Source organism: Pongo abelii, chromosome 6 (assembly GCF_028885655.2).
Source record: "Pongo abelii isolate AG06213 chromosome 6, NHGRI_mPonAbe1-v2.0_pri, whole genome shotgun sequence".
Classification (NCBI taxonomy): Eukaryota; Metazoa; Chordata; class Mammalia; order Primates; family Hominidae; genus Pongo; species Pongo abelii.
The window spans coordinates 147875030-147947118 of record NC_071991.2 but is presented as its reverse complement, the minus strand read 5'-3'; the positions used below and the strand labels follow the sequence as shown (position 1 = coordinate 147947118).

At 43.5% G+C, this 72089-nt stretch overlaps 1 protein-coding gene and 1 long non-coding RNA gene across 2 annotated transcripts in view; both read right to left on the bottom strand.

The window, feature by feature from the left end:
* Nucleotides 1–16411: 16411 nt before the first annotated feature.
* GIMAP8 (GTPase, IMAP family member 8) lies at nt 16412–28766 on the bottom strand. The gene is made up of 4 exons (XM_003777178.4): nt 28052–28766; nt 24522–24567; nt 20764–21390; nt 16412–18711 (listed from the first exon to the last, which is right to left on the bottom strand). Exons 1-4 carry the CDS (start codon nt 28685–28687, stop codon nt 18023–18025), a joined length of 1998 nt encoding a protein of 665 aa, XP_003777226.3. The 5' UTR covers nt 28688–28766; the 3' UTR covers nt 16412–18022.
* Nucleotides 28767–58240: 29474 nt separating this feature from the next.
* LOC103891238 (uncharacterized) overlaps nt 58241–72089 on the bottom strand; it is a 14485-nt gene continuing 636 nt past the window's right edge. Inside the window, exons 2-4 of the long non-coding RNA XR_655496.3 lie at nt 63223–63831; nt 59490–59679; nt 58241–59303 (exon numbers count right to left, since the gene is read on the bottom strand). This is a non-coding gene — a long non-coding RNA (uncharacterized LOC103891238). The remainder of the gene's footprint in view (nt 59304–59489; nt 59680–63222; nt 63832–72089) is intronic.

Genomic DNA, 72089 nt, shown 5'->3' with positions numbered 1-72089 from the left:
CTTTGGAGCCAGGCATTGACTTCTCCACTCAAGCAATGAAAGTCCTGGATGTATAATCTTCCTACAAAAGTCTGGTTTGTCTTCATTGAAAATCTGTTGTTTATTGTTGCCACCTTCATCAGTGATCTAAATTAGAGCCCCTGGATAACTTGCTGCAGCTTCTCCATCAGCACTTGGCTGCTTCGCCTTTCACTTTTATGTAATGGGGACAGGTCATTTCCTTAAACCTCATGAACCAACATCTGCTAGCTTCAAACTTATTTCCTGCAGCTCCCTCACCTCTGTCAGACTTTATAAAATTGTGGGGTCCTTGCTCTGAATTAGACTGTGGCTTAAGGGAATGTTGTGGCTGGCTTAATCTTCTATCCAGACCAATAAAACTTTCTTCATATCAGCAGTAAGGCTGTTTAGCTTTCTTATCATTCATATATTCACTGGAGTAGCACTTTTAATTTCCTTCAATTACTTTTCCTTTGCATTCAAACTTGGTTAATTATTTGGTGCAAGAGGTCTAGCTTTTGGCCTATCTCAGCTTTTCACATACCCGCCCCACTAAGCTTAATCATTTCTAGCTTTTGGTTGAAGGTGAGAAATGTGCGACTCTGCCTTGCATTTGAACACTTAGAGGTCCCTGTAAGGTTATTAACTGACTTGATTTCAATATTGTTGTGTCAGGGAATAGGGAAGCCTGAGGCAAGGGTGAGAGACATGGGAACAGCTGCATGGTGGAGCAGTCAGAACACAGAATGATCAACTAAGTTCATCATCTTGTAAGGCGCAGATTGTGGCACCCCAAAGCAATTACAATAGGGACATCATAGATCACTGATCCCAAATCATCAGGACAGATAATAATGAAAACATTTGAAATACTGTGAGAATTGTCAAAAAGTGACACAGACACAAAAAGTGAACACTTGCTGTTGGGAAAATGGCACCAACAGACTTGTTTGATGCAGGGTTGCCACAAATCTTCAATTTGTAAAAAGCGCATCATCCACAAAGTGCAATGAAATGAGGTACAATAAAGTGAAGTGCACCTGTACATCCTTCCTCATTCCTCATCCCACACATCTGGCCCAGATGGAACATGAAAGTCTCACTGATGAGAGAAGCAGCTGTGGCTTTCTCCGAAGGTCATTTTAGACACTACCTGAGACTGTTCCTCAGGGACTTTTTATTTGCCGGGTCTCTCTGACTCTGCAGGTGCCTTCAACCCACTCCCTTTTACTTTACCCTTTCCAAACTCAGATCCTTTTGCAGAAGTATTTAACTTTTGTCATCAATTTATATACACCAAGACAAAAAAAAGTGTTACCTTTAAAGAGAGACATAGGAAATTAAGGTGTGCAAACAGACCTTTGAATCCTATGAGGAGCAGGCAGACAATTGAAACAGGAAGAGCTGAGCAGGTTATAAGGCCACCTCTGCCTAAAAGCACGTCCCAGTCTCACCAGCAGGAGCCAATTGCCTACTCTTACAGAATTCCCAATTTATATCAAAACAACTGTTTTATCACTAAAGAGGAGGGTGTTATCCCTTAAAATAAAACAAAACAAGCTTTAATGCAATTAAATATGCAGGGGACTTCCTGGGGCACACTGTCAGCCAAGATTACTAACTTTATCTGAGTTGTTTCAGAGTAAACAGTATCTTTCTGTTAGCCCAATGACACCTGTTTTGTTCCATGAGCTTCAGTAGTAGATTCTCATGTTAGCATATCAGCACTGGATGTCTCCCATTACTATACAAAATGCAGTGTCAGTGAAAAAGTGTGTGAGTCTGATTCTGCCCCTAGTAATATCTATGGCTTTGAAGGGAAAAAATAATGTTACTAAGCCCCAGTATCTTTAGGCCTTACCAAAGTAGTACAAATTCCCAGACTCTCTCAAATCATAAGCCCTGGCCTACCTACCCACAGTACTTCTCAGATGTTGGTCAGAACATAGTTACAAACCTACAAGGTGGTATGTTGGTCAGAACATAGTTATAAACCTACAAAGTGGTGCAGAGAACAATGATCCTCAAAGGGAGACCACAAGGGACAGAGCAGTCCTGGGACTTCTCTTGAAGAGTCTGACATGAAGGAGCAATATTAGTACAAGCCCTCTTCTCCCAGTGCTATCGAGTCCCTGTGGTCATATGAGTAATGTGCAGACAGTTACAGATACCAGCTTTATTTGTTACTTGGCACAGAACAGCCAATGAAGCATGAAGCAAGGAAGCAGGTATTTTTCTTCCATAGGTTTCTGCTACTCTCACCACATCCTAGATTCCTTCCATACTTGCCTACACAGTCTTTTTAGCCCCACCCCTCCAAAACCCAGGACTTGCTTATACACTCCTGAATTCTTCGCCATTCCATAATACTAATGGTGGAAGCAAAAGATGCTTAGGAAAACAGAAATTGGGGAAATAATTAAGAGGTTACCATAGCCACCAGACAGCATTCAGTATCTTACCCTCTCTCTAGAATTTATAATTAGGTTTGTGCAATTTCTGCTATTATCTTAATTTCCTCATTTTGTTTTCAATTTAACACCCTTTCTTTTTCTGTTTCCCATAATCCCTTATATCTTCAAGAAATGAGCTACAAGATGATTTATTGTAAATTCACTCATTCATTTAAAAAACAAATGCATCCTGCCTCAGCCACAGCCATTCCCTGCCTTACCTGCTCCTCATTCTCTTTTACCCATCACTTAGAGCTGTGGTCATATCACAGGCTAGAAAGGTTATGCTACAAGGCCCATGTCTCCATCTTTGCATCTGCTAAAGTATTCAGAAGAAATTTGAAAGAGACAGACAGGGCCAAGAAGAAATATCACCATGGAGATTGCTTTCAACTGTGCTCTGTCTCCTCCTTTGGTCCCTCTTCCAGTTGGTGCTGGCCCAGAGATGAGACAGAAGAGTTTTCCTCTGAGTCTCCAAACCCACTCCAGTGCCTTATTCAGAGGTGCAATCATTATCATTTTGGACTCTGACGTGAGCTAAACAAAATAAAAATTGCTGTGAATTGGAACAGGTGCTTATGTGTGTTGCTACTTTTCTAAATCCTAACAATGAAGTTCTGAAAACTTACATAGCTAATAAACAGTGGAGCAGGCTCAGTGTTTTTTAATTGTTCGTTATGAAGAAAGATAATTTGAAAATAGTATTTAAATGACACATTTCTAAGCTGTGAAATATTATAAATGTCTATCTGGAAATATAAAGAGGCATCAGCAGTTCTCTTTTTTTATTGTTATATATTCTTTTTTTTAAAATATACTTTAAGTTCTAGGGTACATGCCCACAACGTGCAGGTTTGTTACATACGTATATATGTGCCATGTTGGTATGCTGCACCCAACAACTCGTCATTTACATTACGTATTTCTCCTAAAGCTATCCCTCCCATATCCCCCACCCCACGACAGGCCCCAGTGTGTGCTGTTCACCACCCTGTATCCAAGTGTTCTCATTGTTCAATTTCCACCTATGAGTGAGAACATGTGGTGTTTGGTTTTCTGTCCTTGAGATAGTTTCCTTAGAATGATGGTTTCCAGCTTCATCCATGTCCCTACAAAGGACATGAACTCATCCTTTTTTATGGCTGCATAGTATTCCGTGGTATTTATGTGCCACATTTTCTTAATCCAGTCTATCATTGATGGACATTTGGGTTGGTTCCAAGGCTTTGCTATTGTGAATAGTGCCGCAATAAACATACATGTGCATGTGTCTTTGTACTGGCGTGATTTATAATCCTTTGGGTATATACCCAGTAATGGGATGGCTGGGTCAAATGGTATTTCTTGTTCTAGATCCTTGAGGAATCACCACACTGTCTTCCACAATGGTTGAACTAGTTTACAGTCCCACCAACAGTGTAAAAGGGTTCCTATTTCTCCACATCCTCTCCAGCACCTGTTGTTTCCTCATATTTTAATGATCACCATTCTAAATGGTGTGAGATGATATCTCATTGTGGTTTTGATTTGCATTTCTCTGATGACCAGTGATGATGAGCATTGTTTTCCTGTGTCTGTTGGCTGCATAGATGTCTTCTTTACAGAAGTGTCTGTTCATATCTTTGCCCACTTTCTTATGGGGCTGTTTGATTTTTTTCTTGTAAGTTTGTTTCACTTCTTTGTAGATTCTGGATATTAGCCCTTTGTCAGATGGGTAGACTGCAAAAATTTTCTCCCATTCTATAGGTTGCCTGTTCACTCTGACGGTAGTTTCTTTTGCTGTGCAGAAGTTCTTTAGTTTAATTAGGAGGGAGGAACCAAGATAGCCGAATAGGAACAGCTCTGGTCTACAGCTCCCAGCGTGAGCAATGCAAAAGATGGGTGATTTCTGCATTTCCATCTGAGGTACTGGGTTCATCTCACTAGGGAGTGCCACACAGTGGGTGCAGGACAGTGGGTGCAGTGCACCGTGCACCAGCCGAAGCAGGGCAAGGCATTGCCTTACTCGGGAAATGCAAGGGGTCAGGGAATTCCCTTTCCTGGTCAAGGAAAGGGGTGACAGACGGCACCTGGAAAATCGGGCCACTCCCACCCCAATACTGCGCTTCTCCGACGGGCTTAGGAAACGGGGCACCAGCAGATTATATCCCGCACCTGGCTCAGAGGGTCCTACGCCCACGGAGTCTCACTGATTGCTAGCACAGCAGTCTGAGGTCAAACAGCAAATCGACAGCGAGGCTGGGGGACGGGCGCCTGGCATTGCCCAGGCTCGCTTAGGTAAACAAAGCAGCCGGGAAGCTTGAACTGGGTGGAGCCCACCACAGCTCAAGGAGGCCTGCCTGCCTCTGTAGGCTCCACCTCTGGGGGCAGGGCACAGACTAACAAAAAGACAGCAGTAACCTCTGCAGACTTAAATGTCCCTGTCTGACGGCTTTGAGGAGAGCAGTGGTTCTCCCAGCATGCAGCTGGAGATCTGAGAACAGGCGGACTGCCTCCTCAAGTGGGTCCCTGACCCCTGACCCCCGAGCAGCCTAACTGGGAGGCACCCCCCAGCAGGGGCAGACTGACACCTCACACGGCCGGCCAGGTACTCCAACAGACCTGCAGCTGAGGGTCCTGTCTGTTAGAAGGAAAACTAAGCCTCTTTTCCTAATTGAATACTCTTTATTTCTTTCTCCTGCCTGATTGCCCTGGCCAGAACTTCCAATACTATGTTGAATAGGAGTGGTGAGAGAGGGCATCCCTGTCTTGTGCCAGTTTTCAAAAGGAATGCATCCAGTTTTTGCCCATTCAGTATGATGTTGGCTGTGGGTTTGTCATAGATGGCTCTTATTATTTTGACATACGTGCCATCAATACCTAATTTATTGAGAGTTTTTAGCATGAAGTGTTGTTGAATTTTGTCAAAGGCCTTTTCTGCATCTATTGAGATAATCATGTGGTTTTTGTCTTTGGTTCTGTTTATGTGATGGATTATGTTTATTGATTTCCATATGTTGAACCAGACTTGCCTCCCAGGGATGAAGCCCACTTGATTATAGTGGATAAGCTTTTTGACGTGCTGCTGGATTCAGTTTGCCAGTATTTTATTGAGGATTTTTGCATCAATGATGCGAGACTACTATTATTTTCTAACAGAGAAGAAAACTGAGGCCCAGGAAGCTTGTTAGATGCATAAACAAAGCCACCCACTGTGCAAGATCTGGAACCCTAATCTAAAGTGGTTCATTCCCCTTTTGTCCCTTCATGCATCTCTTCAGATCCCAACCCATCTACTTAGTAATAAGAGTATGGGAAATGGGGAAATGAAACCTCATGTCAAAGGTTGGTGTGCAGGAATCTGAATTATGAAACACAATTTCTCTTTGGTCATCTGTGCTCAATCGTAAGAAAAAAAAGTCCTTGTAGATGTTGGGAAACAGTACACATTATTAAGAAAGGTATGTTGAAATCTCCAACTATAATTGTGGATTTGTCTGTTTCTCCATTTCTGTCAATTTTCACTTCTTGAATTTCGAAGTTCTGTTATTTTTTGAAGCTGTTAGTTATTAATTAGGTGGATGCACAGCCAGTATTATTGTCTTGATGAATTAATTTTTTAGCATTATTATTATACTATTTATTATTATGAAGTGTTCTTCTTTATCTTTGATGAAGAGATAGCACTGTTCTAAAGCCCACTTTGTCTGATAACTAATATAGCCATTGCCGTTTTTGTATGTGTAATGTAAGCATGATGTATATCTTTTTCAGTTCTTCTACATTTAACTCATTTGTGTTTTTACATTTAAAGTGACTTTCCTTTAGATAGCATACAGTGAAGTCTTGCTTTTTTATCCAGTCTGACCATGTGTCTTATAATTGGAGCATTTAGAAATTTACATCTAATATGGTTGTGTTTAAATCCATCATTTTGCTATTTGTTTTTACTTGTTCCAACTATTCTTTTTGATGCCAACTTTTTTGTTTATTTTAAGGTGGAGTCTTGTTCTGTCGCCCATGCTGGAGTGCAGTGGCATGATCTCGGCTCACTGCAACCTTCGCCTCCTGAGTTCAAGCGATTCTCCTGCCTCAGCCTCCCAAGTAGCTGGGACTACAGGAGCATGCCACTACACCAGGCTAATTTTTGTTTTGTTTGTTTGTTTTTTTGTTTTTTGTAGTAGAGAAAGGGTTTCACCATGTTGGCCAGACTGGTCTCAAACTCCTGACCTCAGGTGATCTGCCTGCCTTGGCCTCCCAAAGTGCTGGGATTACAGGTGTGAGCCACCATGCTCGGCCTTTTATGGCAACTTTTTAAAATTTCATTTTATTCCCACTATTGCTTTATTATCTGCACCTTGTTTTATTCTCTGTAACATCACATTCTACCATCAGTAAATATTATGTCACTTCATCTATAAGACCTTTATAATATTATACTTTCACTCCCTTCCTTCCACCTTCTGCATTATTGTTGTCAAACATTTTACATTTACATAAAAGGTACATTCAATTAAAATGCTTTCAAGAATCTATCATCTATCTTCTAAAGAAATTTTAAATGATAAAAAGAATATTTTATATTTTATCCAAGTATTTACTATTTTTGATCTCTTATTCTTTTGTGGAAATCTCAGTTGACATCTATTTTCATTTTCCACCCACCTGACACATCTCATGGATCAGTCCTGAGCAGCCTATTGTTCAATGTCTGGAAACAGCTCCTTTATATAATTTACCATTTTTCTGGTTGTTTATGGAAGGAGGGTAAATAACAATTCCCATTCCTCTATCATGGCATGAAACAAAAGATTTTTCCCCATTTCTTTTCTTGCAATGTATTTATTCAAAAATACCATATAATTTGTACTATTGATTTTTCTCCATTCTGAATTTTTCTGTTTAAGATCACTTGCCATGTTCCTCAGTCTCATACATTTTTATAAACTGGAATTTAGCTGTGGTTGATTTGATCAGAGAGGTCACAATCAAGTTCAATTTTTTGACAATATTACTCATAGATGATGTTGTATATTTCCATCAGGGGCACTCGATGTCTTGCTTTTTCTCCTTTTATGTTAGCAGTTATTCATGAGCACTGTATAGATCCATTACCTTATTGTATATTGCAAAATGGTGATATCATATTCTCACATGTCCTTTCTGTTAAGTAGCTAGAATATTTTTATTAAGATATTCTCTTCCTCTTCAATTGTTTAGTAGCTGGAAGAACAGTTTATGCAGGCAAGGGAGAAGAATTGCTTCATAAACACTGGGATGAATTACAAATGAATGAAACATTTAAATGCTAGAAAAAAATTTTTTAAGCCCTAGAAAGAAACAGAAAACAATTCCATTAAAATCTATACATGTGGAAGGTATGACTCAAAAACCAGAAATACACATAATTTGATTAATTTGCCTACGAAACAGTGATACACTTGTACATAACAAAAACAAACTAAAATATGACAACCTGAAAAATAATATTTGTAACTCATAGAATAGACAAGTGACTAAGCTCTTACTGTGTAGAGTGTCAGGCTGTGCTTACTGCTTGTTACCAATGTATCACTGTGGTGCTGGATGTCAATAGCTGGGGATGCTGGGCATGTGTGAGGATAGGGAGTGTATGGGAACTCTGTGCTTTCCACTCAATTTTGCTGTGAATCTAAAACTGCTCTAAAAAATAAAGTTTGCTGATTGTAAAGATGCAAAAGTCCAACAATTCACTGTAAAAATGGACAAAATGTATGAAAAAATTTTAACAGAAAAAAACTGATATTAAACATATAGAAAAGAAGCTTAATCTCACTCACATGGAGAGAAATGCAAATTCAAACTGCACTGAGATATGATTTCTCCCCATCAGATTTTCAAAACCCATGATATGAGAACAAACATGCACCTTCACACTTCATTAGTGAAAACACAGAGTGGCATAACCAATGTGGAGGGAAATAATAGCAAACAATGCAGTACTGTTTGAAACTGCAAAGTTTTAGAAATATCCCAAATGAAACAAGTTAACACAAATGCAGGTATTGATACACAAAGGACTACTATATAGTTGTATAAAACAAATAAGGAGACCCTCTAGATACTGAGATGGAGCAATCCCCATGATATGTTGTTAAGTGAAAAGAACAAGACATAGAGCCATATATATAAACAGTAGGCTACCTTTTATGTTAAAAAAAAAAAAAAAAAAGGAGAGAGAAATTAAGAATCTATGGCCAGGCACGTGGGCTCAACTATAATCCCAACACTTTGGGAGGCCGAGGTGGAATGATCGCTTGAAGCCAGGAGCTCAAGACCAGCTTGGGCAGTATAGTGAGACCCTCCCTGCCCCCCGTCTCTGGAAAAAGAAAAAAATTAACCAGCTGGGCATGAAGACACTTGCTGATAGTCTTAGCTACTTGGAGGCTGAGGCAGGAGGACCATGAGCTCAGGAGTTCAAGGCTGCAGTGAGCTATGATCATGCCACAGCACTCCAGCCTGGGTGACAGAGGGGACTCTGTATCTGAAAAAAGAAAGAAAGAAAGGAATTAAGAACATGTACTGTGATTTGTTTACATTTTTAGAAAGAAACAATGTAAGTATACCCAAGAAACAATGGTTACTTTTAGAAAACTGTGGGAGAACCAGGCAGGCAAGGTGGAATCAAGACATCTTAATATTTGCCTTTTCATATTCTTTTGTTTTTTGAATCATGTAAATATATTATTTATTCAAAAATTAGATGTGAAAAGAGTCCCCAGCCTTCCTTATCATAAAGTCATAATATATTTTTTACACTTAAACTTATTTTATTTTTTTACAAAGGAAGTTGAAGGTAACATCTGTGCTGTGTTGCAGCTGCCCCAACAACCAAAGATTGCTGTTGTACCATTATTTGTACAGAATATAATTCTCTGGCTGAACCTTATCTGACCTTTACGGTCTGTTTTATTTTATCTTACAAATGTAAGGGGAAAAGTGGATTTTCAGAAACAGTCATCCATTAATGATTAAAACTTAAAACAAATATCAGAAGCCCCACAGACCATTTTTAAAAATTGTGTACTAAGAGTTAGTAGTAGCTAGAGGCGATTCATTCATTCATTAAAAGGGGAAATCGTTTGTAATGTTAAGCTAATATCAGAGTAGTTTTTGGGAAGATAAATGTGATTGAAATATTTTGGTATGTTCTTGGAGTGAAACAGAAAAACAGATTGCCTACCCCACCAGGCATGACTGTTGATATACTTAGACAAAATCTTGGCTTGCAATGTTGTTGGATTTATGCAAAGCCATTTTCTTAAAATATCTGAATCTGAATACTACCTTTATTTTTCTCTTGGCATCTCTTTTATAACCAAACATATCTTAATTTCACCTGAGGACAGACGGGTGCCTCCAACAGAATTTAGCCATGTTCATGTGCTTAGAAATTCCAAAAAGTAAGCATGTTAATACTTTTTGAACCACTGTACACATTCCAGGTGTTACTGTTTAGATTCAGAGTGCCGATGAGCCCCTTCTTTCCTCCATAGCTCTGAACAATAGCATATATACACCGGGCGTGGTGGCTCACGCCTGTAATCCCAGCACTTTGGAAGCCTGAGGCGGGCAGATCACGAGGTCAGGAGATCGAGACCATCCTGGCTAACACAGTGAAACCCCCGTCTCTACTAAAAATACAAAAAATTAGCTGGGCGTGCTGGCGGGCGCCTGTAGTCCCAGCTACTCGGGAGGCTGAGGCAGGAGAATGGCGTGAACCCGGGAGGCAGAGCTTGCCACTGCACTCCAGCCTGGGTGACAGAGCGAGACTCCGTCTCAAAAAAAAAAAAAAAAAAATAGCATATATACATAAAGAATGGAGTCGGTTGGGCAAATGATCACCTTTTCATCCAGAACACAGAGCCCCCTCAGATGTTGGAGTGAAGAACACAACAAGAATCAAAGTTCAAAATGAGGCTTCCCAAATCTTTCTAAATGGAGTAGCATGAGCCCACAGTACAACTCAGCTAACATCCATACCACATTAGACTGAGAAAAGTAAACCTGAAGAGGAAAGATTAGCCGGAATCTGCCCGAAATAGACCTACTCCAGTCACCTTATAACATGGAAAAAGGAAGCCCCAGGCAGGCTACCTATACACGGGTGCAGGGAGATCTAGGAACCCAAGAGAAGGAACCTGTTTCCTGGTTTGAGGCAAAGTGACAGCAGTGAGAACTAAAATACAATCTAAAAGCTACCGGTGACTTGGTAATAGGTAGTGCAGATGTCGACAAAACCATGGTTTCCTACTGTCAATAACAAACCTGTTTCTATATTGCAACAAATAAAATGCTATAATGTAAATACTGAAGAGTGATCCCATTTATAATGAGTTGGGCCCTCTAGGAAAACTCTTGTCAAAGCAGCAATTCTCTACTTACTGTGTGATTGTAAACTTGACTTTGGAACTGGCTCTTGTAATACAGTCTACTATAGTCTTCATACATATTACCACTGTATTCATACATATTACTACTGTAAGGGTTTGGAAATCCAGGGGAAAAATTGTGGAATGTTAAAAACCACAAATTTATTCCCAAACCTATGGCTTCAAATTTTACATACTTTGCTTGGTGCCCAGATAAAGAGCTGTACAATGTTTTTTCTGCATCCAGTGAGATGATCATGTAATTTTTGTCCTTCATTCTATTAATATGGTGTAATACATGACTGATACTTGTATACTGAACCTGTCTTGCAACAACTACTACATGTGCCCCCAGGTTATGTGTTAATAATGGGTGCGAGATTTTCCATTATACTAGCTCTGTCCTGCACAAGAATATCGTGCCATCAAATGCAGAAATCCTTAGCAAAAAATTCTGGACATAATATTTCCAATAAAATCAATAACTTAGCAAGCAGTTCTAAGTACCCTGTGAGGAGCCAATATTGCAATGACTTTTAGAACTCCAGTTAGAAGAAATGAACAAGTCATTGATCTTAAGCTGCATGAGGAGGGGCCACAGAGAATATGAAACTACAAGGGCAAATAATAAGCCATTTCCCAAAACATCCCCTAAGAACAAAGGAAGCATGAGGCCAGTCGCTGCAAAACAGGAAACACACCCCAAAATACCTTCTCTCAGCCAACATGAAGAGATTTTAAGATAGCGGGGAAAACAAGAGAACCTAAGAAACTGAAAACAATCAAACAACTGAAATAACAAGCAGCAACCGGCAAACAGCCAGGAAAAAAAGCAGCTGGAGAAAATTCAAAAAGAGACAGCCCTTCTCCAGGAGCTAGAAGATTTAGAAATGAGTCTTTGAGATATTTAAAGAACATAAATTGAATGCCAGAAATCAGTATAAATATATCTTTTTGTTAAACCTGATGGGGTACTCTAAACATTCTTATGCCCATACTTGATGATCATTTATAACGTATCCAATATTCTGAATATGTGGGGTTTTTAAATGTTTATTAAATTGACTTTTTCTACCTTTCAATATAATGTGGAAGTGGGTAGGAATGAGTTTTTTTAACCAAAGCTTGACAGACTAAAACAGAGATATTATTATCCACTAAAGAACAGTCTCTCAAAGACACAAATAAAAGCATCATCTTACACTTTTTTAAAAGAGGAAGGAGCAAAAGGAAGAGTGATCAAAATCAGGAAGGAAGGCTGCATGCTGACTCTGCATGTTCTCTGCAGAATCTCCAGTAAAAGTTCCTGAAACTGAAACAACAGTAAAGAAAAAGTCAAATAGGAATAATTATGTGTGTGAATACCAGGGTGGTTTTTTTTTAAAAGTAACAGTAAAAACACCACATTTTAGGCTTTTGGAGTCTTGCACCAACAAAGAAACAGTGCATAATTTTGTAGGACTGAGGAGGTAGAGAAAAGGCTGAGGAAAAAGAGGACTCAGAAACAGTGGGGAGGATTTCAGGATTTTTCTTTCTTTTAAATTAGTACTATATTTATTCTTTTTCATTACCTTGTTCCTTTTTTAATTTTTATTTTTATTTCAATGGTTTTTGGGGTACAGGTGGTTTTTGGTTACATGGATAAGTTATCTAGTCGTGATCTCTGAGATTTTAGTGCACCCGTCACCCAAGCAGAGTACACTGGACCCAAAGTGTCGTCTCTTATCCCTCATCCCCCTCCCAATCTTCCCCCCTCCCAGTTCCTCAGTCCATTATATCATTCTCATGCCTTTGCATCCTCATAGCTTAGCTCCCACTAAGAAATGAGAAAATACACTATTTGGTTTTCCATTCCTGAGTTGCAAGTGGGATCTCCCAGGGCACCACTGGACAGGTCAAATAATGACATTTTTCTAGAAATGGGACTTTTAAGGGGCTCTAACTCCATTCAGCTCCCTTCAGTGGCTTCCAGGCTGCTAGTTTTCATAGTGATTTTAGTTTTTTGGTTTTCAAGGTTACCACACAGTTGGGGGTAATGAGAAAGGGGCAAGTTGAAACATGACAGAACTCACTATTCTTACTATTTTTCTTGAATGAACACTCTCAATATTGCTTCAAGCGTTGGGTTGATACCCAGAGTTCTGAAAAAAAAAAAAAGAGTTGATTCTGATTATTTTTTGACAGTGTTCTCTATTTTTGTGGAGATTTTTGGAGGGCATTATTCTGCTATTCCCACTGACATCATCTCACAGTTATATTTGTCTTATAAATATATAGCATTATGGTTGCAGTGTGAAAGGTAATTTGAGAGAAGCAAGCCTCGAAACAGCTTCAATCCAAAGAAACAGTTGCAACAATCCAGTCCAGAAATGATGGTGACCATAACTCGAGTAGAGATAAGAAAAAAAAAAAAAGTGGATGCTCCAGAGAGATATGAAGCCTTTATAATACACAACTCTTTTGTTATTTATTGGAAGAAAGAGTCAAGGCTTTTGGCTTGAACAACTGGACAGATTATGGCACCATTTGCAAAATAGGAAACCCAGGAAGGAAGGGATGAACAGCCAGTGGAGCCAAAAGTGGTGCCCGTGAGAACCTCATTACCAAGTGAAAACACAAATAGAAGAAAGACCAAAGGTGTTTAGCACATGCTCCAATACCCAGTAGACCTTGCAGTGTTGACTTGAAGCTATGGTGGCCAACAGGATTGAAAGGCATGCTTTGTAGTTAACAGTGCTTAGTAAGCAGCACCCAGTGGAGAAGGATTTGGATCAGGACAAAAGTAAAACCAAGATAAACACCACGTGACAAGTGACAGAAATTTTCAGTAGTTAATGTAACTCATCCATTGGGAAACCTCAGAAATAAATTGAGGGGAAACAGGAACTTGCTGGCAGCCCATAGTGCTGCAAGAGCAGGTGGGTTGCAAGCTAGGAAAATATTCATAATTATTGTCGACATGATGTCATTTTAAACTTCAGGTTACTGATGATTTTCGAAGGACAAATTACAAATATATTCCCAGAGGGTCTTTTAGGCATGACACCTTGGCCCTGGCTTGACCCCTTTTAATCTAGCCTACATGCTGCCCTATAATCTGTGGGTCAGGAAATGCAAGCCTGCCACACTACCACCCACCAACATACATGAGGACGATGTGAAGTGAAGAGCAATCAACAAGAACTGTTTGTAGCTGAAGAGGAAAATGTATCATGCTGATCATGCTGTTCACAACTAGATTTTACACCAGCCTGTTGAGCACATCCTGTGTGTAGTCACAGAAATACAGAGGTGCAAGAGTGAAGGCCACGGAGGTTTCTCATGAACATCAAGCTGCCTCTCATGGGAGAACGGGAGGTGAGGCCTGCCGATGCCTTCGTCTGCTAGGGAGGATGATAGTGTGCTAGTGGTAGAGGCTGGACCAATGGGCCCATGGAACAAACTAATGTAAGGATGGGCTAGGAAGGAGAGGGTTTTTACTGAAAAGGCGGATGCTTCATTTGAGGTAGGAGGAGAAGAGGCTCATAGCCAAGTGGCCTGGGGATTCTTCTAGGGAAGTTAGCTTGCTGGCAGGCTTCACAGATCATGTCAGCAACTTAGCTGACTCCCTTGCAGAAATTTAGCCAAATTTTATGGGATTTTCTGTCATTATGGAATCAAGAAACTATTTTTTTTTTTTTACTCTTCATGCTAAGTTCATCACAAAAGCCTTGTTCTTCAGTAAATCTTTCTCAGTGCAGGAAAAGAGAGAAATGAAGTGAAAAGGATTGCTATTAGGAAGGAGAGGAGGCTGGGGGTGCTGGAGGACCCTTTGTGAAAAATAAGCATGTTCTTAGTGCATTAGCAAAACAGAGGCACTGTAAATAGGCAAAAAACATTTCCTTAGAAGTTACCTCTCCCCCTCTCTAACCAAAAGAGGTCTGGACTGTCTGTACATCCTGCAGTCTATCACATTGGTCCACTGTATCAGGGTCTCTCAGCCTCGGGACTATTGACATTTTGGTCCAGATAACTCTGTTGTGGGGCACTGTTGTGTGCATCTTAGGATGTTCAGTAGCATCCCTGGATTCTATTTACCACATGCCAGTAGCACCCACTCCCTGTTGTGGCAACTAAAAATTTCTCCAGGAGGCCAGGTGTGGTGGCTTACGCCTGTAATCCCAGCACTTTGAGAGGCCAAGGTGGGCAGATCATGAGGTCAGGAGATGAAGACCATCCTGGCTAACATAGTGAAACCCCATCTCTACTAAAAGTAATTTAAAAAAAAATTAGGCGGGCGTGGTGGTGGGCGCCTGTAGTCCCAGCTACTCGGCTGCCTGAGGCAGGAGAACAGCATGAACCTGGGAGGCGGAGCTTGCTGTGAGCCCAGATCACACCACTGCATTCCAGCCTGGGTGACAGAGCAAGACTCCATCTCCAAAAAAAAAAAAAAAAATTTCTCCAGGAATTGCCAAATGTCTTCTACAGGGCAAAATTGTTTCCAGTTGAGAACTAGCACATTACCTCAATGACGTCACATTGAAGAGGCAGGACAAGCAATAGGTGGCCAGCATGATAGTGGCCTTGGTAAGGCACATATGTTTGAGAGAGGAGAATATCAATTCTGGACCTCCAAATCAAGGAGGGTCTTCAGTGAGACATGGAGGATGTCTGCCAATTATGGCAATGAGGAAGGGATGCCACTCTTGAAGGCTTTCACTTCAAGCAGAAACTTGCCATTCAGCTCCAGCTGCAACACTGTCAGGCCCCACCTGAGCGTCTGAGCTGAAGCCATGCTTTCCCCAGCCAGTCCCCAGCCTAAAGCTGAGCACAGCAGAGCTCCTAGTGTCTGTCCAATGCAGGACTTGGCTATTGATCTGTCTTTGCCCCAGAATTCCCTATTGAGTTGGCCTGGGCTTTGCCAGGCTCTCCCTGCCCAACTCAGCTCCTCCCCACTTTCCTCTTGCAAGTGTCCAGTCTAAATGACAGTCTGAAGGCTTTCCCTGCCCAATTTGGCTTCTTCCCTCTTTTGTCTTTCATGAGCATTCCCCGTAAATAAACCTCTTGTGCTCCTAACTCTTTCTCGGCATGTACTTCTCAGAGAAACTGACACAGCAGTATTGTCGCCCCACTCAGACTTGGACCTAAAGGAAAACAGCAAGGTATGTTAGAGCCAACCTGCGAGAGGATGCTACATTGCTCAGCCCACACATCACCCACCTTGTGTAGCTCCCAGTGTCGCCTGCTCAGCCATAGGTAGCACACTGGGATTTGTTTCTGCCTTCAAGCAGAAGGGAAGCTCAGGGAAGAAGCACAAAATGCCTTTCAGACAGTATTCCTCCCATGTTTCTGGTTCTAACACTGGTTACATTTATTTGTCCTTGCTATACTTAGATGTCCAGAGTGAAAGATAACTGAGCTGTCAGGGACCTGCCACCCAAATGGCTGTCACCCAGTCTAAATAAAAGTCCTCAGGCACCAAAGATACAAAAACCTCGCCTGAGTCAAGGTATCTAAACATCTCAATTGTCTCTTCATGAAGGTATGCTCCTTCCCTAAATCACAAAAATAGAAATCAGAAAGAGAATATGAATTCATAATCTGATTCATCTTTATTATTTGATTCAACTAAATATATTTACACACTTTTTTTTTACTTTCCAACTTTTATTTCAGATTCAAGGGGTACATGCACAGGTTTGTTACATGGGTAAGTTGTGTGTCACAGGGGTGTGGTGTACAGGTAATTTTGTCACCCAGGAAACTAGCATAACATGCAATAGGCAGCTTTTCAATCTTCACCCTCCTGCCACCCTCCACCCTCAAGTGTACCCTGGTGTCTATTGTTCCCTTCTTTGTGTCTATGGCACACACATTTTCTAGAAGTTATCATGTTAAGGGTTATATGGAATCCAAAAGTATTCGTGGCAACAGTCCATGCCCTTTTAAATGGATTAATGTTGATGGTAACCTGATATTGTCCAGGGGAAAAAAACAGATGACAAAGATTATGCCCTCAAAGCATGTAAAAAGTGCTCAACATTTAAAACATCTTATACCCTGTATCTACCCAGAAAAAGGTTCTAGATTTCTGTCTCACATATCACCGACCTCTCAAAATAATCTGCTCAGCTATGGAAAGAACACCACTGTCTTGAAACCAAGAAGCAAACTCGAGTGTAGAAGCCACATCCCAGTGCAGGTGGGACAGAAAGATAGAACAAAACTGGGATGTTGACACCCACCAGCCCCGGACTGCTTACTCCTCGGCTTCCTGACAGGAGATACAGGAAGCCCCTGATGTTTTTAAACCATTATTATTGGAGTTCTCTGAGTTTTAACCTGCTTCCTAACCTCAGGGGAAAGAGAGGGAGAAAGAGAAACGCAATGGAGATTCTAATAACCTTCTCTAGAGGAAATCTAGAACAACACTTAGAATTATAGAACTTTGCAAGGTTCTCTGATTTTGGCAATCTTACTATGCTTCTAATTTCTGTTCTAGTCTATGTCACTGTGATAATTAGCAATAAAATCATTCAGAACCTCCAAGACTCATGTCTGTTTCCTCAGGGACAGCCCGCAATAGAAGACTACGTCCCACTTCACATGTAGGTGTGGAACGTGAAGAGCCGTAAGGAATGGCTACCGTGTGAAGAAAGGAACACTCTAGCCCTGAGTCGCATCCCAAAGGAGACAGGAGAGCTCAGGGAGCCAACAGCCCTGGACAACAGGGAGGCCCTCTGGAGTCTGCTTCCTACTTCTGCCATGCCCAGGAGTGTGGTGAATGCTGCCCTGGTCTCATGTATCTAGATCCCCTGGGTTGTTGTACGACTATCTATATTCTGATCCCAGGTGGCCTCAGCCTTGATCACAGTGTCTATCCTGATTCCAACCTACCTACACAGGGGAGGCGATTCTTGTGACTTGATTCTACCACTTATTATCAGCCTAATGTCTGAAATATTTTTCCAGATTTCCCCACCTTGTATCTTCTTTCTCCTTTATAATACCCTACTATTCGCCCCCGCCTGCAATTTATTTATCTACAAGTAGCTGATACATCACAAGGCGGGATGCATTTGCCTCTCAGGCCCTCAAAGCCATGAACCCTCTTCCCTTCCCACAAGTCGTACCATGCCCCGCCCCTCCCCCCAACCTGAGGGTGTCTCTAATTGAAGCGACCCCAGGCACTTCGGCTACCTATTGTAAAATACCCATTAAATTTTTAAGAAGTTTTTCAGCTTGGGACATTTCCTGGACATTTTCAATTAGTTTGCTGACGTTCTCCTGTGTATGGGGATACCCGGACCACCCACTTTCCTTTCTCAGATCATTGACCTTTGTTAAAAGTGCTTTCACCTGAGTTTCCTGGGCCTGGCCTGTTTCTTTGTTGTTAAAAGCACAAACTCGCCGCCCACACTTTTTAAAAATGCGTCGAAGGGCTTTGTTATCTGAGTTCTTGATGAAGTCTTCCAAATTCCCCCCGCCTAGGTCTTCCTTCCGGGTGAACAGCATAATCGCGTATTTCATAAAGCCTGCTCCAAAGATGGCCTCCAGTTTCGCCACCGCTGTTTTGTCCTCTTCAGTGAATCGTCCCAGCTGGAACACCAGGACAAAAAATGTGTCCCCTTTTTCACAGCAGGACAAACAGCGCTTGACTTCCTCTTCTAACCGGGATGGGTCCTTTTCGACATCCAGCATCTGGTTGAAGGAAGGAGTGTCCACAACCACCACCTCCTGTCCGTCCCAGGTCCTCCTGCCACTCTGGCTGGTCTTGGTGACTGGCTGGGCCCGGAGCCGAGAGGTGAAGACGAGGCTCCCCAGGATAGAGTTGCCGGTTGCACTCTTCCCAGTCCCGCTTCTCCCCACAAGGACAATGTTCAGGGTTTCTGTTAAAGGAAAGTGGGAAAGATTCGTGACCATGGGCTGATCTGAAATTGGATTTTAAAGTTATCCCATGAAGCAAGATTACATCACTAAAGTAAACAGGATGTTCAAACAGCATCAAGGCCTCCTTCTCACCCAAGCAGGGGGATCTCCAAACACGGGAATGACTTGGCCCAGTTCACTCAGTCTGTGGACTTATGGCAGGACTTGGACTACAGTCTCCGTCCAGGGTTCATCTACCAATGTGGCACTGTTCCTATCACTGAATCGGTTCTGCTCCTTTTTTGCAGCATCTTCCAGACTCCCTGGCACCTGTGAGTGTCCCCTGGCCTTCTTACTCTCTGCTCCCCTCAGCTGGGTCCCGTCTACACATCTCATCTCTTTGTCTTCTGTTCCTGTTACAACTACATCTTCTCACTCCCAACTACTGCTAACTATAGCAACATCTCCTTACAGTATTTAAAGAATTATTCTGTAAAACTGACTTTCATGAAAAAAGAAACTCTACATATCACTGATAGATTACCAGTTTCCTTAGTTAGGACATGTAAAAATTCATTTCTCCTTAAAACCACATTGAACTTAATTGCCTTTCACTGATGAGTCAAAAGAAACTGCATGGTTATAATAATGAATATCCACTAACACTGTTGGGTGTGTGGTGTCCATGATGGAGAAAGAGAATGACTTTCCCTATAAATGGAATTTACAGACACATAGAGACCTTACAATATGCATTCTTTGGAGATTGTTCTTATGCTTTTGCACTTGCACTGTGACAGTCCAGTGCTCATTCAAGTCTCTTCATAGTTCTCTTCCATTATGAATTTCGTATCAAATAGCTAATATCTACTTCAATGCAAAGGAGCAAGAAAGCACATCTCATGCTCTTCCTTCAAGGGGAAATTATTAACCTGTTTATGCTGAAACTTCAACTTCATAGTTATGCCCAGCAGATGAACAATAGCTTAATCTTCCAACACTCCCATATTTGTCATCTATTTCAGTCCCTACTTCTGTACCTACAGAGGGTGTGTTTCTCATGTACCTCTGAAATCTGGCCTCACTCCCCATCCCATATTCTCTAATTCGATGTTCTTAATGTTCAATGCCTTAATCTTCAATGTTCTTGGAAGATGTCCTTAAGAGCTGTGAACCCCCATCTCCACCAAGATTATTCTTTTTTGTCCCCTAACAAGTGACATGCTTAGTCCTACCTCTTTATTTCAAATTGCTGGTGTACTCTCTGGAATATCTTCCAGCTTTCTGCTCAGCCATTTAATCCCTACCCATTCTCTAAAACCTGTTTCAAATTGGGCTTTCTACACACAGCCTCTCCTGACTTTCCCATGTGTCTATACTTCTAAAGGAGGGTTCAATAAGAAGATATGCTCCTTTGGGTTTTATGTTCTTCCTGGGTGAGGGTGTTTGAAGCAGAAAAAAAACAGGATGAGTAAGAATGGGAAGGACCTCAGCATAGGTCAAGTGAACGTGTAGCACTAAGTGGATGAGGAGTCCTTCTTAAGTAGTAAAGAGAGCAGTGTGCCAAGCTCTGGGCAACAGTACACTGTGGGGAAACAAAGGGTTGGAAAGCATCAGCTCCTTTCTTCAAGACACTCACACCATCCAGTTGAAGACATAGTAAGGATCATGAAAAAATTAAAGACCAGTTCAAGAGAATGTGCATGGAAAAGCTATAACTTCAGTACAATTTGAGAAGCAAAGAAAGAGAAAAGAGTCCATAGAACAGACCTATCCTTCCTTTATTTTTCTGCCAGTTTCAACTTTGTTTTTTTTTCATTTCAACTTTTATGTTAGGTACAGGTACATATACACCATAGAATAATAGGCAGCCATAAAAAAGAATGAAATCCTGTCTTTTGCAGTAACATAGATAGAGCTGGAGGCTGTCATCCTAAGCAGATTAACACAGGAACAGAAGACCTGTCCTTTTTATCTTCTCCATGCCTTTTAGAAAACAAAAAGTTCTTGTATATTTTATACCTATTTTTAAATGATATATATAAAAATATATATTCTATTCACAGTTTTACCTTTTTCTCTGAAAACACAATGCTTGTTCCCATTCTGATGCACCATGTTCTCAATTTTTTCCAGGAGCTCGTCCACCTGCCTTTGCTCTTCTTCTCCTGTTGCCCGGTAGTTGAAGGCACTATATCTGTTTTTGCACTTCTGGATGAGACAATAGAGAGCTTTGTTGCCATTTCTTAAGAACGTATCTAGATCCTGATCCCCTAAATCTTCTCTCCTGGTAAGAAGTATGACCGTGTACTCAAAGAATTTTTCTCCAAAATTGCTTTGGATGGTGCTCAGCACTGCCTCATCATTCTTAGTGTAAAAGCCCAGTGGTGTCACCAGCAGGAAGGCATGGGGGCCTGTAGAGATGTGTTTTCTAACTTCTGAGTCAATGTTCTTTAAAGATGAGATGTCCGGAGTATCAATGATCGAAACTTTCTTTTTTCTCCAGCTTCTGCTCTCAGACAAGAAGCTCTGGGTTACTGACCGCTCACTAAATCCAGTCTGAAAGGCCTGCCTCCCCAGAATGCTGTTTCCTGCTGCGCTTTTTCCAGCACCGCGTTTCCCCACAAGGAGGACTGTCAGTTCTGATATCCCCGGATTCTGCTCAGGTCCTGTGGACTGCAGCTGCCTCTCCCTTGGGCCTGTGGGACAAATGGACAGGTTCAGAGTCTCTTCCTGCAGTTGAATATGGATGTGGGCAGGTTTTGTGATTTCTCGTCCCTGCCGACTTGTATAGAGAATGGCAACAACACTGTAAACCAGTAGAACTCTACTCTCAGCCAGAAGCTCTCCATCAACGTGAAAGCCACAAACAGAGGCAGGAAAGAACTAAGAGATATTCATGGAGCTTTAGATTCCCCAGGAACATGAACATGCCAACTTTGGCCTTCGTTGGTCTTGGTCCTCAGGGTTCCACTCATTTTGTTATCAAAGGTAAGTATTGGGGCCTACCAAAGGTAAGTACTTACAAAAGGTAAGCCCAGGGGCTAAGGCAGGAGCAGGGAGAATCCGATTTTCAAATGACCCTTGATGGTATAAAATCAAATACACTCAGCAATTTAAAAAAAAGTGAACTAGTGATATGCAGTATAGATGGATCTCAAAAAAACACGCTAAGTAAAAGAAGCAAGACACAAAAACTGCATACTATATGATTCTACCACACGAAGTTGAAGAACAGACCAAATTAATCTATGTTGATAGAAATCTGGACAGTGTTTCTCTTTGGCGAGGGGCAGCAAGAATCTGTAAGATGATGGAAATGCTGTATATCTTTATCTAGATGGGGATCCCATATGTATAGATATAGCAAAAGGCATCAAGCTGTTTGCTTAAGATTTGTGCATTTTACTCTGTGTAAATCATACCTCAATAAATTGCTGTAAAAACCTGCAAACCTGCACCCTACAACTATCTCTCCACACATCCCCTGGCTGAGGCAGCATCAACACCAGACCTATGTACTGAGCAAAAGGGAGAGTCAGCAACTGCAGGGAGCTTTCTCTGAGGCTTGAGTCATCAACAGCCTTCGTGGGAAGGGTCTGAGCAGCAAGTTGGAAAGGTGGGATAGACACAGCATCAAAGGCCCTTGCTGTATTGCCTTGGAAAACTTACTGCTTTGCGAATCTGTTTCCATGTTGGTAGAATGGGAATCTAATGCCCACCTTGAGGTTGAAAAGACTAAAGGAAACAGCACCTGTAAAGCCCTTAGGATCTGACTAGCATGGAAGTGTGCATGGAAGGCTTCACAGTTAAGGAGGAACTTGAGTCAGGCCTGGAAGTGCCCCTCCCTCCCTCACACTGCCCCCCACTCTCCTTTACAGACTTCAGGACTTTTGCCCATATGACAGCACTTTCTTTGCCTCCTGCCCTATCTCCTGCTGGCTACTCAGGTTCCTATGCAAATATAACTTCTTCAAGAGAACTTCACCTAAATTGCTCCCCGCAAAACTATACAAATTAGCTGCCATGTGTATTTCCTCTATTCTTACCAAAATAATAATTTTATATTTATTTCGAATATGGACTCTCTTCAATTTAGAGAGACCATACAGTGCAGTGGTTAAAAGTAGAAGCGAGAAGGGATAATAAATAGCCCTTGAGAGCCAGAAGCTGGTCTGGCCTCCACAGCAAGGCCATGGCACCCTCCTGTCTCTCATCCACAGTATTACAGAAAATCAGACACGAATCTCCCACAACCACAACCACTCTACAATCATATCTGAGCGCACAAAAACAACAGCATTGCCCGAACATCCCCTGCACTGGCTAAATAGATGACAGCTGCCTCATGATAGCTTTAGCCTCGCTCCACCCTTGTCACCTTGGACAGAAGAATTATTCAAACACTTCATTGTGGAACTACCCCCCACTTCCTAAGCGCATCCATCCTGGAGCAAAGTCCCACTTCCTGGAACCTTCCTCAAAATCACCTAACATGAGCCCACATCCTATAAAAAGTCCTTCCCTGCCCCCTGTTTCTGACAGCCCTGTGACTCCCATGGTGTGCTGGGCCCTCACAGCCACAGGTCAATAAACGCACTTTTGTTCAGTCACACGTGTGTTCCTGGGGTCTTGGCCAAAGGGCATTGCCAGAATTTTGAAACCATTCTGCCTGAGTATACGTATTTCTGGCTGAGTGCACTCAGCTGTGAAATGAGGATGAGGCTCACAACATCTTCTTTACAAGATTGTTATGAGAATTGAACTGTGTATTTTAAGAGGATTATATATGAATATGCTATGAAGATTGAATTACATATATATGAAAGTTATTTCCCAGGACATAACGTCAGCTGCAATTTTTTTTGAGACAGGGTCTTGCTCTGTTGCCCAGACTGGGGTGCAGTGGCATGATAGCTCACTGCAACCTTGCGCTCCCAGATTCAAGTGATTCTCATGTCTCAGCCTCCCGAGTAGCTGAGACAACAGGCACGCACCACCATGCCTGGCTAATTTTTGTATTTTTAGTAGAGACAGGGTTTTGCCATGTTGGCCAAGCTGGTCTTGAACTCCTGGCATCAAGTGATCCATCCACCTCGGCCTCCCAAAGTGCTGGGATTACAGGCATGAGCCACTGCACCCGGCCTCAGCTACAATTATTATCAATACTATTAAAATTATGATTTTATTATTTGGGAGATTTCCACGAGGAAAAGGTTCTTGTCTATCTTATTCACGACTGGATACTCAGAGCTTGCACAGGGCTGACCCAGAAATAACCTGCAAATCCATCAGCAAAGGCATGGTTGCATTTGTTGTGTGTGTCCACATTGTGAAACAAACTGCATCTACTATACAGAAAGAGGTAGATCTATACATATTGACTTATGCAGATGTGCAGGATCTATCATTACTGGCAATCATCACATGAATACCGCATCCCATCAGAGAATTCTCCAAGTTGGTGTTGTCCATGAAGGAGTGATTTCTGCTTTCCTAAGAGGAGTCAAAACTTGGGCAGGGCCGGATCCAAGGCCAGAAAGAAGAGTCTGAGTTAGGAAAGAAGACACAAGAGGCAAGCCCAGCTCTGTAACACTTCAGAAAAGTCCAAGGACACCCTCACTGGGTCCAGGAACTTTGCTAGTGCTATACCTACTCACAAGTGTTAGGAGTTTCCTAGGGGATAGGTTGTGGGAACCAAACTCAGCTAGGTCCCCAGGGTGAATTTTTATTCTGGTTTATATGGATAATGTTTCCGCTTCACTTTGGCTGCAGAATGCATTCAAAAGAATACAAGTGTGAGCTTAATGTTTCTTAAAGATCAACTTACCATGTGGCTTGTCTCCCTCTTGAGATGCAGCTTCATTCACACAATCCTAGAAAATAAAGGAACAAAATAGTGCACACAGATCTAAAACCTCATCTTCCACAAACTAAAAAAAAAAAAAAAAAAAAAAAAGGAAATTGAAGTATTAATTCAGAGTAATCTGCTGAGTCAGAGGTAGTCAAATCAAGGCCCTGGTCATGGTCTTTGTTGGTCTTTGTGGACCTGTCCACGATGGCAGTGGATCCTTAAATCCCCTGATGCTGCTATAACTGGTTCTCAGAGAAGGTGATGTTTCCAACATCTCCTTCCCTCGCTGCTCCCAGTATTGAAAGGAAGCTTCTTCTAACCTGAGGTTAATTGTCCAATATAATTTGGAATCCCATCCCCCACCCCTGCAAGTCTGGCAAATGGAGACAACAGGATAGAGAACCAAACACCTAACTGACATCCCCTTCTCCTGCCTGGGGAATCCTTATACTTAGTTCCAAAATATTTATTGTCATGGAATCAAGAAAGGAGGTGAAAAAACAGTATGCAATCTTGATGAACCTGCTAGTCTTAGAAGCTTCCTAGACTTCATTTTAACCTTATCTTTGTTAAATCTTCATGCCAGCCAAGGAAACCTTCCCTCTGCTTTCTTGCCTGGCTTTGCCCAATATCATTGATACCCTCAACCATCCCTCTCCCTGCATCCTCTCCATTTAGCTGTCATTATCAGATTTCTTTAACCTTACATAGCCCAGTTCAAATTCTTTAGTGTTCTCTAAATTCAAAAGATTGTTATGAGGTAAATGTCCATAATATAAAAATTAATGATCTTTGCATTCCCACTCCACCAGAAAAGTAACAGTTGTTAACTGGTATATATCCTTCTATCTTTTTCTATGTTCATACAAGCATACATGAACATATGGAGACTTATTATTTGTTCTACAATCTGCTTAATAATGCATTCTGTACATCTGTAGAAGTCAATATAGACAGAACTACATCATTCTTTAAGTAGATAGAATTTATTCCATAGTACGGACATGCGTAACTGATGCAACCATCTTTTCATTGATCAATCTTCAGGTTATTTCTGGTTTTACTGCTTCAAGTGATCCTGTACTAACTATTCTTGTACATATATCTTTATGTATACAATTTTTTTTTATTTCCAGGGCATAGAATTCTAAAAGTATGGCTCTAACTCAGTCTCTGGGTTGTTGAAGTTCTTAATGATTCCTTAATTTAATGCTCAGGCATTTTCATCATCATCATAGTAACGGCATTACTGAACACCTACCAAGTTTCAAGCATTTGTTAACAACTTTGTAAGCATTTCATTTAATTCTCACAGCAATTCCTGACATACATGTGATTATTATCTCTGCTTTACAGAAGACAAAACTAAGATGCTATAGTCAACAAAACAGATATAATTTCTTCTGCCCTCATGGAGTTGGTAGGGAGACAACTAGTGAACTCACTTGATGTGGTGGTGACATTGCCATGAGGAAAGGAAACTGTGGGGCTCATTCCAAGGCCTAAGAGCCAGGATGGTCAGGGAGGACTCCCTGAGGAAGTGACTTTTAGCTGATGCAGATGGAGAAATAAAAGCAAACCTGGTACAGGGTGGAGGGGGGCGAGCAAGTGTCAGTGCAGAGAGAATCACAGGCTTGAGGCTCAGGAGTGGATGTGAGTGTAACTCAGGGGCAAACAGGAAGGCCAGCAGGACCAAGGCATAGACAGCAGAGCACAGGGCAAGGAGTCAAGCCAAATTAAGAGTTCTGAACTTTACCTTATGATCAGGAGGAAGTCACTGGAGCATGTTAAACAAGAGGGTTTCATTGTAGGAAACTTACTACACACCCATTCTTCTCTCTATTAACATCTCTGTTCCATGCAGCCCTCAAGGAAGAGACACATTGTCACAGAGGAGGGAGCACTCAGGCTAGGAGATAAGAGAGCAAGTGTCTTCAGCCCTCTTGAGCCTCAGTTTCCTCATGCGTAGAGCATCTGTCCATAGGGTTGTCACGAGGGCTTAATTAGTTTATGTCTTTGCCTGGAATTTAGTGGGCATTCAGTAAATGATTTCTCTCTTATTTCCATGCTGCTTGGGCTTATTACTCTTCCCTCTGAGCAGTCTCTCTCTGACCAGAAAAGTAACAGTTGTTAACTGGTATATATCCTTCTATCTTTTTCTGTGTTCATACAAATACATACAAGCATATATGAACATATGGAGACTTATTAAGTTATTTGTTCTACAATCCGCTTAATAATGCATTCTGTACATCTGTAGAAGTCAATATAGACAGAACTACATTATTCCTTAAGTAGATAGAATTTATTCCATAGTATGGACATGTGTAACTGATGTTACGCATCAAGCTCAGCGTGTGCCTGCTGTACACCCTCTGGGGCTTCCCCTTGCCAAATCCTATGTGCTAGCATCCCCCTCACACTCAGCCAGGAGTGCTTTGTTTCTTATGCATCAGCCACTCCAGTTAAAGTGTAAGCACCTCTAAGGCAAAAGACTGCATTTTTGTATCTTCCTTAGTTACAAATACATTTTCATATCACATCAAAAGCTTAAATAAAATCTCACCCTGGCTGTAATGTGTGAGATGGATTGTGGGATAAAGCCGAAGAATACGTGAGGAGAAAAATCATTACGTTAAAATAGGATAGGCAAGAAATGATGTAGGCTTGGACCAGGTGGTGGGAGTGGGATGGAGAGAAGCAGGTGGATTCTGGGTATATTGATCCCGCAAGACCTGATGATTTCTTGGCTCTCCAAGGAGAGCTACCAGGGTAGCAGAGCTGACACTGGGGTGTGGGTACAAAGAGCATGGTGAATAGCACAGCCCTTTTCTGAAGCATGAAGGAGAAGTCTTGTAGATTGAAAAGAGAAAATCAAAAATTTGGATATGTTAAGTGTGCGAAAGTATAAGAGAGACAAGTGGAGACCCCAAGCAGCAATTGTGTAAAGGAGGAAGAACTCAGAGGACAGATTTGGACTAGAGTTACTACTCATTTGAAAACCGTTAGTAGTAGATGAAGCTCAATGCCATAAAAGTGTGGGATCATCTGAGAAGAGAGTACAAAGAATTGAGGAAGGCCAGAACCAAGCCCTGAGGATGTTCATTTTTAGAGGTCAGAGATTAGGGAAGGACTCAGCAATCTTTGGAATAGCCAGAAAAAGAGGGGGGGAAAAAAAACAAATGAACAAGGAGAGTGCAATTATATTGAAGTCAGGGGAAGAGAGAGTCTAACAAATCATTGTATGTTGAATAATATGAGGGACCAAGTAAGATAAAGGCTTAAATCTGTCCATTAATTTGCTAATAAAGCCTAAAGTCCTTAGGCTGATACTTAAAAGTATCCTACAATCTGATACCTCTTATTCCTGAAAATTATGTACAAATATCTTATTAAACAAAACCCATGTTCCATCACACAATGCAATATTTCATTTATTTGTACCCATTTTCATCCCACTAGTTCAGCAACATAGAGATCTTTCACGATATTAACAAAATTCTTACTTGAAACCTGCTGCCTTCAGTTTTGAAGTTCACATGATAGGGTCCTCCGTTCGTATTCACCAAAGACTCAACCTTGCGAAGGAGCTCCAACACCTGGGTGATCTGCTCATCCTTACTATCAGTCTTATGGTTGAAAATGCAGTATCGGCCCTCATAGTCTTGAACCAACTGCTTGAGAGGTTTGTTTTTTTCAATGAAATCTTGCAGCAATTCATCCCCCAAATCATCCTTCCAAGTGAAGACGATAATGATGTGCCTCCTGGCTTCAGCTCCAAACACTTGTTGGATGCCCTTGGCTGTTTCCTCATCCTCCCTTGTGAAATGGCCGATGGCAATTACCAAGAGCATAGCATGGAGGCTGGGGGCAGAGAGCTCCAAGCAGCGTTGGATGTTGCGTTGCTTGTCTTCAGCAGAAGCTATTGAGGAGAAAAGGTCAGGGGTGTCGATTACCACAACCTTCTTTTCTCTCAGGACCCGACTCTCTCTGTGGCACATTTTGATCACTATCTGATCACTGAACTTGGACTTGAACACACGTTTGCCCAGAATGGCATTTCCTGTGGCACTTTTTCCTGAGCCGCATTTCCCCAGGAGGAGGAGCCGTAGTTCAGACATCTGGCAGCTCTGCTTTGACATGCTTTCCTGACACAGGCTCCCACTTGTTCTGTTGGGACAGAAAGCAACACACTAATGTTCAACTCCCACACAGAGTGGACAGGAAAACAGCAAGGAAAGACATTCTGTTTTTGACTCAAATTGCCACCGATGAATTTGAGCTACTGAAGTTCTAGACCCAGACTAGATTAGAACAAGAAACACTTTCCCAGGATCTTCCTGTTCCCTCATCTCTGAGACAAACCTAGAGATCTCTTGTAGTTCCTTAAATTTTTTTTTTTTTTTTACCCTTAGGAACCACAAGGAGTCAGATATGTTAGAAACCATACTAAATAAGCATGTTTCAAAGTTGAAGGAAATCTCATAATTAATAGTAATGGTCAGATGTTTAAAAAATACAGATCTCTGGGACCCAACCTAGACCTATTAAATCAGAATCTCAAAGGAAGGAGCCTAGAAATCTGTATTCATCAAATGTCACAGTAATTCTAATGAGTAGCCAAGTTTGGGAAGCATTGCCCTATAAAATGCAATGAAGTAGTAATGTCTAGGGCATACAAGCAAATATAATATATGGTATACATGATACTCTGAAAATAATATCACAGAAGACAAACTAGAAAACTTCATTTGTGGAACTCGTGATGCACCCAGTGCCAGGTGAAGTTAACAGAGAAGCATGACGTGGTGGGTATGACCATGGTCATGGACTCTGACCTGGTTCACCTTCTGCTCTGCACCCATTAGCTGAGATCTGTAGAGGCCACTTAACCATTCTGAGTCTCAGTGTCCTAATCCATAAGATAGAAGTGGTATTACCTACTTCAAGGATATTTTTATAAAACTCAAATGAGATGACAAATGAGAAAGTACCTTGCGAGTTTCCACATATTACCTAAATGCAAAGTGGTACGATTTCAGTATATAGATAGTGCTGCTTGGATTTAATATTCTCCCTGCAAAGACTTCCACCTGCCAGGCAAGCCAAGCCCAAAACTCTTGAGCTAATGTGCCAAGCTCTTTGCAGTCTGTTTCCAGCCCACAGAGTCAGCTCTACTTGTAGCCACTCTCCTCAACACACTGTATGCTCCAGCCACATGAACTACTCATCTGTATTTATTTATTCAGGCCCCACCTTGTTTGACATATGTTTTGAGCTGATTTGCCATACTTGTTCAGTCATCCTGCCTTGTACAATTTCTTCTGGATTACCCAAGAGACCCTGACCTGAAATCAAGTGAGGCCTGGAAATTCATGACAAAACTGTCGCTGCGAGGAAAAAACTCCCCTCTACCATAATCACAGGATTTCCCTTTAGGGAACATCAGCAATTAGCTGTGATTCCCACACAGGGTTACACCGAGGATCCTGTGTTCCTCTCTTTAAAAACTTAGTTTCCAAGACTGCAAAGCTGGCCATGATGCCCTCACCTGTGAAAGTTTACCTATGCAGATCTACAAGAGAGTGGCTCTCCCTATGAAAGCTTCGTACAGCACCCTCTTGGATGGCCACCCCTCCATGGTCCATGGTGAAGTCAGAAAGTTATTCATGTTATTTCACACCCTTTCTGGTGTCTCTGCCCCTTGATGGGTTCCTTCCTGTTCCCACCAAGCCTGCTCCAGCATCCTTTTTGTCACTTGTATGAAAAGACTGAACAACAACAAATAAAAGGCAGAGATGCAGCAAGCAGATAAGAAGAATGTGACACACATGAGGACAATGTTGTGGGAGTCCAGGGAAGAGTCAGTCACTGGGGACAGATTGGTACCACTCCATCAAAACTGCTCCAGCAGAGGGCAAAGATCCCTTAGCTGCCAATTCACAATGTGCTTACACTCATTATCTGATCACTCTGTGCCATAACCTCTTCATTCTTTATATTTTTCTGATTATGAAGTTTAGTGTTTATTCTAAAGAATTTGGTATATTTAGAAATTTTTACAGAAAAAAATCTGGCTCCATCTATGGCTCCATCATACATAAATAGCATATTTAACATAAATTGTTAAAATATGCATATAATTTCTTTTCTTTTTTTTTCTTTTTTAGAGACAAGGTCTCTCTCTGTTGCCCAGGTTGTTGTGCAGTGGTGGGATCACAGCTCACTACGTCCTCAACCTTCTGGGCTCAAGTCATCTCCTGCCTCAACCTCCAGATTATCTAGAACCACAGGCACACACCACCATGCCCAACTAATTTTTTAAAATCTTTTGTAGAGATGGGGTCTGTCTATGTTGCCCAGGTGGGTCTCAAACTCCTGGCCTCAAGCAATCTTCTGGCTTTGGCCTCACAAAGTGTTGGGATTACAAGCATAAGCCACCATGTTCAGCCCATAATTTCCTCATACACACATACATTTGCATCATCTGGCAATAACTTCCCTTGTGAAATATATTTTCATTAAATAAGAATAACACATTCCTTAAAATAAGTTGGAAAATACGCAAAATGGTGATTGGAAAGTGATCTGCCATCTACAAAGAATCGTATCGATTTGTAGTGTTTTTATTACAGGTAAATGAGCATTTTAGGTTCTTTTCCTTTTTATCATACTTATGTGTCCATCTGAAGCTAATGTAAACTTTTATGAGGAAAGTTTACCCTAGAAATTACTCCAAATATTGAAAATAACAAGTTGTAGTAAAATAATTTACTTTACCCTGCCTATCACTGCTGCCACTGACACCCATACACACTGCCCAGGGGCCCAGGTTCCAGCCAGCCCAGCCCACTACTGCCACCACCAGCGCCCATGCATGCCGCTTGGGGGTCTAAGGGCTGGCCCACCACTGCTACTGGCACTGCCAATGCCACATACATCATCCAGGGGCCCAAAGACTGGTCCACCAAACCTGTTGCTGTGGCCAACACACACCACCTGGGAGCCCAAATACTGGCCTACTCAGGTCCTCCACCTGCCACTATCAGTGTTTGTATATGCCACCCAGAGGACTGAGTACTGACCCACATAGCCCATAGCCACCAATACTGGTCCTCATGTGCATCACCCAGGGCCCAAGGGTGAGCCCACTTGGTATCTCTATTCCCAGGAAAATGTTACCACAGCCTTCACTAACAACCACAGGCTAAACCACTGAGGAACTTGCAGACATCACTGACATTGATTACAGCCAAAGAAATAATATGAAGACTACACTACTGCACCTACCCAGAATCAAAGCCAAAGCACCCTACTCAATCAACACTAGAGATATGTGTACAGAAGAAAGTCTTTCCCTATGAAAGCCAATGCATAAAATTGAAAGAAGCAACTGTTACACCAGATGCACATAGTGCAAAAACACAAGAAACATTAAAAAGCAAGGGAACATAATATCTCCAAAGGAATGCAATAATTCTCTAGTAACAGATCCCAAAGAAAAGAAAATCTTGGAATGCTTGAAGAGGAATTGAAAATAATGATCTTAAGGAACATCAACAATATAAAAGAGAACACAGATTGACAATACAAAGAAATCAGAAAAAACAATTCATGATCTGAATGAGAAATTCAATAAAGAGATAGATATTATAAAAAAAAAGAACCAAATGGAAATCCTGGACCTGAATAATTCAACGAGCAAAATAAAAAAATATAACCAAGAGCTTCAAAAATAGACTAGATCAAGCAGAAGAAAGAATTTCTTAACTTGGAGGCAGGTCTTTTAAAATAACTCAGTCTGGATAAAAAAAATTTTTTTTAAGAATAAAGAAAGCCTATATGACATATGGGACACCATAAAGTAAACAAATACTTGAATTTTGAGAGTTCCAGAAAGATACAAGATGGGAAAAGTCACAGAAAATCTATGTAATAAATAATAGCTGAAAACTTCCAAAGTATTGTGAGAGATATAGACATTCAGACACAGGAAATTCAAGATTCAATCCAAAAACATCTTCTCTGAAGCATATTGTAGTCAAATTGTCAAAAGTCAAAGACAAAGAAAGAATTCTAAAAACAGCAAGAGAAAAGTCTCAAGTCACATATAAAGGAATCTCCATCAGACTAACACCATGTTTTATTAGCAGAAACCTTGCAGGTCAGGAGAGAATGGGATGATATATTCAAAGTACTGGAAAAAAAAATTTTGGCCAAGAATACTATACCCAGCAACACTATCCTTCAGAAATGAGGGAGAAATAAAGCCTTTCCCATACAAACAAAAACTGAGGTAATCTATTACCACTGGACCAACCCTACAAGAAATGCTTAATGGACTCCTACCTGTGAAAGTGAAAGGACAGTATCTACCACCATGAAAATGCACAAAGTACAAAACTCATTGGTAGAGCAGATATACAAATGAGAATGAGAAAGGAATCAAATGTTATTACTATAGAAAACCACTGAATTTCAAGGATAAACAATAATAGTAAAATAAAGGAACAATGTGTCAGGCCTCTGAGCCCAAGCTAAGCTATCATATCCCCTGTGACCTGCACATATACATCTAGATGGCCTGAAGTAACTGAAGATCCACAAAAGAAGTGAAAATAGCCTTAACTGATGACATTCCACCATTGTGATTTGTTTCTGCTCCCCGCAACTGATCAAGGTTCTTTGTAATTTTAAGAAGGTTCTTTGTAATCTCCCCCCTCTTAAGAAGGTTCTTTGTAATTCTCCCCACCCTTGAGAATGTACTTTGTGAGATCCACCCCCTGCCCACAAAACATTGCTCCTAACTCCACCGCCTATCCCAAAACCTATAACAACTAATGATAATCACACCACCCTTTGCTGACTCCTTTTTCGGACTCAGCCCGCCTGCACCCAAGTGAAATAAACAGCCTTGTTGCTCACACAAAGCCTGTTGGTGGACTCTGTTCACACGGATTCATGAGACATTTGGTGCAAAAGACCCGGGTCAGAGGGACTCCTTCGGGGGACCAGTCCCCTGTCCTCACCCTCACTGTGTGAAGAGATCCACCTATGACCTCAGGTCTTCATACCAACCAGCCCAAGGAACATCTCACCAATTTCAAATTGGGTAAGCAGTCTTTTCACCCTCTTCTCTAGCCTCTCTCGCTACCCTTCAATCTCCCTGTCTTTCCAATTCCAGTTCTTTTTCATCTCTAGTAGAGACAAAGGAGACACATTTTATCTGTGGACCCAAAACTCTGGTGCCAGTCACAGACTCGAGAAGACAGTCTTCCCTTGGTGTTCAATCACTGCGGAGACACCTACCTGATTATTCACCCACACTCCACTGGTGTCTGATCACCACGGGGATGTCTGCCTTGGTCATTCACCCACATTCCCTTGTTGGCAACTCAATTGCAGGGATGCCTGCTTTGGCTGCTCACCCACATTGCAGCCCAGGGCTGCTCCCCACCCGCTTCTCCATGTATCTACCTTTCTCTTTAAACTTACCTCCTTCACTATGGGCAACCTTCCACCCTCCATTCCCCCTTCCTCTCCCTTAGCCTGTGTTCTCAAGAACTCGAAACCTCTTCAACTCTCACCTGACCTAAAATCTAAGCATCTTATTTTCTTCTGCAACACCACTTGGCCCCAGTACAAACCCGACAATTGTTCTAAATGGCCATAAAATGGCACTTTTGATTTCTCCATCCTACGAGACCTAGATAATTTTTGTCGAAAAATGGGCAAATGGTCTCAGGTGCCTGACGTCCAGGCATTCTTTTACACATCAGTCTCTCCCTAGTCTCTGCTCCCAGTGCAATTCATCCCAAATCTTTCTTCTTTCTCTCCTGTCTGTTCCTTCAGTCTCCACCCCAAGTTCTGAGTCCTTTGAATCCTTCTTTTCTATGGACTCATCTGACCTCTCCCCTTCTCTCCACGCTGCTCCTTGCCAGGCTAAGCCAGGTCCCAATTCTTCCTCAGCCTCTGCTCCCCCACCCTATAATCCTTCTATCACCTCCCCTCCTCACACCCAGTTTAGCTTATAGTTTTGTTACGCGACTAGCCCTCCCCAACCTGCCCAACAATTTCCTCTTAAAGAGGTGGCTGCAGCTAAAGGCATAGTCAAGGTTAATTCTCCTTTTTTCTTTATCTGACCTCTCCCATATCAGTTAGCATTTAGGCTCTTTTTCATCAAATATAAAAACCCAGCCCAGTTCATGGCCCGTTTGGCAACAACCCTTAGATGCTTTATTGTCCTAGACCCCAGAGGAGTGCCGTCTATTCTCAACATGCATTTTATTACCCAATCCACTCCCGACATTAGGAAAGCTCCAAAAATTAGATTCCAGCCCTCAAACCCCACAACAAGACCTAATTAACCTTGCCTTCAAGGTGTACAATAATAGAGTAGAGGCAGCCAAGTAGCAACGTATTTCTGAGTTACAGCTACTTGCCTCCGCTGTAAGACAACCCACAACCACACCTCCAGCATACAAAAACTTCAAAACATCTAAGCCACAGCTCTCGGGGCCTCCTTCAAAACTTCCTCATGGACCTTGCTTCAAATGCCAAAAGTCTGGCCACTGGGCCTCAGAATGCCTGCAGACCAGGATTCCTCCTAAGCCATGCCCTGTCTGTGTGGGCCCCCACTGGAGGTCCAACTGTCCAACTCACATCGCCGCTGCTCCTAAAGCCCCTGGAGCCCAAATCCAATGTTCCTTGGCCGACTGCTTCCAGATCTCCTTGGCTTAGCAGTTGAAGACTGATGCTGCCCGATCGCCTTGGAAGCCCCCTGAACCATTGTGGACACCAAGCTTTGGGTAACTCTTACAGTGGAGGGTAAGTCTGTCCCCTTCTTAATCAATATGGAGGCTACCCACTCCACATTACCTTCTTTTCAAGGGCCTGGTTCCCTTGCCTCCATAACTGTTGTGGGTATTGATGGCCAGGCTTCTAAACCTCTTAAAACACCCCAACTCTGGTGCCAACCTGGACAATACTCTCTTAAGCACTCCTTTTTAGTTATCCCCACCTGCCCAGTTCCCTTGTTAGGTTGAGGCATTTTAACTAAATTATCTGCTTCCCTGACTATTCCTAGGCTACAGCCACACCTCATTGCCACCCGTTTTCCCAGGTCAAAGCCTCCTTTGCATCTTCCTTTCCTATCCCTTGACCTTAACCCACAAGTATAGGACACCTCTACTCCCTCCCTGGCAACCGATCACACACACATTACTATCCTATTAAAAGTTAATCACCTTTACCCCACTCAATGCCAATATCCCATCCCACAGCAGGCTTTAAAAGGATTAAAGCCTGTTATCACTCGCCTGTTACAGCATGGCCTTTTAAAGCCTATAAACTCTTACAATTCCCCCATTTTACCTGTCCAAAGACCAGACAAGTCTTACAAGTTAGTTCAGGATCTGCTCCTTATCAACCAAATTGTTTTGCCTATCCACCCCATGGTGCCAAACCCGTATACTCTCCTATCCTCAAAACCTCCCTCCACAACCCCTCCAAAACCCATTATTCTGTTCTGGATCTCAAATATGCTTTCTTTACTATTCCTTTGCACCCTTCATCCCAGCCTCTCTTCACTTTCACTTGGACTGACCCTGACACCCATCAGGCTCAGCAACTTATCTAGGCTGTACTGCCACAAGGCTTTGTGGACAGCCCCCATTACTTCAGTCAAGCCCAAATTTCTTCCTCATCTGTTACCTATCTTGGCATAATTCTTCATGAAAACACATGTGCTCTCCTTGCTGATTGTGTCCAGCTAATCTGCCAAACCCCAACCCTTTCTATAAAATAACAACTCCTTTCCTTCCTAGGCATGGTTAGGTACTTCGGCCTTTGGATACCTAGTTTTACCATCCTGACTAAACCATTATGTAAACTCACAAAAGCAAATCTAGCTGACCCCATAAATCCTAAATCCTTTCCCCACTCTCCTTTCCATTCCTTAAAAAACAGCCCTAAAACCTACTCCCACACTAGCTCTCCCTAACTCATCCCAACTTTTTCATTACACACAGCCAAAGTGCAGGGCTGTGTGGTCAAAACTCTTACACAAGAGCTGGGACCATGCCCTGTAGCCTTTCTGTCCAAACAACTTGACCTTACTGTTTTAGGCTGGCCCCCACCCCCATGACTGTATCTCTCTAATCCACCTGGCATTCACTCAATTTTCCCATATTTCCTTCTTTCATGTTCCTCACCCTGATCATACTTGGTTTATTAATGACAGTTCCACCAGGCCTAATCGCCATTCACCAGCAAAGGTAGGCTCTGCTATAGTATCTTCCACACCTATCATTGAGGCTACCACTCTGCCCCCCTCCACTACCTCTCAGAAAGCCAAACTCATTGCCTTAACTCAAGCCCTCACTCTTGCAAAAGGACTACACATCAATATTTATACTGACTCTAAATATGCCATCCATATCCTGTACCACCATGCTGTTATATGAGCAGAAAGAGGTTTCTTCACTACACAAGGGTCCTCCATCATTAATGGCTCTTTAATAAAAATTCTTCTCAATTTTGGAATAGGTGTGGTGTGGTGCTGAAAAAAATGTATATTCCATTGATTTGGGGTGGAGAGTTCTTTAGATGTCTATTAGGTCTGCTTGGTGCGGAGCTGAGTTCAATTCCTGGGTATCCTTGTTAACTTTCTGTCTCGTTGATCTGTCTAATGTTGACAGTGGGGTGTTAAAGTCTCCCATTATTATTGTGTGGGAGTCTAAGTCTCTTTGTAGGTCACTAAGGACTTGCTTTATGAATTTGGGTGCTCCTGTATTAGGTGCATATATATTTAGGATAGTTAGCTCTTCTTTTTGAATTCATCCCTTTACCATTATGTAATGGCCTTGTCTCTTTTGATCTTTGTTAGTTTAAAGTCTGTTTTATCAGAGACTAGGATTGCAACCCCTGCCTTTTTTTGTTTTCCATTTGCTTGGTAGATCTTCCTCCATCCCTTTATTCTGAGCCTATGTGTGTCTCTGCACATGAGATGGGTTTCCTGAATACAGCACACTGATGGGTCTTGACTCTTTATCCAATTTTCCAGCCCGTGTCTTTTAATTGGAGCATTTAGCCCATTTACATTTAAAATTAATATTGTTATGTGTGTATTTGGTCCTGTCATTATGATGTTAGCTAGTTATTTTGCTCGTTAGTTGATGCAGTTTCTTCCTAGCCTTGAGGGTCTTTACATTTTGGCATGTTTTTGCAGTGGCTGGTACCGGTTGTGCCTTTCCATGTTTAGTGCTTCCTTCAGGAGCTGTTTTAGGGCAGGCCTGGTGGTGACAAAATCTCTCAGCATTTGCTTGTCTGTAAAGTATTCACCACACCTATTCCAAAATTGACAACATAGTTGGAAGTAAATCACTCCTCAGCAGCACCTCTGCCTGGTCGCCTGTCTGGGAGATGAGGAGCACCTCTGCCCGGCTGCCCCGTCTGGGAGGTGAGGAGCACCTCTGCCTGGCTGCCACCCCATCTGGGAGGAAGTGAGGAGCACCTCTGCCCGGCTGCCCCATCTGGGAAGTGAGGAGCGCCTCTGCTCGGCCGCCCCGTCTGGGAGGAGAGGAGTGCCTCTGCCCGGCCGCCACCCCGTCTGGGAAGTGAGGAGCGCCTCTGCCTGGCCACCCCATCTGGGAGGTGAGGAGTGCCTCTGCCCGGCCGTCCCATCTGGGAAGTGAGGAGCGCCTCTGCCCAGCCGCCCCATCTGGGAAGTGAGGAGCGCCTCTGCCTGGCCGCCACCCCATCTGGGAGGAAGTGAGGAGCACCTCTGCCCAGCCGCCCCATCTGGGAAGTGAGGAGTGCCTCTGCCCGGCCACCCCGTCTGGGAAGAGAGGAGCGCCTCTGTCTGGCCGCCACTCCATCTGGGAAGTGAGGAGTGCCTCTGCCCGGCTGTCCCATCTGGGAAGTGAGGAGCACCTCTGCCCGGCTGCCCCATCTGGGAGGTGAGGAGTGTCTCTGCCTGGCCACCCCATCTGGGAAGTGAGGAGCGTCTCTGCCCGGCCGCCCCATCTGGGAGGTGAGGAACACCTCTGCCTGGCCGCCCCGTCTGGGATGTGAGGAGCGCCTCTACCCGGCCGCCCATTGTCTGGGATGTGAGGAGCGCCTCTGCCCAGCCACCCTGTCTGGGATGTGAGGAGTGCCTCTGCCCGGCCACCCCATCTGGGAAGTGAGGAGCGCCTCTGCCTGGCCGCCCCATCTGGGAAGTGAGGAGCACCTCTGCCAGGCCGCCGTGTCTGGGAGGTGAGGAGCAGCTCTGCCCGGCCGCCCTGTTTGGGAGGTGTACCCAACAGCTCCAAAGAGACAGCGACCATCGGGAGCGGGCCATGAGGATGATGGCGGTTTTGTTGAAAAGAAGGGGGGGGAAGTGCGGGGAAGGGAAGGAGAGATCAGATTGTTGCTGTGTCTGTGTAGAAAGAGGTGGGCATAGGAGACTCCATTTTGTTCTGACTAGGAGAAATTCTTCTGCCTTGGGATGCTGTTGATCTATGGGCTTTCCCCCAGCCCCGTGCTCTCTGAAACATGTGCTGTGTCAACTCAGGGTTAAATGGATTAAGGGCGGTGCAAGATGTGCTTTGTTAAACACATGCTTGAAGGCAGCATGCTCTTTAAGAGTCATCACCACTCCCTAATCTCAAGTACTCAGGGGCACAAACACTGCAGAAGGCTGCAGGGACCTCTGCCTAGGAAAACCAGAGACCTTTGTTCATGTGTTTATCTCCTGACCTTCTCTCCACTATTATCCTATGACCCTGCCATATCCCCGTCTCTGAGAAACACCCAAGAATGATCAATAAATACTTAATTAAAAAAAATTTTAAAAAAAGAATATTTATAATCATCCCTATATATGTAAACATTTTCCCAATAGTTGAATGCCCAGACATTTTTTCATATAGAGCATAATAACACAAAAACCTACTTATATAAGAGTATTATTAAGTATTGAGATTTTTTCTTCATGAAATGTGCATTTTGTCCATTGTTTTCAAATAAGTTTACAGGTCAAAATAAAGCCTTCTATGGTGATGATGAATAAACGAAAAAAAAAAGCACTCCTCAGCAAATGTAAAAGACCAGAAATTATAACAAACTATCTCTCAGACCACAGTGCAATCAAACTAGAACTCAGGACTAAGAAACTCACTCAAAACTGCTCAACTACATGGAAACTGAACAACCTGCTGCTGAATGACTACTGGGTACATAACAAAATGAAGACAGAAATAAAGATGTTCTTTGAAACCAATGAGAACAAAGATACAACATACCAGAAACTCTGGGACACATTCAAAGCAGTGTGTAGAGGGAAATTTATAGCACTAAATGCCCACAAGAGAAAGCAGGAAAGATCCTAAACTGACACCCTAACGTCACAATTAAAAGAACTAGAAAAGCAAGAGCAAACACATTCAAAAGCTAGCAGAAGGCAAGAAATAATTAAAATCAGAGCAGAACTGAAGGAAATAGAGACACAAAGAACCCTTCAAAAAATTAATGAATCCAGGAGCTGGTTTTTTGAAAAGATCAACAAAATCGATAGACCACTAGCAAGACTAATAAAGAAGAAAAGACAGACAAATCAAATAGACGCAATAAAAAATGATAAAGGGGATATCACCACCGATCCCACAGAAATACAAACTATCATCAGAGAATACTACAAACGCCTCTATGCAAATAAACTAGAAAATCTAGAAGAAATGGATAAATTCCTCGACACATACACCCTCCCAAGACTAAACCAGGAAGAAGTTGAATCTCTGAATAGACCAATAACAGGCTCTGAAATTGTGGCAATAATCAATAGTTTACCAACCAAAAAAAGTCCAGGACCAGATGGATTCACAGCCGAATTCCACCAGAGGTACAAGGAGGAGCTGGTACCATTCCTTCTGAAACTATTCCAATCAATAGAAAAAGAGGGAATCCTCCCTAACTCATTTTATGAGGCCAGCATCATCCTGATACCAAAGCCTGGCAGAGACACAACCAAAAAAGAGAATTTTAGACCAATATCCTTGATGAACATTGGTGCAAAAATCCTCAATAAAATACTGGCAAGCCGAATCCAGCAGCACATCAAAAAGCTTATCCACCATGATCAAGTGGGCTTCATCCCTGGGATGCAAGGCTGGTTCAACATATGCAAATCAATAAATGTAATTCAGCATATAAACAGAACTAAAGGCAAAAACCACATGATTATCTCAATAGATGCAGAAAAGGCCTTTGACAAAATTCAACAACCCTTATGCTAAAAACTCTCAATAAATTAGGTATTGATGGGACGTACCTCAAAATAATAAGAGCTATCTATGACAAGCCCACAGCCAACATCATACTGAATGGGTGAAAACTGGAAGCATTCCCTTTGAAAACTGGCACAAGACAGGGATGCCATTTCTCACCACTCCTATTCAACATAGTGTTAGAAGTTCTGGTCAGAGCAATCAGGCAGGAGAAGGAAATAAAGGGTATTCAATTAGGAAAAGAGGATATTAAATTGTCCCTGTTTGCAGATGACATGATTGTATATCTAGAAAACCCCATCGTCTCAGCCAAAAATCTCCTCAAGCTGATAGGCAACTTCAGCAAAGTCTCTGGATACAAAATCCATGTGCAAAAATCACAAGCATTCTTATACACCAATAACAGACAAACAGAGAGCCAAATCATGAGTGAACTCCCATTCACAATTGCTTCAAAGAGAATAAAATACCTAGGAATCCAACTTACAAAGGATGTGAAGGACCTCTTCAAGGAGAACTACAAACCACTGCTCAATGAAATAAAAGAGGATAGAAACAAATGGAAGAACATTCCATGTTCATGGGTAGGAAGAATCAATATCGTGAAAATGGCCATACTGCCCAAGGTAATTTATAGATTCAATGCCATCCCCATCAAGCTACCAATGACTCTCTTCGCAGAATTGGAAAAAACTACTTTAAAGTTCATATGGCACCAAAAAAGAGCCCACATCGCCAAGTCAATCCTAAGCCAAAAGAACAAAACTGGAAGCATCATGCTACCTGACTTCAAACTATACTACAAGGCTACAGTAACCAAAACAGCATGGTACTGGTACCAAAACAGAGATATAGATCAATGGAACAGAACAGAGCCCTCAGAAATAATGCTGTGTATCTACAACCATCTGATCTTTGACAAACCTGAGAAAAACAAGCAATGGGGAAAGGATTCCCTATTTAATAAATGGTGCTGGGAAAACTGGCTAGCCATATGTAGAAAGCTGAAACTGGATCCCTTCCTTATCCCTTATACAAAAATCAATTCAAGATAGATTAAAGACTTACATGTTAGACCTAAAACCATAAAAACCCTAGAAGAAAACCTAGGCGTTACCATTCAGGACATAGGCATGGGCAAGGACTTCATGTCTAAAACACCAAAAGCAATGGCAACAAAAGCCAAAATTGACAAATGGGATCTAATTAAACTAAAAAACTTCTGCACAGCAAAAGAAACTACCATCAGAGTGAACAGGCAACCTACAAAATGGGAGAAAATTTTCGCAACCTACTCATCTGACAAAGGGCTAATATCCAGAATCTACAATGAACTCAAAACAAATTTACAAGAAAAAGACAAACAACCCCATCAACAAGTGGGTGAAGGATATGAACAGACACTTCTCAAAAGAAGACATTTATGCAGCCAAAAAACACATGAAAAAAATGCTCATCATCACTGGCCATCAGAGAAATGCAAATCAAAATCACAATGAGATATCATCTCACACCAGTTACAATGGTAATCATTAAAAAGTCAGGAAACAACAGGTGCTGGAGAGGATGTGGAGAAATAGGAACACTTTTACACTGTTGGTGGGACTGTAAACTAGTTCAACCATTGTGGAAGTCAGTGTGGTGATTCCTCAGGGATCTAGAACTAGAAATACCATTTGACCCAGCCATCCCATTACTGGGTATATACCCAAAGAATTATAAATCATGCTGTTATAAAGACACATGCACAAGTATGTTTATCGCGGCACTATTCACAATAGCAAAGACTTGGAACCAACCCAAATGTCCAACAATGATAGGCTGGATTAAGAAAATGTGGCACATATACACCATGGAATACTATGCAGGCATAAAAAATGATGAGTTCATGTCGTTTGCAGGAACATGGATGAAACTGGAAACCATCATTCTCAGCAAACTATCGCAAGGACAAAAAACCAAACACCGCATGTTCTCACTCATAGGTGGGAATTGAACGATGAGAACAGGTGGACACAGGAAGGGGAACATCACACTCTGGGGACTGTTGTGGGGTAGGGGAAGGGGGGAGGGATAGCATTAGGAGATATACCTAATGCTAAATGACGAGTTAATGGGTGCAGCACACCAACGTGGCACATGTATACATATGTAACAAACCTGCACATTGTGCACATGTACCCTAAAACTTAAAGTATAATAATAATAAAATAAAATAAAATATAAAAAATTCTTCTCAAGGCCGCTTTACTTCCAAAGGAAGCTGGAGTCATTCACTGCAAGGGCCATCAAAAGGCATCAGATCCCATCACTCAGGGCAATGCTTATGCTGATAAGGTAGCTAAAGAAGCAGCTAGCGTTCGATCTTCTATCCCTCATGGCAGTTTTTCTCCTTCTCATCAGTCACTCCAACCTACTCCCCCACTGAAACTTCCACATATCAGTCTCTTCCCACAGAAGGCAAATGGTTCTTTGACCAAGGAAAATAATCTTCCAGCCTCACAAGTCCATTCTATTCTGTCATCATTTCATAGCCTCTTCCATGTAGATTACAAGCCAGTAGCCCACCTCTTAGAACTTCTCATTTCCTTTCCATAGTGGAAATCTATCCTCAAGGAAATCACTTCTCAGTGTTCCATCTGCTATTCTACTACTCCTCAGGGATTGTTCAGGCCCCCTCCCTTCCCTACACATCAAGCTCAGTGATTTGCCCCCACCCAGGACTTGCAAATTGACTTTACTCACATGCCTCTAGTCAGGAAACTAAAATACCTCTTGGTCTGGGTAGACACTTTCACTGGATGGGTAGAGGCCTTTCCCACAGGGTCTGAGAAGGCCACCACAGTCATTTCTTCCCTTCTGTCAGACATAATTCCTCAGTTTGGCCTTCCCACCTCTATACAGTCCGATAACAGGCCAGCCTTTATTAGTCAAATCACCCAAGCAGTTTTTCAGGTTCTTGGCATTCAGTGGAACCTTCATACCCCTTACCATCCTCAATCTTCAGGAAAGGTAGAATGGACTAATGGTCTTTTAAAAACACACCTCACCAAGCTCAGCATCCTACTTAAAAAGGAGGACTCTGTCAAGGATAGAGCCCAAAAACTCACCAACCAAGCAAGTGATTGTGCTGAACCCTCTTGGGCACTCTGTAATTGGATGTCCTGGGTCCTCCCAATTCTTAGTCCTTTAATACCTGTTTTTCTCTTTCTCTTATTTGGACTTTGTGTCTTCCATTTAGTTTCTCAGTTCATCCAAAACCATATCCAGGCCATCACCAATCATTCTATATGACAAATGTTTCTTCTAACAACCCCACAATATCACCCCTTACCACAAAATCTTCCTTCAGCTTAATCTCTCCCACTATAGGTTCCCACATCACCCCTAATCCTGCTTGAAGCAGCCCTAAGAAACATCACCCATTATCTCTCCATACCACCCCCAAAAATTTTCACTGCCCCAACACTTCAATACTATTTTATGTTATTTTTCTTATTAATATAAGAAGGCAGGAATGTCAGGCCTCTGAGCCCAAGCTAAGCCATCATATCCCCTGTGACCTGCACGTATACATCCAGATGGACTGAAGTAACTGAAGATCCACAAAAGAAGTGAAAATAGCCTTAACTGATGACATTCCACCATTGTGATTTGTTTCTGCCCCACCCTAACTGATCAATGTACTTTGTAATCTCCCCAACCCTTAAGAAGGTTCTTTATAATCTCCCCCACCCTTAAGAAGGTTCTTTGTAATTCTCCCCTCCCTTGAGAATGTACTTTGTGAGATCCACCCCCTGCCCACAAAACATTGCTCCTAACTCCACCGCCTATCCCAAAACCTAGAAGAACTAATGATAATCCCACCACCCTTTGCTGACTCCTTTTTCAGACTCAGCCCACCTGCACCCAGCTGAAGTAAACAGCCCTTTTGCTCACACAAAGCCTGTTGGTGGACTCTCTTCACACGGACATGTGAGACAAAATGGATATACAAAACAATCCAAAAACAACACAATGACAGGAGTAAGTTCATCTATCAGTAACAACCTTAAATATAAATGGATTAAATTCACCAATTTAAAGATATAGACTGGCTGAATGGACTATAAAACAAGACCTAACTATATGCTGCTTACAAGAAATTCACTTCCTCTGTAAAGCACGTAGAATGAGAGTGAAGGGATTAAAAAAAAAAAGGTATCCCACACAAACAGAAACCAAAAACATGCAGGAGTAGCTATACTTACATCAGACAAAATAGACTTTAAATAAAAAACATAAAGACACAAAGAAGGTTATTATGATAGATCAATTGAGCAAGAGAGTATAATAACTATAAATGTATGTGCACCTAATACAGACATGTAAAGCAAATATTATTAGGGCTAAAGAGAGAGATAGACCCCAATACAATAATAGATGAAGACTTTAATACCCCAGTTTCAACATTGGACACATAATCTAGATAGGAAATTAATGAAGAAACATAGGACTTAATCTACACCACAGATCATGTGGACTTAACAGATGTTTACAGAACATTTCCTCCAACAGCTACACAATGCACTTTCTTCTTATCAGCACACAGAGAATTCTCCAGGCTAGACCATCTGTTATGTCAGCATTATCCTGATATGGTTTGAGCATATAATTTATTAGCTCCAATGGTGCTTAAGGTATGAGTAGCCAATATGGGATATTGTGTGGAGCCTTTGGCAGGCCCTTATAGATAACTCACAGTACAAACCCTAAAGATTTTGGAGCAAAGCCCTGTTATTGTCTATGAATAACTAGTCACCTTTTGAGAAACAGCTTTTGGCCTGCCACTGGGCCTTAGTAGACACTGAACACTTAGCCATGGGCCACCAAGTTGACATGCAACCTGAGTATACAGTAAAGACAGGTGTGCACGGAAGGACTCCATCATCCAATGGAAGTGGTATATATGAGATTGGGCCTAAGTAGGCCCTAAATGCACAAGTTACATGAAAAAGTAGCCCAAATGCCCATGATACCTACTGCTGCTATACTGCCTTCTCTCTCCCAATGTACACTCATGACTTCATAGCGGAGGTTCCTACAATGAATTGACAGAGGAAGAGAAAACTCAGAGCTGGTTTACAGATAGTTCTGCACGATATGCAGGCACTACCCAAAGTGGACAGCTTCATCACTATAGCACCAGTCTGGGACATTTCTGAAGGACAGTAGTCAAGGAAAATCCTCCCAATGGGCAGAACTTTAAGTAGTGTACCTGGTTGTTCATTCTGTTTGAAAGGAGATATGGCAAGATATAATTATATACCAATTCATAGGCTGTGGCCAATGGTTTGGCTGGATGGTCAAGGACCTAGAAGAAACATGATTAGAAAATTGGTAACAAGGAAGTCTGGGGAAGAAGTATGTGGGTAGACTTCTCAGAATGGGTGAAAAACATGAAGAAAACATGAAGACAATTAGTTCCATATGAATGCTTACCAAAGGGTGACTTCAGCAGAGGAAGAATTTATTAAAATAATCATCAAATGGATAAAATGACCCATTCTGTGGATCCCAGTCAGCCTCTTCCCCCAGCCACCCCTGACATCATCCAATATGCTCATGAACAAAGTGGCCATGATGGCAGAGGTGGAGATTACACATGGGCCCAGCAACATGGTCTTCCATTCACTAAGGCCAATCTGGCTATGGCCACCACTGAGTGCCCAGTCTACTAGCAGCAGAGGCCAATACCAAGTCCCTGATATGGCACCATTCCCCAGGGTTATCAGCAAGCTACCTATGGCAGATTGATTTCACTGGACCACTTCAGTCATGAAAGAGGGAGTGTTTTGCTCTTATCAAAATAGACACTTACTCTGAATATGGATTTGCCTTCCTTACACACAGTGCTTTTGCCAAAAATACAGTCCTTGGGCTTACATAATGCCTTACCTATTGCCATGGTTTTCCATACAGGCTTACTTCACGGGAACTCACTCCAAGGAACTCACTTCACAGCAAATAAAGTGAGGCAATGGGCCCATGTTCATGGAATTCACTGGTCTTACCATGTTCCCTGCCATCCTGAAGGAGCTGAATTGATAGAAAAGTGGAATGGCCTTCTGAAGATTCAGTTATAGCACCAGCTACATGACAATACCACCTTGTAGGACTGGGGCAAGGTTCTCCAGGAGGCTCTATATGCTCTGAATCAGCATCCAATATATGATGCTGTTTCTCCCATAGCCAAGATTCATGGATCCAACAATCAAGGGGTAGAAACAGGAGTGGTACCACTCACTATTACTCCTAGGGACCCACTAGCAACATTTTTGCTTCCCGTCCTCAAGGTCTTATGCTGGCCTAGAGGTCTTAGTTCCAAAAAAAGAAATGCTTCCACTAGGAGATACAACAATGACTCCATTGAACTAGAAGTTAAGAATGCCACCTGGCCACTTTGGGCTCCTCATGCCTCTCAATCAACAGATAAAGAAGGAAGTTTTGGTATTGGGTGGGGTGATTGATCCTTACTACTGGACTACTACTCTACAATGGAGGTAAGAAAGAATATGGAATACAGGAAATCCCTTAGGGCATCTCTTAGCATAGCCACGTCCTGTGATTAAAGTCAATGGAAAATTACAACAACCCAATCCAGGCAGGGCTACTAATAACTCAGATTTTTAAGGAATAAAGGTCTGGTCACCCTCCACCTCCCCAGATAAAGAACCACAACCAGCTGAGCTCATTGATGATGGTAAAGGGAAAACAGCATGGGTGGTAAAAGGAGGTAGTTATCAATACCAGTTATGACCACACGACTAGTTACGAGAATGAGGATTATAATTGTTATGAGTATTTCCTCCTTACTTTGTAATGAATGTATGTGTGTAAAATATCTCTGTTTTCTTCCCTCTCTTATTCCTCTAACATGTAACATAAGACGTATTGATTTTATATTATAATATTTAAGTATGGTTAACTTTACATAATAGTACTTAAGTTATAGGATATCAAAGAGAAGGATAAAAGGACTTTATTTCTTTTTCTGGAGAAGGAATTAGTGCATATCAGTTGTATGCAGGACAGTTGTATCGTGTTAGATGGATTTATGACCTTGTTATTGTCTTTAATTGGGAGATTAAGTGTAGTTTAAGGAGAAGTATATGGATTCCAGATGGATAAGGTGAGGACATGTGCTGGTTAATTTTATGAGTCAATTTGTCTGGGTCATGGAGCCTAGATAGTTACACAAACATTATTCCAAATGTTTCTATGAGGGTGTTTTGGGATAACATTTACATTAAAATCAGTGGACTCTGAGTAAAGCAGATTGCCCTCTCTAGTGAGGGTGGGCCTCATCCAATCAGTTGAAGACCTCATTAGAATAAAAGGCTTACCTGCCCCAAGCAAGAAGGAATCATTTGGCAGATGGCCTTTGGACTTCATCTGCCACATTGGCTCTTCCTGGTTCTACAGCAGGTTGCCTTTGGACCTAAACTGCAATTCTTTCCTGAATCTCCAGCCTGCTAGCCTCCCCCATCAGATTTTGGTCTCACCAAGCCTCCACAATCATGTAGGCCAATTCCTCAAATAAGTATCTTACACACACACACACACGCACACACACACCATTCATTCTGTTTCTCTAGAGAACCCTGGCTAACACACATAGGAAAGGTGCTAAAGTGCTCAGTGCCTTACATCTGAGCAAGACAGAAGTGGTGAAGAGGTGAAGGAGCCAGGCATATGGCTCTCTGAGGAAAGAGTGTTGCAGGCAGAGGGAGCAGCAAGTTCAAAGGCCAGGGCCTGTTGGGGAAGGAGCAGGGAAGGCAGTGCAGCTGGAGTGGAGAGTGGCCGAGTGCAGCTCAAAGAACTGCCCATGAGCAAGGTGGAGCCTGTGGGGCTTGCTGGGGCTTTGGCCCTCATGATGTCTGCATCTCTTCAGACCTTAATCTCATCAGACCTTCAAGATCTTGCCAATCTGATAGGGGTAAAACAGTATTTCATGAATGTTTTCAGCTGCCAGAGTTTACATTTTACATTTTTTCATGTGCTTGTTGGTTATTTGGACTGGCCCTTCTGTGAATTTTTACTTAATATTCTTTTCCCAGTTGTCCCTATGGATATTTAGTATAATTTACTGATTTGTAGAAATGACATATATGTTCTGGTTACTAAACCTTTGTTGATTCTACACATTTCATAGATCTTTTCACAGTCTGTGGCCTATTTTTAGGTTTCTAAACATGTCTTTTGTCATACACACAAAAACACTAAATTTTAATCCACTCTTATCAACCCTTTCTTTCATAATTTAAGCATTGTTGCTGGGAACAGGTCCCAAGCCTGTCCATAAACAGGCCATGAGAAACTGGCCATAAACAAGATCTCTGCAGCACTGTGGCATGCTCATGATGGTTATGACACACACGCTGCAGGTTGCTGGTTTACCTGAATGAAGGCAAGGAACACCTGGCCCACCCAGGGCGGAAAATCGCTCAAAGTGTTCCTAAACCACAAACAATGGCATGAGCAATCTGTGCCTTAAGGACATGTTCCTGCTGCAGATGACAAACCAGAGCCTGTCCCTTTGTTCTCCATAAGGAATACTTTCAGTTAATCTATAAACTGCAGAAAAGATATTTATCATGGGATTACTGTCAATAAATAGGTGGGTGAAACTCTGTTCGAGGCTCTCAGCTGTGAAGGCCATCAGCCCCCGATCCCACTCTGCACTCTGTTTCTGTGTCTGTGTCTTCATTCCTCTAGCACCACTGGGTTGGGGTCTTCACGACCGAGCTGGTCTTGGCACATTGTGCATTTTTTAATTTAAAAATTCTGTTTTTATCATGATATCAAAGAGATATTCTTTATTTTCTTCTAAATATTTCTTACACAATTTAGAACTTTAATCTCTCTGGAATTTGCTTTTGTGTATAGTATGAAGTAGGCAACTAATTTTATCATTTTTCCATATTGAAAAAAATGACACTGTTGATTGGCTAAACAAACTAATCCCCTTCTCTTTTACACATCACCCACTATAAATGCTGGAGAGGGGGATCTAAGTACTTTCTGTTGTAGACAGAATGGTTGCCCTAGGTGTCCATGTGCTAATCCCCAGAATCCCCAGTGGCTGTGTTACTTTACGTGGTAAAAGGGGCCTTGCCAATATTATTAAGAATTTTGAGACAGATAATCTTGGATCATCCAGGTGGGCTCAGTGGTCTGTACGAGTGTCCTTATAACAGGGATGCAGGAAAGTCAGAGTGAGAAGGAGATGTGAGGACAGAGGCAGAGGTCACAGAGACAGAGGGACTTGAAGATGCCACATTGCTAGCTTTAAAGACAGAGGAAGGAGCAGGAGCCAGGAGTCGAGGGGATGCAGGTGGCTTCTAGAAGCTGGAGAAGGTGAGGAAATGGATTATTCCATAGAACCTGCAGAAGGACCACATTCCTGCCCAGAAAACCTTGATTTCAGGACTTTTGACCTCCAGAGCTGTAAAATAAATTGGTGGGGTTTTAGCCACTAAGTTTGTGGCAATTTGTTACAGCAGCAATAGGAAACTAATACACTCTCTCTCCCACCTTCCCTTCTAACTAGGGTTGTCTATGTGACCCAGCTCTACCAGATGACAGTTACATGAAAGTCTGCTTGGAACTTCTGGGAATATTAGTACTACTGCCTTGGTGATAGAGACAGACTCAAGTAGACAGCTCCTGTTGTCATCTCCTTCCCCTTCTTGCATGGGATTGAAGTGTGATATCTGGAATTGTGGCAGATAGTATGGGGCAATAAGGTCACAAATATTAAAACAAAAAGTCAACCTGTGCCACCAAGCAGAAAGATAAAAGGCACCTGGATTTCTGCTGCTGTCACTGAGCTCCCAGAACATCCCAGAGACCAACTCTTTGTTAAATGAGCACTTAATATTCTGATGATTTAAGAGCTTGTTAATCAAAGTGCAATTCACAGAGTAGCAACATCGCCAAGAACTGGGATCTCATTAGAACTGCAGAATCAGACCCTGCCCCAGATGTACTGAATCAGAATCTACAATTTAACAAGACCCAGGTTATTCTCGTGAGCATTCAAATTTAACAAGCTCTGGTTTAACCCACCTTTAGTTAAAAATGAGCATTCCTAAATGATCCCACATGAAGAGCCAAGCTTCCCAGCACCACTTACAGAGTAGTCCATGCTTTCTCCAATGATTCTATCAGACGCCAAGTGCCCGTAGGTCCACAGTTCTATCCCTAGGTTCTCTGCTTTGTCCATTGGACTCTTAGTGTATTCCTGAACCAGAACATCTTCATTTCTAAACGCCAATATTACTTAATTAGTGTAACTTTAGTATAACTTTAAAATAAGTCTTAGTTAACTGATTGAGCAACTCCCAACACCTTGCTATTATTCCAAACTGTCTTGGCTCCTCTCAGCTCTTTAATCTGGTATAGGACTTTTAAAATCAGCTGTCAATTTCTTTAAGTCCTGTTGAAATGCTGAATGCCATTGCATTGCATTTATAGCTTTGTTGTTGTCTTTCCCTCCATTTTTTGTTGTCTTTTCCTCCATTCTTTTTTGTTGACCAGTTTTTTGTGGGTTTTTTTGTTTTTTTTTTTTTTGAGATGGAATTTCGCTCTTGTTGCCCAGGCTGGAGTGCAATGGCATGATCTCGGCCCACTGCAACCTCCATCTCCCGGGTTCAAGCGATTCTCCTGCCTCAGCCTCCCGAGTAGCTGGGATTACAGGCATGCGCCACCACACCTGGCTAATTTTGTATTTTTAATGGAGATGGGGTTTCTCCATGTTGGTCAGGCTGGTCTTGAACTCCCAACCTCAGGTGATCCACCCACCTCGGCCTCCCAAAGTGCTGGGATTACAGGCGTGAGCCACTGCGCCCGACCTGTTGACCAGTTTTAAATATGTTCTAATTTCAATTATGATTTCTTTTTGACCCAAAGGTAAGAGAAGTGCTTACTAAATTTAAAAATGTATTGAGACATCTACTACCTTTTTATTTCAAATGCTGCATTGTGGCCAGAGAACAATGTCTGTATAAACTATTTGTCATTGGTTGAGATTTACTTTTTGGCTCAGTGAAATTTTTCTAAGTGTTCCTGTAGGCTCAAAAAGAATGTGCAGCCTGTTACCGTGGTACCTTCCACAATCAAGGCCCCATCTCTCCACTGACACCTTAGCTACAGCTTCCCAGATGGTCCAGCACACCTTTGCCTGCACCCCATCCTCCTGTCTGCCTGGAACGTTCCTACTCATTCTCCATCACTTAGCCCAAGGACTCTGAGGCTCCATGTCAAGCCTTTCCTGACTTTTCCAGATTGAACTGGTCATCAGCTCTTCTTTGGACTTCTGCAGTAATATTAACACTGCTCCCCTGTTTCCACCCTTCTCCAGCTGTCTATTGTACATCAATAGCCACAGTTCTCCTCTCCTGTTAAAACAAGAGACAGGTAATGTCATGCTTCATTCTAAACCGCCCCCCCCCCCCAATGACTCTCCACCCATTCAAAGTAAAAGACAAAGCCTTGGTCACGAGACCCTACCTTGCGCCCAGCTGCTCTCTGACCTCATCTCCCACTCCCTTCCCCTCCCATTGTGTGCTGCAGTCACATCAGCCTGCGCTATACTTCAAACATGTTTGCTGTTCATCTGAACTGGGGCACTGTCCCTTGCAGACATGTGCAAGACATGTGCCTGAGCACTTCCCTTAGGTCTCTATCACACTGTCCCCTTGGTACAGGAGGCCCTCTCCAGCCTCCATCCGCTATTAAAGAGCTGCCCATGCCTCTGTGCCCCACTGACACCCCCGCCCGACACCCAGCACCCGCCACTGCCACCCTAAGAGTCGTGACTCCTCTGTGCCTCACTGGCACCCCCACCCCGTACCCAATACCCACTACTGCCACCCTTCACATCTGCATTTACTTGCTTAGTGCTTTTTAGTCTCCCACCACTAGAGGTGAGTTCCATGAGAATAAGGACTTGCTCTGTTTTTCTCACCACCGTAGCTACAACATAAAGGAAGTATCTGATAAAACCTGTTTCCGAGTTGATGGTTACTGACTTGAAGAACAAGCAAAATGCAGCAGATACGCCAAAGAAAGTGAAGAGTGGGAAAGCCCTTTTTCTGTGCAGAGATTTGGTGGTCCATACCTTTTCAAAAAATGGGGTCTGTGGCACTCAGGGGAGAGGCTGCACTGCAGGGAATGACCCAGGGAGGTAGTAAAGGCAGTGGCAGGGTGCACTTTTGAAAAGGGCGAGGCGAAGCCCACAAGGGCCTTGACAGAGGCCTCTCTCTGGAATCATCTGGATGGCTGCATGGCACGGGGCAGAGCCCACTGCAGCCTCAAACACCTCAGAACCTCAGAACCAGTCCACCAGGGGAAAAGTACTTCTGGTGGGTTCAAACCTAATCAGCATCGGGGGTCTTCTAAGAGCATCTTTCACCCAGATACACCCTATGGAGAGAAGCTCTCACACTAATGCCCTATCTCCTCTCTCCTCAATTTTCTTCATAACATTGATTCTATCTGATATTATTTATATTTTATAATTATTTATTAATTTTATTTTTAAATGTCTAAATGTTCTCTGTACTACTCTTGGTACAAAGCTCCATAACAGCATGTGCTAAAACTCCAAACGTGCCTGTTTTGTTGTGTGTCCCCAGGTCCTAACATTGTGCCTGGCCTGTAGTCTATGCCCAATACGTGGAGGTCAGTGAATGAATGATCACAGGAGAGACGGAAATGTGAAGGAAAGAAGAAAAACGGTTTTTAGAACTGAGAGGGAGGCCGGGCGCAGTGGCTCACGCCTGTAACCCCAACACTTTCAGAGGCCAAGGCAGGTAGATCCCTCGAGATCAGCAGTTTGAGACCAGCCTGGTCAACATGATGAAATGCCCATCCTTATTAAAAGTACAAAAATTAGCTGGGCATGGTGGTGGGTGCCTGTAGTTCCACTCGCATATATATATATATACACACACACATATATATGCAAGTGAAGTGAGATGTCTCTGCAAATTAATTTAAGAAAAAAAGACACTAGTGAGTAAACAGCAAGCTGAAGGAAGCAGAGGCCTCCCACAGGTCTGAAGAAGAAAGAAATTTCTTTCCCAATTAAGCGACACAGCCTTGCATGGTTCCCCAGCAGAGTATGACCAAACCGATGAGTCTTGGCTGGACTCCTGCCTGCAGCTCCACATGATGTCGGGACCTACACACACACACCCACACGCACACACACATGCATACACACGAACACACACACACGCACACACACATGGACACTCCTACCACACATACAGCTTCCCAGCCAGTAGCACTTCACCCCAGCATGTAGAAAGTGCACTTAAGGACAAAAAGGAACCCAAACTCACCCTCACTCACGCTCTGCCAGCCCACATTTCCCTCTGCTCAATCTCCCAGGCCACTCTGGTGACCCCAGCAGAACAACTGAGAGAAAAAGAGAGTGTTCTTCCTATAATTCACTGAAGACTGTAAAGGCAGCCTCCGCCTCCTTCTCAGGAAACAGCCCAAGGCAAACGTGGACTCAGGCATCTGAGCACAGCGTCCAGCCATGTGGGGATTCATCCCACATCTAATCGCAGTTCCTACTTACAGAGCAGGGTGGTGGGAGATGCCTCCAGAGCCCAGCGTGGGGAAGACCTTAGGCCCAGTCCAGCAGGGCAACCATCAAGAGGAAGGGAAGAGGTTAACTGCTGAGGCCCAGGTTGGCTGAAATGTAGGTGAAATCAGAAATATTGCTTTTGGTAAGGTCTTGACCCCTCCAATGCCCAGTTCACAGAATCCTAACTGTGCAAGGGGCAGGAAAGATCAGAAAAGCAGACGTGGAAAAATCAGCATCCCCCACCCCCCCCTTTGCGGGAGGAGCTCCGCTGGCTTCCTCCTGGGGGCTGCTCTGCGGCACCATCTAGCTTCATGGGGCTTCTGACAGGCTCCTTCCGCCTGCTTCTTCCTCCCTTCTGCCAGTCTCAGCCCTCCTCCTCTTCAGGGCTCACACCCACTCCCCGACACGCCTTCTCTTAGGACAGCCACTCTCATAGATGTCTGGGGATGTGCCTCTGTGCCCATCCTGCCGAATCTACTCCCCAGCAGGCTGGGGAGACACGCTTTGGACCAGGAGGAAAGCTTCCCAGGGTCCCTGCGATTCAACCCACAGGCAGCCTCCTCTCCCACGGTTGAGCGGGCTGCCTTCCGGTGCCAAGCCCGTCCTCCCCCACAGCTATGCACCAGTGCACACACATCTACACACGTGTGCACGTGTCACACATGCACTGCGGTCCTGTCCCATGGCGTCCCACAGTCTCCGAGGCTCCGCAATCCACCTGGCTCCATCCCTCCATCTCTCACCTGGGTGGAAGCAGCTGCTGGTCCCCCAGGGCACAGGATGTGAGGAAGGCGAGGAGGGTGAGGGGAGAACGGCCAGAAAGTGACCCTCTTCCCAGGCCCTGGTCCTCCTGGCAGGAGGGTTTCGGGTGTTTCTGCAAAGGAAAAGATTTCTAGAAATAGCCTTCACATCCACAGAGGCATAAATGCCGTTGGAGAGGAAGTTCTGTGTGTAGGCCACAGGCTCAGAACCTCAAGAGCCGTCGGGGCTCAGGGAGGAGCCAGCATCGGGGACACACGCGCCTTCCCTGGGTGCTGAGCGCCTTGTGGGGTCACAACACAGCAGAAACTGAGGAGCCTGGCCCGTCCTGCAGCTGCAGACTGAGAGGAGGGAGGAGAAATGACAGCAGAGGCTTGGCCAGGGGCTGGGGCGCCAGGGCCGGTGAGAGGCTGAGCTTCAGAAGGGCTGCAAGAACAGGGGCTTGGATAGGGCAGGAAAAGGACGTCAAGCCGGTTCCTGTTCCTGAGAGGACAGAGATTGTGGCGCCGCTACAGGCTCTGAGCAAAGCGAGCTCCGGGCTTCTGTGTGCCCTGAAGTGGCCTTTAGGACTTCCTCTAACAAGTCCTTCCTCGCTTCCCTTCCCTTCCCTAAAACCCACAACCCGGGGAACTCCGAGCCTGACAGACCAACGCTGCTTCTCAAGGAATGAATGCTTTTCCCCAGCTTGCAAAAGGTGAAATGCTAGACTTCGATGCTTTCAAATATTTCACAAAATGAAATCCCTTTTGTGAAAGAACATAGTGTCCAAACTCCCTGGTCTCTACTTCCTAAGGAAGTCAAACACGGAGGAAGACTTCTTAAAAAATGTTTACTGGGGTAAAAATGATGTAACATTAAATGTACCATCTTAACCATTTCTAAGTGTATAGCCCACAGTAGAAAGTACATTCACATGGTTGTGTGCCAGATCTGCAGGACTTTTCATCCTGCAGCACCCAAACTCTCCCCATTACACCCCAACTCTCCTCTCCGAATCCCAGCCCGGATAACCACCATTCTACTTTCCGTTTCTATGATTTTTTTTTTTTTTTTTTTTTTTTTTTGAGACAGAGTCTTGCTCTGTCGCCCAGGCTGGAGTGCAATGGTGTGATCTTGGCTCACTACAACCTCCACCTTCCGAGTTCAAGCGATTCTCCTGCCTCAGCCTCCCGAGTAGCTGGGATTACAGGTTCCTGCCACCACACACGGCTAATATTTGTATTTTTAGTAGAAACGGGGTTTCACCATGTTGGCCAGGCTGGTCTTGAACTCCTGACCTCAAGTGATCCACCTGCCTCAGCCTCCCAAAGTGCTGGGATTACAGGTGTGAGTCACCACGCCTGGCCAGTTTCTATGATTTTTGGCAACGTCAGATACTCATGTGAGTGGAGTCCCACGGTGTCTGCCCTTCTGAAACTGAGCAGAATGCCCTAGAGGTTCATCCAAGTGAATGCGGGACCCTCTGCGCTCTGCACAGCAGGGCCCTCCTCACCGGATGCAGAGGCTGGGGCCTCGAGGGACTGGAGCTCACATCAGTTTTCCAAATGTCTGAGGTGGTGCTAAGCTTTCCAAAGGGACCCCGCAGAAGGAGGAGCAGTGGGGGTGGCTGAAGTAGAGGGACATGCTTCAGATATGAAGTCTCTACAGTAGTCAAAACCACAGGCTTTGTGGAGCTGCTGTCAGCCTATCACATCCCGAGGGATCCACCCTCCCCATGGACTGGTCTTCATGCGCCAGCCTTGAGGGCTGCTCTACCTTGTTATGAACCTGAGGGAAATCCTGGTTATGCTGGGATGGCTCAAGAAAAGGTTTGGGGACACACAGGACACACCTTGATGGGGAAAGCTGACAAAGCCCTTCCCATGTCCCACTCCACCTGCCTCCTCATTAAAAGAGGATCTATTTTGGAAGAACCCCCACCCTTCTTTTGCAGTAGGTCAACGCACATACAACCAACTCATTAAAATGAAAAGGCAAAATCCCTAAGCCAGGTACTGCAGTTCATCCCCGCTGGGGTACTAACAGAGGCGGAGGCTCAGCAAGAAACTGTTTCCCCAAAATAGAGAAGAAAAGGCTCACTCATTCTTAAACGAAATATTAAGCATCCAGGGATTGCTGTAAGTAAAACTGAAGCTGCAAATAACTCCTCAAAGATTCAGCAAGTCGATTATTTGTTGAGTTGACCATTTTGCAAAATAATCTTTCAGCAAATCAGCTCTTAGAGAATTGATTTCCGTGCAGAAGGCAGGCTGCCGGGTTCTGGTTTGGCACCGATCTGAGGAAGAATGGGGGCTCCCTGCCCCCTAGTGGCTTTGTGGCTAATGACAAGTGCAGCAAAATGCTCCCCAGCGGGCTGAGAGCCCTGACTCAGCAGGCAGGTGAAACACTGGAGAGAAGTTCTGGACTTCCAGAAATCGAATAAGCCAGGAAGACACATGTCATGCAAGCAAGGAGAAATCTACCAGGACCAAGCACCTTATTAGACACAGAGGGCACAAAGATTAGCAAGGCAAATCCCTGACTCAAGGGGCCCTAACTCAGTCTGAGGATGGGGAAGAGACTACGCTGTGGTCACGAAACGAGGTAATGTGCTGTGATACAGATGCGTCCAGGCTGCCACGCAAGTGAAGAGGAGACGATGTAAACCCCGCAAGATGGAAAAACAACCAATTAGGGAAATAAACTTATAAACAAATCCGTAAACCTGCCATTTCCTGTGGCAGGTACTGACGGAGTGGTAGAGAAGGAGTTTCTATGTCCTGCCGTGGAGATTGCAAGGCACAGTGAAGGGAAGGCCGCGCGGGAAAGGTAATGCCTAAGTCTTGAAGGGCTGTAACATTTGCCTGTCAGATGACGGACGGAGGGAGGACGCCTCAGGCAGATGGAGAATGGCAAACGCCACCGGCATCGGGGCCCTAAGACAGCCCCGCAGGTGCTGGAAAACGCAGTCAGGCTGGAGACGGAAGGACCAGTCGGAGGCTGCTGCAGCACCCAAGGTAGAAATGAGGAGAACTAACTCAGAGACAGCAGCAAGGGGAACAGATTTATTACAAATAGAAACAATAAGGCCAGGCCTGGTGGCTCATGCCTGTAATCCCAGCACTTCCTTGGGAGGCCGAGGCCGGCGGATCAACTGAGGTCAGGAATTCGAGACCACCCTGACCAACATGGTCAAACCCCGTCTCTACTAAAAACAAAAAAATTAGCTGGGTGTGGTGGCACGTGCCTGTAATCCCAGTTACTCGGGAGGCTGAGGCATGAGAATTGCTTGAACCCGGGAGGCGGAGGCTGCAGTGAGCCAAGATCGCGCCACTGCACTCCAGCCGGGGCAACACGAGTGAGACTGTCTCGGAAAAGAAAAGAAACAATAAAAGAATTTCTTAAACAGATGAATTCACAGTTGTTAACACGATTGGCCCAGTTGCCACATCAAAGGGAGTGCTATTCACTGCAGACACATCTTTGTTATTTTGGAAAACATTATACGTTATTTCATTCCAAAGATGGAAAATATGTGTGTTTACTACAGCTTTGGTAGATGGTAGTAAAGTGTCTTGTGACTAAATTTGTGTATTTTGACAATTTTTTGATGGAATTAAGTATCTTGTTCAAATGGAGTCCATGTCTGTTATAGTAATTCAAAAATAATATACTTATTTTAAAACTTTTAGCTTCTCCTGTAATCCCAGCTCTTTGGGAGGCCGAGTCAGGTGGATCATTTGAGGTCAGGAGTTCAAGAGCAGCCTGGCCAACATAGTGAAACTCCATCTCTACTAAAAATACAAAAATTAGCCGGGCATGGTGGCGTGCACCTGTAATTCCAACTACTCGGGAGACACCTTTTTCTGATTATCATAAAGGGCAGTGGTCACCCAGGCTGCCTGGATGTGGAGCAGCCTGGCATCACAGTACTTTCTAGTGGCCTTTATGGAGAGAGGGCTGAGAGGCTGGTGTTTTGCTAGAGATGAGCACATCGGCGTGGGGATGCTGGGCTTGAGGCTTCTAGAGACAGAGTAGGCAGGGGCTTCCAAAGGTCTTGATTGATTCCTGTGTCCCAAGGATTCTTCATGCCAATCCTCTCACTGAAAACAACTAAAAATAAAGAGGATAAAAATATTTCTAAATCTTCTCGACTCCATCCGAGGGCCAATGAGATGATAAAGAATGACTTTCTTCCAGCCTGCACTCTTGCTGGAGCACATGCACCCTGTGCCCAGCTGCAGCCCTCAACCCCACTCTGTACCTACATTCAACACAGCTCGCCTGGGCTTTGCTTACAGGTTTCCTTTTTCTTTTCTTGTTTGTTTTGGGTTTGGTGGGGGTGGGGATGCTGCTATTGCTGCTGCTGCCTGTGGTGGTTTATTGCCAAGTAAGACAAAGTGCCCTCTTTTTATTGCAACGGTGACTTTTCTTCACCTTCTCAGCTGGCAGCAAAGGCCTAAAAGAGTCAAGTTGCTTCTGGAAGATTCTAGAGAGATATAGGCAGGCACAAGAGGCCCACAGACAATAATCAGGAGTGGAAATAGAAAGTTCTTAAACTCTGGGTGATTGATAGTGGTAGCAAACAGCTTTGTGAAGGTAAAAACTATGAGTCAATGGTAGTTAAAAGCTGGCAAGAGACCTGATTTCGAAATGAAAAAATCCACCAAAAGAGAAGGATCACCCAAACAGAGAGGGAGGGGCAATTCCTGTAAAATTCCACGGCAACTTCATATGATCCCAGGGTTTTCCCAGCACCTCACTACTGGTTCTTCTTCCTGGGATTTTCCCAAATTCTCCATATTTTTTCACCTATAAAAAGTGAGGGTCAGGTGCGGTGGCTCACCCCTGTAATCCCAGCACTTTGGGAAGCCAAGGCAGGTGGATCACTTGATGTCAGTAGTTCAAGACCAGCCTGGTCAACATGGTGAAACCCCGTCTCCACTAAAAATAGAAAATTAGCTGGGCTTAATGGGGCCCTCCTGTAGTCCCAGGTACTCGGGTAGCTGAGGCAGGAGAATCACTTGAACCCAGGAGGTGGAGGTTGCAGTGAGCCAAGATCATACCACTGTACTCCAGCCTGGGCAACAGAGTGAGACTCTGTCTCAAAAAAAAAGAATTTTTTTAAGTGAGGACAGCTGGATGTGTTGGCTCACACCTGTAATCCCAACACTTTTGGAGGCCAAGAAGGGAAGATCCCCTGAGGCCAGGATTTCAAGACCAGCCTGGGAAACATAGAGAGACTCCATCTTTACAAAAAAAGTTTTAAAATTAGCTGAGCTTGGTGATATGCACCTGTGGTCCCAGCTACCTGGGAGGCTGAGGTGGGAGGATCACTTGAACCCAAGAGGTATAGGCTGTAGTGAGCTATGATTGCACCACTGCACTCCAGCCTGGGTAACAGAGCAAGACCTTGTCTCAAAAAATATATACAAAAATACAAAATAAAATAAAATTTTTAAAACGTGAGAGTTTCTGAAATGACTTGAGCTCCACTCCAAATTGTTCCTCTGTAATATTCAAGATGCATTTCCACACCATTGCACCAAACAAAACCTTTCTGAAGGTGGGGACTATGTCTGTCTTGCTTATGACTCTATTCCAGCACCAAAACGGGGCCTGGCACACCAGGGATGGAAGAATGAGTGAGTGAGGAATTAAAAAAACACCACTCCTTTATTCCAGGGAGTGGATGGAGCAGGTGTGGCCATTGCCCTCACCCTCCCCCCCTCCCACCCACTGGGGTCTGGAGGGAAGCCTCAATCCTCATGGCTTAAGCCCCTCTTCTGATGTGGACATTCACCCAGTCCTGAGCCAGCTCCTGACACTGGGGACACAGCGAGCAGAAGCAAAGTCCCCCAGTCTCTGACTCTGCCTTCCCTGGGGCCTGGCACTAGACCAGCCTGCAGGAGCTCCAGGCCCAGGCTGGCCCCACCCCGGAGCTGCATTCAGACATCCCGGGGGAACAAACCCTCCCCCAGAGCCACAGCTTCCTGGGCTGTGGCCCCATGCCCACAGCTGCCCCCATGTGGCCCTCCTGCAGCTGTGACGAGGCCCCTGACACCTTGCTGTGGCCGCTGGGCTCCCTGGGGACTCATTCTGCAGGCAGAGAAATGGACCCCTGGCTTTCCACTTCAACGTCCCGAGCTTTCTATTTCTCCTCGTAGGTCTTCTGGTCAGCCTGGTTCCCTGGTCCTATAGCGGGAAACGACACAAGGCCTGTGAGGCTGCAGCTGACTGTGGCGGAGATTGTCACACAGGGGCTTCCAGGAGCATTCCAGGTGAAGGTCAGAGACCCCGGCCAGCATGTCCTGACTGCAGGGAGCAGCACCTGTGCCCAGAAGGACTTGGTGGCCCAGGTAAAGTTCTCATTCAGCATGCAGCCCTGGCCTCCTGCAGGTCCTCGGGCATCTGGCCCCTAACCCAATAGAATGGAGACTTCAGCCAGAACTTGGGACAGAGGAAACTGTCACCTATAGTCCCCATTCATGCAGGGTAATTAATTGGCTGGCTGCAGCCAACAGAGACATTCAAGAGAGTTCCCTAACCTCGAAAGGAGCATCAGGGCCAAGAAGTCTGGGGAGCAGCAGAGCCTGAGATAAGGCAGTGTCCTACCTGATCTGAATCCCAGCCCCATCAATCATGCCCTGTGTGAACTTGCGCAAGCTCCTGAACCGTGCTGCCTCCCAGTTTTGTCATCTGTGTGATGGGGATACAACTGTTAGCTCGTTGCACTGGAGGGGGACCGGAGGACCCAATGTCTGTCAAGCACTAACGCATTGCCCAGGGTCCCCCATGTGGTGGTGGGTGCCACAGCATCAGTATCTGGGTAGGGGCCTGCGGGAAGCAGGACTGGGGAATGACAGCCGGTGCAGCCGGCTCTGGGCAGGGAGACTGAAGGGCAGAGTCAAGGCCGACTCCACACATGGGGCTGTGCCCCGTGGGGTGAGTGGGGATCTGGAGGAAGAGGCCTAAGAGAGAAGAGGCCACCTGAACCGTGAGACCATGAGACCCCAAAGGGCCCCCCTTGCCTCTGGCCAGGGAAACAGAGCCTGTGGCTCCAGCCTTGGGGACAAAGGCCTGTTCCTTGGCTCACTTTCTGGGGCTCCCTTCTCCTCTGAGACCCTAACCAGGGTCCCTCTGGAGTCTAGGTTCCTGCCACAACAGCCCAAGTAGATTCCGCTCTGCCTCTGAATTCCATAGTCAGTCCCCACAACCCACACAAGAAATTCTAGCCCTTTCTCAGCTGAGGCCCCTTCAGGAGCTCTGCTTTCTCCATGACAGCCTCACATCCACGGGGCACAGGTGGTGGTGTTATTGTTGTTATCATTGTGGCCCCCTGGTGTTTTCTCTTGAACATAATTTCTACAGGGGCTAGAGAAGGGTAGAAGTCATGAGACGCTGAGGGTGGCCCTGGGGTTGCTACCAGCACGGATGCCAAGGACCTAGGACAAGCCTGGGACTGGGACCGGCCAGGTCTAGATGGAGCCTGGGCCATTCTCCAAGGGAACATTGTCCCATTCTCTAGTTGTGCCCACTTGCCCCTGGAAGCAGGGGCGTCCTCTTCTCTCTCTTCCATCCCGTCTCCTGTGGACATTCCCCCACATATTCTAGCACAGGCTATGCGTTACCCTCAACCCCTTCCAACACCTTCAGGTTCCTGCCAACACCCACAGATGATCCAGTGGCGACCAGAGCAAGAGTCGGGGCTCACTGCCATAGGGATCAAGAGATCGGGGGGCTCAAGACCAGAAAGTGTTCTCCAGTGGGAGCTTCCATCACTCCTGAGAAGATGACACGGGCTGAACACAGAGATTCCAGGGCAGAGACTGATCACCCAGCCACCCTGTGTCTCCTTCAGCACCCATGATGACGCCACACTTCAGAAAGCAAAGGGCCCTCAGCCCCTGGCTCTCCCCAGCTGCTCTCACCTCTTCGCCCCCTCGCTGGAAATGCTCCCCTCAACCCAGGGCAGAAGTGCAGCCTGATCAGGGAGGGTCCCCGGAACTGCTGCCAAAAATACCGTCCTTACCCATCTAGGAGGACTCCTCCCAGCTTCCCTGTGCTCTCTGCTCTGAGAAAATCTCGGAGCTGAAGCGGATGAAGCTGCGGCCGCAGCCAAAACAGTGATCCTGTCGGAAGCGGACCCTGGAAAGGAAATGAGTCCAGAAGGCACAAAACCAGCAGGAACCGGGGCGCAGGGCACTGGGCGAGTCCCCACGTCATGGCACAGGGCAAGTCCCCGCATCAGGAGCCGGTGCTATTGGCTCCCAGCATGATCGGCAGGAAAGATGGGAGCCTGCACAGCACCCCTCATGCGGGGACCCCCAGCCATGCCCCCAGACTTTTAAACCCTTTCACACAGCCCGTGCCTGGGGGAGCTCTCCACGACTTCAAACTGGAAACGGGTGCAGCATGTGCAAAGGGGCAGAGAGACTGAGAGGCCTCCCCTCTCATCTACCACGAGTGCAAACTGCCCGCTTTTCCAAAGGACAGTCTCTCCCCTGAAGCCCTCCGTGCCCTCAGCTTCACCTCAATCTCCATTTCTGACCAGTGGATCCTTCCCCTTCTTACACTGCCAACTGCTAAGATGTGACCCGTTAACCAAAATGGCTTCCGTTTTTTTCTGCTGCTTCTTCATCTGCAGGCGAGAAGTAGGAAAGTGTTAGAAAAATCAAGCAGCAATCCAGGCATCGCTCGTGGCCACATTCCTCCCTCCTTGCTGGGGTTCATCACAATAGATAGCTCCCTGTGCGGCCCAGTGCTGTGTTGAGGCTCCCACCAGCACACACAACACTGTCGCCCTGGTGGTCCAGCCCTCCCATGTAGGCACTAGCAGGCTCCTGCTCTTTGCCGGAAGAGAAGGACAGAATCAGAAGAAGAAAAGGCCTGAGAGACGCCTTGACCTTGTTTCCAACAGCATCAGCCTCAGAGAGATGGTCGGAGGAGGGGATATGAGAACACACATGGCCAGGAAGAGGAAGGTAGGGGGTACCCTCAGGCCCCAGAGTTTCCTCTTCCCGCTACCCACATACCTGATGGAAGGAGAAAGGCAAGTGAGTGGCAGGCCAGGAAGCCCTGAGAGAAGGGGCTGCATCCCACCTCCCAGCAGCACAGCAAAGGTGCTGGGGAGACCCCTGAGAGAAGTGGCTCCCCAGGGATCCTGGGCAAGCAGCACAGGGGCCTCAGAGCAGATTCCCACACCCCAAGCTCCCTGTGGAAGCTGAAAAGAAAGGCAGACCCAAGAGCCCAATGGGCCAGGACCAAGGACTGGTGAGAGGCGCTCCTGAAGACCTGCAAGGGGTAAGGGGAAGGGGAAGAGGAAGGGGAAGGAGAAGGAGAAGGGGAAGGGAAGGGAACAACAAATATCTCTTATGAATATAGATGTGTGGATGCAAAAGTCCTCAACAAAATGCTAGCATACCAAATCCATAAATACAGAAAAAGAATTATACACCATGAAAAAGTGGGAATTATCCCAGGAATGCAAGGTTGGTTTAACATCTGAAAATCAATTAATGTAATACACCACATCAAAAGACTTTTAAGAACACACACACACACACACAATCATCTCAACAGATACAGAACAAATATTTGACAAAATCTAATGCTTTTTTGTAATGAAACATTTCATAAACTAGGAATGGAAGGAGACTTCCTCAATTTGATACAAGGAATCTACCAAAAAACACACAGATAAAATTATACTTAATAGTCAAAGATTGGATGCTTTCCCTCAAGATTACACACAAGCCAAGGATGGCTGTTCTTGCCACATCTATTCAGCATTAAGTAGACATTCTAGCCAGAGCAATTAAGCACAAAAAAAAGGCATCCATATTTGAAAGGAAGAAATAAAACTAACTCTATTCACAGATTACATAGAAATTTTCTGCACAGAAAATCCTAAGGAATCTACTAAATAAAACTATTAGAATTAATAAATAATTTCATGGAGCTTACAGGATACAAGGTCAATATACAGAACCAATTATATCTCAAAACAATGCACAATCTGAAAATAAAGTTGAAACAATTCCATTTATAATAGCACCAAAAACAAGAGAAATAAATTTAATAAAATTTAAAATTTATACTTTAAAGACTATAAAACATAGTTGAAAGAATTAAAGGTCTAAATAAATGAAAAATATACCATATTCATGGATCAAAAAACTTAAGATTGTTAATATGGCAATACTCCCAAAATTGATCTATACATTCAAGAAAGCCCTATTAGAATCCCAGGTGGCTTCTTTGTAGAAGTTGACAAGCTAATTCTAAAATTCGTATAAAAATTCAAGGGACCTAGACTAGCCAAAATACTCTTACAAAAGAACAAACTGGAGGATTCATACTTCCTGATTGCCAAACTTACTACAAAGCAGCAGTAATCTAGATAGTGTGATACTGAGATAAGGATAAACATATAAATCAATAACATAGAGCTGAGAGTCCAGAAATAAACCCTCACATATGGTCAATTAATTTTCAACAAGAGTGCCAAAACCATTCAATGGGGGAAAACATAGTCTTTTCAACAAATCATACTGAGATAATGGGATAACCACATATAAAATAATGACATTGAACTCTCGCTTCACACCATATACAAAAATTAACTCAAGATGGATCAAAGACCTAAACATAAGAGCTAAAACTATACAATTTTTAGAAAACATAGGAGCAAATCTTCATGATTGGATTTGACAATAGGTTCTTAGATATGACATCAAAAACATGAGCAACAAAAGAAAAAATAGATAAATTGGGCTTTATCAAAATCAAAACTTTTGTACTTCAAAAGACACTACTTAAAAAGTGAAAATACAACCCATGGAATGGGAGAAACATTTGAAAATCACGTATCTCATAAGGGACTTGTGTCTAGACTATATAAAGAAATGTTATGACTCAATAATAAAAAGACAAATTACCCAATTTTTTAAAATGGGAAAATGATATGGATAGTCATTTCTCCAAAGAAGTCACGCAAATAGCCAATAAGCACATGAAAAGATGTGTAACATCATTAGTCATAAAGGAAAAGCAAATCAAAACCAAAAGAGAACACGACTTCATACCCACAAGCATGGCTGTAATCAGAAAGTCAGATAACAAGAGAGTGAGGATCGGGAGAATGTGGAAGAGGTGAGAATGTGGAGAAATTGGAATCTTCATACATCGCTGGTGGGAATGTAAAATTGTGCAGTCACTTTGGAAAAAAGTCTAGCAGTTCCTCACATGGTGAAACATAATCAAATGATCCAGCAATGACATTCGTACGTATTTACCCAAAAGAAAGGAAAACATGTCTACTCAAAAACTAGTACATGCATGTTTGTAGCAGCATTATTTATAGTAGGCAAAAAGTGAAAACAACATCAACTGATAAATGGATAAACAAAATGCAGTATTTCCATACAAGAGGATAGTATTTGGCCCTAAAAAGGGATGAAGTACTGATACATGATCCAACATGGATGAAACTTGAAAACATTGGGCCACTTATTATATGATTCCATTTACTTCCAATGTTCAGATTAGTCAAACCTATAGAGACAGAAAGTAGATGAGTGGTTGCTTAGAGCTGGGAGGAGATGGGAGGATGAAGAGTGATCCTTAAAGTACAGAGTTTCTATATAAGGCGACAGAAATGTTATGAGGCAGACTGTAGTGCTGGGTTGCACATATCTGTGAATATACTAAAAACCATTGACTTGTACACTTTAAATGGTTGAATTTTGTGGCATGTGAATTATATCTCAAAACTGTCATAAAACAAATGAGACTTCCCTATGGCCATTTTCCTTACTGCTCTGCGATTCCTGCCACAGGTGACCCTTCTTTCTACCCTCCACATCACTCTTTTTGAAGGTGCCACAGATTCCAGTCCCAGGGTCAGCCTAGCCAAAATAAGGAGGATTGACTGTGGTCTAGAGCTGGATCGGGGTATTCCTGGGTTCCTAATACAATATCATCTTTTTAAAACAAGATATTGCACAGTGTGTGAACAAGCATGGAAAATAACGCATGTACTCAACACCCAGCTCATTAAGTCTAAGCAGTTTGTCATTTTTGCTCCAGATTTTTTAAGTGAAAATATTTCAGATACAGCTGTAGCCCTTTATATACCCTTCCAGTGATGAACCTACAGGCTGCTTCCAATTTTTGCTACTACAAATAAGGTTACAATTAACACAAATACAGGTGAGAGTTCCCCTGGAGTCTATACCGCAAAGTTAAATTTCTTTGTCCTAGGGAATGCACATTTTTAAATTCACTGGGTATCATCACATTGCTCTCCTGTTTATAAAAACTTACATTTCTGTTTGACAGTGGTTGATAGTTATCATTTCTCTACATCTTCACCAGTAGCTGGTATTATCAGACTTTATTGCCAGACTGGTGGGTGTGAGATGGTATCAGATTGTTTGATTAGCTGTGAGGCTGAGCATCCTTTAAATGTTTAAATGTCTTCTGTGTCTTGCCTGTTCATATCCTTTGCCCAATTTTTTATTGGGTTGTCTGCACATTCCTTATTAAGTTATAGGCATTTGATATGCTGTATGTTTCTTATATCCTATATTTTATGTTCCACATTTTTATATGTTCTTCTTTGTTATTTTTGAGACAAGATCTCATTCTGTTGCCCAAGCTAGTGTGCAGTAGTGCAATCTCGGATCATTGCAGTCTCAGCCTCTTGGGGTCGGGTGATCCTCTCAACTCAATCTCCCAGGTAGCTGTGACCACAGGCTTGCACCACCATGCTCAGCTAATTTTTGTATTTTTTTGTAAGATGGGCTTTCGCCATGTTGCCCAGGCTGATCTCAAACTCCTGAGCTCAAGCAATCCTCCCACCTCTGCCTCCCAGAGTGCTGGGATTATAGGTGTGAGCCACTGCATCCATTTTTCTATGTTCTATGTGCAGATAGTCCCTGACTTACACTTAGGATTGTTTGACTTACAATTTTTCAACTTTACAATAGTAGAAAGTGATATGCATTTAGTAGAAACTGTACTTTGCATTTTGAATTTTGATCTTTTTCCAGGCTAGCAATACGCGGTACAATACTTTCTCATAACGCTCCACAGTATTTCATAAATTCCATGAGATTTTTCAATACTTTATTATAAAATAGGCTTTGTGTTAGACTGCCCAACTATAGGCTCAGGTGGTTGTTCTGAGCATGTTTAAAGTAGGCTAGGCTAAGCTATGATGTTAGATATATTAAATGCCTTTTCCATTGATATTTTCAACTTACAATGAGTTTATCAGGACATAATCTCTTCATAAATCAAGGAGCATCTGTACTAATAATTCACTATTTTATGCTTTGCAAGTGTCTTTTCAAAGTCTGTGGCTTGTATTTTGATGTAGTTTATAACGTCTTCTGTTATACAGAACTTTGATCTGGCACAAATTATCAATATTTTCTCTTATGATTTGTGCTTTTTGTGTGTACCTTAAAAACTGAAAATCTTCATCATATTTCTTCTGGAAGCTTTATTTTTTTTCACAGTGGAATTTTTTTGTGAATAGAGTGAGATAAAAATGTAATTTTATGGCTGGGCCCGGTGGCTCACGCCTGTAATCCAAGCACTTTGGGAGGCTGAAGTGGGTGAGTCACTTGAGGTCAGCAGTTCGGGATCAGCCTGGCTAACAGGGTGAAACCCCATCTCTATACAAAAAATTAGTGGGGCATGGTGGGGCACACCTACCAGCTACTTGAGAGGCTGAGCTGGGAGAATCACTTGAACCTGGGAGGTGGGGGTTGCAATGAGCCAAGACCGCACCACTGCACTCCAACCTGAGTGACAGAGTGTTCTTATTTTTATAATTTATAATTATAAAACTTATACTTTAAAAAATTATATATATAAAATTTTATTTTTTCATATAAATAATTAATTGTCCTAGCACTGCTCATTGAATATTTCATCCTCTACTCTCTACTAATCTGTAATGCCAGCCAGACCATCTTAATACATCAAATTATAATCCAGCATTCTTTCTAACATAGCATATATAAGTGGTATTAGAAATCAATGAGAAAAAGATGACATCCTAGTCAAAAAAAATGCTCAAAGCACATAAACAAAAAATTCACAAGACAAGACATGCAAATGGTAATAACTATATGAAGAAATAGCCTCATTTAATTAGTAAAGAACAGTAATTTAAAACCACAAGATACAAACGTTCATTTGCCAAACAGCCAGAGTTTCTACCTGGCATCACTGCCAGTGGAAGAGTAACTGATAAGGTCTTGGGAGGGTATTTTGGCAATTTAGCAGCCTTTACATGTACATATGCTTTCCACTTTTAGAAATTCTACTGCCAGGATTTTATACCTACACTTGTAGAAATTATGTGTCCACTTCTAATAATTTATTGTAAGGAAATAATTAAGAGTATACACAAATATATGCCATAAGCATGTGATTTTAATTATAAAACCCAAAACAACCTAAATTTTCAAATAAGGGATTGGTTATAATAATGTTGCATGGTATATCATTAAAACACATAAAAAGGAGTTTTTAGATTGGTGATTTTCAACCGGTGATTTTTGTAGCAGAGCCCTGTTTTGCAAATAAACGCGCACGTGAAACCCCAATGTGTGAAAGAGATGGATGTGAGGATGCTCCTGGTGAAGGAGTCAGGTGACCCCATCACCCGCTTCCTTCAACATCTTTAGGAGGGTGCCAAAAGGAAGACTGTAAAACGTTCCACGGAACCCTGAGGACAGCACTAACACCAAGTGTATTTACCATGTATTGTTAAATGAAACAATTTGCTTTTTTATTAAAAAAAAAGAATTGATTCATCTTTTAAATGTACATATGAAGAGAGAATAAATGAATATATTCTGACAGTTTGGACACCAGTGTATTCACAGAAGGATATGGAATTATGGGGATTCCACCCTTCTTTTCTGCTTCAATGTATAAATTGCAATGCTTTTGTAATAAAGTGAAAAGCAATGGGAAATGAGATGAAACAAAGAGGCATTAATTCAGACCAGAGTACAGAGAAGAAGGAAAAGGGAATACATAGCTATTGCCAAAATAGTGACATACAGCAAACAACCACAAAAATCGACATGGCACAGATACAGCAATAAACACATTTCTCAGTTATCTGTGGGTCCACTGGCTTCATCTTGTTGATCTCTAGGTCAGCTGGAGTGGCTTTGTCCCACATGTCTTCATTTCAGGTACCAAGTAGAAGGAACCAAAGTCAACCAGGGAAAGCCCCCAGGCAAGGACAGAAACCCAGGAGGCCAGTAGATGCCTACAGGGTCTTACAAGGGGTGGGCTGAGACCGGGAGCCCTCTCACTTTGCCCCATTCTAGTGGCCAAAGCAAGTCACAAGACCAAACCCAAACTCAATGGGCAGGGAAATACAGTCCACCCAAGATGAACAATGGCATGGGTATAAATGGAGGACAGGAAAGAATTGGAGTCAATCCTTCAATCCCTCACAGTACGGAGGGCAGGGCCTGCTGACAAGCAGCAAGAGGTACCCAGGAAGGCAGGGCCTGGCTGTCCCCATCAGCACCCCAGATACCCACCTCAGCCCAAAGAATGGCTCAGAGCCACGCTTTCTAGGCCACGAAAGGAGAGGGGCCCTTTCCCTCATGACCCCAGAGCAGATGGCAGAATACAGACTGGGAGGAAGTTCCAGGAGGAACATGAGAAACCTCACAAGCCTCGTGCAATTTAGTTTCTGGTGACCACTTCTCTTTCTTGGTCTCATGTTTCCCTTCCTTCCTGAAGTTCCTAGAAAGTGTAAATTTTTCCTTACCTTTAATTTTTTCTTTAATTTTTCTTTACCTTTTTTTTAAGTTGCCATCTAATCTACCCTTGAAATGCTCTATTCTGTGCCAGTCGTCCATTTCAAGATGGAGTCACTTGTGTCAAACCCAAGCAAAGTAGAGTCAGGAGCCTAAGAAGGGAGGGTCCTCATGCACATGCACCTACAATAAGAACAATTACAGCCAAACACAGTGGCTCGCACCTATGGTCCCAGCTACTTGCGAGGCTGAGGTGGGAGGATCACTGGAGCCCAGGAGTTGAGCCCAGGCTGCAGTAAACTATGATCATGTCGCTGCACTCCAGCCTGGGTGACAAGGGAAGACCCCATTTCTAAAAAGAAAAGAAAAAAAAAGAACTATTACAAAGACTCTCTGAAGGCTGTGACACACATATGCCTGTAATAAGGACTCTTTCCAAGAGCTTTCCAAACTGCAGCCTGCCACAGGAGTCACTGGACGGCCAGCCACGTGTTGGAGCACTCTCACCTCACATGCCATCTCCACTAAGAAACTGACCTCAACTCCTGTGCCCCAGTAACCAATGTTCTCTTTGTTCAAAAACAACTGAACAACTCCTGTGCACTCCTCCTTTTGCCTTTATTTTTTTGAGACCGAGTTTCTCTCTTGTTGCCCAGGCTAGAGTGCAATGGTGCGATCTTGACTCACTGCAACCTCTGCCTCCCAAGTTCAAGTGATTCTCCTGCCTCAGCCACTCAAGTAGCTGGGATTACAGGCATGTGCCATCATGCCCAGCTAATTTTGTATTTTCAGTAGAAACGGGGTTTCACCCATGTTTATCAGGCTGGTCTTTAACTCCTGACCTCAAGTGATCCACCCGGCTCAGCCTCCCAAAGTGCTGGGATTATAGGCGTGAGTCACCAGACCCAGTCTTTCTTGTGCCCTTAAAAGCTTCCCCTTGCCTCAGCCTCCTGGATGCACCCATGGCTGCCATGGCATGGGCACTCCGCATCACAATCACGCTGCTCATTTCCAGATAAATTCATCATCTTTGGAGAATCACTTCCGTTTGTTATTTAGGTTGATAATTCCTCAAACAAAAAAAAAGTCTATGACT

Coding starts and splice junctions, on each gene's coding strand:
- GIMAP8 (XM_003777178.4), bottom strand. CDS start 28,687: ATGTCAAAGCAGAGCTGCCAGATGTCTGAACTACGGCTCCTCCTCCTG. Junction 24,568..28,051: donor CTGAAGGCAGCAGGTTTCAA/GTAAGAATTTTG, acceptor TTTATTTTCTAG/GATTGTGTGAATGAAGCTGC. Junction 18,712..20,763: donor TTGTGTTTTCAGAGAAAAAG/GTAAAACTGTGA, acceptor TTCCTTTAACAG/AAACCCTGAACATTGTCCTT.